Below are 72,089 nucleotides of genomic sequence, written 5' to 3'. Positions count from 1 at the left end.
AGTGCGCCGCGCTGAGGACGCGCTCGCGCACTTCAAACCTGGGGAAAGACTACACCGCTGCACGCACCAGAAATAGAAGAGGACAGATGAGCCTACCAGCGGCCATCTTGGGGAAGGGAACTAAATACCTAAGCACTAAAGGATCGCATGAAGGCAGTGAGCGATCTAACTGAAACCTTTCTTCGCCTTCCTGCCAAACGACCTGCCTGACTTCTCGGGGGTATGTAGGATGTCGGAAATCTAGCATCACCAGCCACAGCCCTGACAGTACCTCCCACCAAAACCCCCTCCCCAACCCCCTTGGGCTTAGAGGGGTGTGCACGGTGAAAATCTCTCAGCAAAAGCGGAGCATGGATATTGGAGTGGGGCTCCCAAGATCTCTCTTCAGGACCGCAACCCTTCCAGTCGACTAGATAGTACATTTTCCCTCTTTGAAATTTAGAATCTAGTATTCTTTTCACCTCAAATTCCTCCTGCCCCTGCACCAAGACTGGGGAAGGTGAATTTCTGGACCTAAACCCTCTTGGACTACGCTGGAGCAGGGAAACATGAAAGACTGGATGTATCCTCAACCTAGGAGGAAGACATACCTTCACACTGACTGGATTCACCATTCTGTCTACTTGAAAGGGACCCATGTACCTCGGTTGAAACTTTCTATTCCCCTTCAGGCGTAAATTTCTAGTAGACAACCAGACTAGATCTCCCTTTTCATACACTGGATTTGGACGCCTCTTTTTGTCGGCCTGCTTCTTGTAGGAGGTTTTAGCTTTAGACAGATTTCTGGAAGCTAATTGAAATGCCTTGTTTAAATCCTGAACCACTGTCTCCACTGCAGGAACATCACTAGTCTCTTTGTCTACCCAAACGTTAGGATGACGACCAGAATTTAAATAGAACGGAGAGTAGCCAGTGGAAGCATGCTCGGCATTGTTATAAGCGAACTCTGCCGCCCAAATCAGGTCTGGCCAATCTCCTTCCTGATCCATCAGGAACAAGCGCAGGAACTGCTCCAGCTCCTGATTCACTCTCTCCGTCTGTCCATCCGTCTCAGGATGGAAACTGGAAGACAGACGGGAGTCTACTCCCAATTATTTCAAAAAGGATCTCCAGAAGCGAGAGACAAACTGAGGACCCCTGTCGGAGATAACGACCTTTGGAATTCCATGGGCCCTTACAATGTGCTGTGTGAATAGTTTGGACAGCTGTGTAGCATTTGGGAGGGCTTTCAAAGGGATAAAATGACTAATCTTGGAAAAATGGTCCACCACCACCCAAATGACAGAAAGACCTTCACTAGATGGAAGATCCACAATGAAATCCATTGAAATGGTATGCCACGGGTACGGGGCAGGGGGCAAAGGCTGCAAAAACCCTTGAGGAGCCTTTCTAAGTGTCTTCCCCTTGATACATGACTCGCAAGTAGCTACATACTGCCGCACCTGAGTTTCCATTGCAGGCCACCAAAACTCTCTTCGGATCAGTTCTGTAGTCTTCTTCACACCCTTGTGTCCAGCCAACATATTGTCATGAAAGTGTTCAATGATTTGTTCTTGCAGCTTCTGACTGGACACGAACAACTTGTCTTGGTAGACGGGTCTTCCATTCTTGACTTGATAATCCTTCCCTTTAGCCGTCCATCCTCTAACTTCTTCTAGAGACCGCAAGTTTGGCCACTTCTGTTCTATGTCAGAGTAGGAGAGTGTTCCGATTATCCGATCTACTGGAATTATGACTCCTTTCTCAGCAGTCTTATTGTCGGCGCTCACATTTAGGCGAGATAAGGCATCTGCCTTCCCATTTGCCGATCCAGGTTTGTAAGTTAAAACAAAATCGTAATCTGCAAAAAATAGGGACCATCTCAACTGGCGTGGGGTAAGTGTTCGAGCAGATTTCAAAAACTGGAGATTCCGATGGTCGGTAAATACCGTCACCACATGCCTAGCTCCCAGCAAATAGTGTCTCCATTCCGAGAAAGCATCCTTGACTGCCAACAGTTCCTTATCCGCAATGGAATAATTGATTTCTGCCGCAGATAACTTCCTAGAACGAAAGGCTACGGGATGTAGCTGACCTGTCCGCTTATGGCGCTGGGACAAAACCCCTCCAATGGCCAAGTCGGAGGCATCTGCCTCCACAAAAAATGGTTCTCCAGGATCTGGATGGAGCAAGACTGGTGAAGATACAAAGATTTTCTTGAGCTCGTTAAATGCTAATTCCGTTTCCGCATTCCACTCAAATTTGGTCTTCTTTCTCAATAATCTTGTGAGTGGACAAACTCGCTCAGAAAAGTTGATGATAAATCGCCTATAAAAATTTGCGAAGCCAAGGAAACTCTGTACTTCCTTTACTGAACACGGAGAGGGCCACTCCTTGATTGCTCGCACCTTAGATTCATCCATAGAAACTCCGTCGGAGGACAACACGAATCCCAAAAACTCAACTTGAGTCGTATGAAAAACACACTTCTCCAGTTTGACAAAAAGTTGATTTTCAAGCAATTTCTTCAAAATGGATCTAACGTGCTGGATATGTTCTTCCTCGCTGGCTGAGAATATGAGGATGTCATCTATGTAAACCACTGCGAAACGATCTAAAAATTCTCGCAATACGTCATTTACCAGGTGCTGGAATGCTGCCGGAGCATTGCATAGGCCAAATGGCATGACTTGGTACTCAAACAAACCAAAACGGGTACGAAAAGCTGTCTTCCACTCTTCACCTTCAGCCATGCGAACCAAATGGTAAGCCCCTCTCAAATCCAATTTTGTATAAACCTTCGCTCCCTTTACCTGGTCTAGCAGCTCCGAAATCAAAGGGAGAGGATAACGATTCTTCTTAGTGACCAAGTTAAGGGCGCGGTAGTCGATGCAAGTTCTTAATTGACCATCTTTCTTGGGGATAAAAAAGAGTGGAGACGAGACCGGTGACTGAGAAGGGCGAATGAACCCGTTGGCCAAATATCTGTTCAGATATTCCTTGAGATGGACATTTTCTGCTTCAGACAGCGCGTAAATCCGACTACAGGGGAGGGAGGCTCCTGGCTCCAGCTCAATTCGACAGTCATACTCTTGATGAGGAGGTAAACGTTCTGCTTCTCTTTCATCGAACACCGAGGCAAGATCTTCGTATTCTGGAGGAATTTCTTGAGTGTCTAACGCACAAATTGTCTTAGGGAAGCTTGCTAAGAATTGGGATTGTGAAACTTCCGGTGGAACAGGATCTGCGTGAAAACAATGACGTAGACAATACTCAGAGTTCATGCAAATCGAACGTCTGGCCCAATCAATTAATGGATTATGCTCGGTGAGCCAAGGCAGACCCAGGATCAGCTGAAATTGCGGGGCGTCGATCAAACTAAATTGCAAGGAACTTCGATGTTGACCAGGTCCACACAACAAGATTTCCTCAGAATCAAATACTATAGGACCAGAGGACAAGCTCGTCCCGTCCACTGCGCGGACCGGCTCAGGCCTTTCCTTCCTCACAAAGGTAATTCCGAGTGTCTTGGCAAAACCTATGTCGCAAAAATTTCCTGTAGCCCCAGAGTCAATCATGACACAAATCCCATCCTTGATCCGACCTCCGAATCTTATTTGAACAGATAGAATCAAATGTGGCGCCGACGATTGCAGAGTATTTGCCACGAGTTTAGGTTCTGGAGTTGACTGTTCCTTCGCTTCCACCAGGGCAACCCCTTCTACTGATGGAGCCGATCTTTTACCCCAAAGTTGCTCTTGGGCTTCTTAGTACATTCCCGCACAAAGTGACCAGAGTTCCCACAGTACATACACAACTTGCCCAGACGTCTCTTCTCCCGTTCTTCCTTCGTCAGAGGCCCTCTTACAGAACCAATTTGCATAGGCTCATCCTCTGACGCCGCTTCCTTTTGCCTAGATCCCTCAGATATAATTCTGTCAAATCGAGGCGGGACATTCTTAAATTCCTTGCGTCTCTCATTCTTTCTTTCACTTTGTCGCTGATCAATTTGAAGAACTAAGTCAATTAATTCAGAAACCTCTGTGGGACGCCTTGTGATCTGTGATAGGCCATCCTTTAGCTCATCCTTTAAACCACGATAGAAAATTGCAGCTCGTTTTGCCTCAGGCCAGCTTGTTTCCACAATCAATTTGTTGAATTGAGCTAAGTATGCCACTAATTCACGATTCCCCTGCTTTAGATCTAACAACTCATTGTCCGTGGACTGGGAGATGGATCTTCTGTCAAAAATTCGCAAAAATTCTCTCTTGAATCCTTCAAAATCATACAAAATGGGATCGTTGTTGTTCACCAAAGGCATGGACCAGGCAGCTGCATCTCCACTCAGGTACGACAGCATGAAAGCCACCTTAGACTGATCTTCCTTAAAAATGATGGGCCGACAGAGATAGTGTAATGAACATTGTGTGAGGAAAATTTGGGCCTTATGTGGATCCCCACTAAATCTTTCAGGAGCTGCCAATGGAATAGTCGGGGAGATTGCATGAATTACCTGTGTAGTAAGTTCTGCAGCAGACGGGGCAGGAGCAAAAGAGGGAGGCTTATCTTCCTTAACTGTGGAATGAGGACCCACAGAAAACTCGTCAAACTGCTGACGCAAATAACGAGCTTCTTGGGCGGACTTCCTAACCTCTTCTCTAAGGGACTTGTTATCTTCCAAAGTATCACTGAGCTGTTTCTGGATGCTATCTAACACCGTAGCTAGAGCCTTTACATCAATTCCCTCAGCCATCGTGCTCGGGTGGAAATAAATTGCGGGCACTTCAATCTGTCAGATTCTTGAGTAGCTTGTGCCTTTTCCACAGGAGCCGATGCTAATTCTCCACTCCCCCACTCCGCTACCGCGAGCTCGCGGGCTCGCGAGCAGCAGTGAGGGGGAAAGGGGAATTGGACAGAAAAGAGAGACAGCACTGCGTCTTCTTCCTTGCTGGACTCGGGAGTTCTTCTTCCGAATTCCTGTAACGAGAATTACTCAGCAACAATTCTACAACTCACTACGCTCATAAAAAACCCTGCTTTACCCAACTATACCTGTCCTGACACAGTGGTTGCCGCTCTCTGCTCTTGCTTAGTAGAAACCTTCTAGTGGATGTGATATGGAGTTGAAGGTGGGTTCACTCCTGCAAATAGAAGCACATGTAATCCTAGTCTTCTAGGAATCCCTCTAGACACCCCAAGAGACCCTTTGTTACCTGGATTCTACCCAGAGGATTATGTATTTTCATAAAAGTTCACCAGTACTTTTGCTGACTATTCTTTCTTCAAGTTTCTGAGCAATGCTGAAGAACGAAGCTTGGAAAGTTCTAACATATATGTATATATATATATATTATATATGCACTGTTGCAACTTGGCGAAGTCTCATGTAGTCCTTACTCTACTCCTTGCGTCTTCTCTCTCTCAAGTTCTGCTTCTGCAACGAATTGTACTCTGGGAACAGTCTTGCTATAGCGAGCCTCTCTTTCTCTCTCTTTCGCTTTAACTTCACCACAGGAAATTTGACTCTTTCCTCTCTCCTTTCATATTGAATGTCACTGAATGCTAACAGCGAGAATACAGGAAAGAAAAGGCTGCACTTACTTCCCAGTTGAGTAGTTCTAGACTTGTTACTACCTTCTTCTTTTCCGCTGAGGCGTTGAGGAACGAGAGGGGTTTGAACTTCCACACCTCCTGCTGTCACTGGAACTAAAACTGTGCTCCTGAGGTGAGGCGAGGAAATGAAGGTTTGGACCCAAAAGTCGAGGGACTGAATAGGAGCCTAGTGGGGAATAAGGCTCTCTTCCGCAATGACTACAAAACTAGACAGGGATTCTTCCTAGGAATTACGGAGCACTAGAAAACTCCGTCTCGTCACCTCAAATTTGACGGTTGAAGTGCGCCGCGCTGAGGACGCGCTCGCGCACTTCAAACCTGGGGAAAGACTACACCGCTGCACGCACCAGAAATAGAAGAGGACAGATGAGCCTACCAGCGGCCATCTTGGGGAAGGGAACTAAATACCTAAGCACTAAAGGATCGCATGAAGGCAGTGAGCGATCTAACTGAAACCTTTCTTCGCCTTCCTGCCAAACGACCTGCCTGACTTCTCGGGGGTATGTAGGATGTCGGAAATCTAGCATCACCAGCCACAGCCCTGACAGTACCTCCCACCAAAACCCCCTCCCCAACCCCCTTGGGCTTAGAGGGGTGTGCACGGTGAAAATCTCTCAGCAAAAGCGGAGCATGGATATTGGAGTGGGGCTCCCAAGATCTCTCTTCAGGACCGCAACCCTTCCAGTCGACTAGATAGTACATTTTCCCTCTTTGAAATTTAGAATCTAGTATTCTTTTCACCTCAAATTCCTCCTGCCCCTGCACCAAGACTGGGGAAGGTGAATTTCTGGACCTAAACCCTCTTGGACTACGCTGGAGCAGGGAAACATGAAAGACTGGATGTATCCTCAACCTAGGAGGAAGACATACCTTCACACTGACTGGATTCACCATTCTGTCTACTTGAAAGGGACCCATGTACCTCGGTTGAAACTTTCTATTCCCCTTCAGGCGTAAATTTCTAGTAGACAACCAGACTAGATCTCCCTTTTCATACACTGGATTTGGACGCCTCTTTTTGTCGGCCTGCTTCTTGTAGGAGGTTTTAGCTTTAGACAGATTTCTGGAAGCTAATTGAAATGCCTTGTTTAAATCCTGAACCACTGTCTCCACTGCAGGAACATCACTAGTCTCTTTGTCTACCCAAACGTTAGGATGACGACCAGAATTTAAATAGAACGGAGAGTAGCCAGTGGAAGCATGCTCGGCATTGTTATAAGCGAACTCTGCCGCCCAAATCAGGTCTGGCCAATCTCCTTCCTGATCCATCAGGAACAAGCGCAGGAACTGCTCCAGCTCCTGATTCACTCTCTCCGTCTGTCCATCCGTCTCAGGATGGAAACTGGAAGACAGACGGGAGTCTACTCCCAATTATTTCAAAAAGGATCTCCAGAAGCGAGAGACAAACTGAGGACCCCTGTCGGAGATAACGACCTTTGGAATTCCATGGGCCCTTACAATGTGCTGTGTGAATAGTTTGGACAGCTGTGTAGCATTTGGGAGGGCTTTCAAAGGGATAAAATGACTAATCTTGGAAAAATGGTCCACCACCACCCAAATGACAGAAAGACCTTCACTAGATGGAAGATCCACAATGAAATCCATTGAAATGGTATGCCACGGGTACGGGGCAGGGGGCAAAGGCTGCAAAAACCCTTGAGGAGCCTTTCTAAGTGTCTTCCCCTTGATACATGACTCGCAAGTAGCTACATACTGCCGCACCTGAGTTTCCATTGCAGGCCACCAAAACTCTCTTCGGATCAGTTCTGTAGTCTTCTTCACACCCTTGTGTCCAGCCAACATATTGTCATGAAAGTGTTCAATGATTTGTTCTTGCAGCTTCTGACTGGACACGAACAACTTGTCTTGGTAGACGGGTCTTCCATTCTTGACTTGATAATCCTTCCCTTTAGCCGTCCATCCTCTAACTTCTTCTAGAGACCGCAAGTTTGGCAACTTCTGTTCTATGTCAGAGTAGGAGAGTGTTCCGATTATCCGATCTACTGGAATTATGACTCCTTTCTCAGCAGTCTTATTGTCGGCGCTCACATTTAGGCGAGATAAGGCATCTGCCTTCCCATTTGCCGATCCAGGTTTGTAAGTTAAAACAAAATCGTAATCTGCAAAAAATAGGGACCATCTCAACTGGCGTGGGGTAAGTGTTCGAGCAGATTTCAAAAACTGGAGATTCCGATGGTCGGTAAATACCGTCACCACATGCCTAGCTCCCAGCAAATAGTGTCTCCATTCCGAGAAAGCATCCTTGACTGCCAACAGTTCCTTATCCGCAATGGAATAATTGATTTCTGCCGCAGATAACTTCCTAGAACGAAAGGCTACGGGATGTAGCTGACCTGTCCGCTTATGGCGCTGGGACAAAACCCCTCCAATGGCCAAGTCGGAGGCATCTGCCTCCACAAAAAATGGTTCTCCAGGATCTGGATGGAGCAAGACTGGTGAAGATACAAAGATTTTCTTGAGCTCGTTAAATGCTAATTCCGTTTCCGCATTCCACTCAAATTTGGTCTTCTTTCTCAATAATCTTGTGAGTGGACAAACTCGCTCAGAAAAGTTGATGATAAATCGCCTATAAAAATTTGCGAAGCCAAGGAAACTCTGTACTTCCTTTACTGAACACGGAGAGGGCCACTCCTTGATTGCTCGCACCTTAGATTCATCCATAGAAACTCCGTCGGAGGACAACACGAATCCCAAAAACTCAACTTGAGTCGTATGAAAAACACACTTCTCCAGTTTGACAAAAAGTTGATTTTCAAGCAATTTCTTCAAAATGGATCTAACGTGCTGGATATGTTCTTCCTCGCTGGCTGAGAATATGAGGATGTCATCTATGTAAACCACTGCGAAACGATCTAAAAATTCTCGCAATACGTCATTTACCAGGTGCTGGAATGCTGCCGGAGCATTGCATAGGCCAAATGGCATGACTTGGTACTCAAACAAACCAAAACGGGTACGAAAAGCTGTCTTCCACTCTTCACCTTCAGCCATGCGAACCAAATGGTAAGCCCCTCTCAAATCCAATTTTGTATAAACCTTCGCTCCCTTTACCTGGTCTAGCAGCTCCGAAATCAAAGGGAGAGGATAACGATTCTTCTTAGTGACCAAGTTAAGGGCGCGGTAGTCGATGCAAGTTCTTAATTGACCATCTTTCTTGGGGATAAAAAAGAGTGGAGACGAGACCGGTGACTGAGAAGGGCGAATGAACCCGTTGGCCAAATATCTGTTCAGATATTCCTTGAGATGGACATTTTCTGCTTCAGACAGCGCGTAAATCCGACTACAGGGGAGGGAGGCTCCTGGCTCCAGCTCAATTCGACAGTCATACTCTTGATGAGGAGGTAAACGTTCTGCTTCTCTTTCATCGAACACCGAGGCAAGATCTTCGTATTCTGGAGGAATTTCTTGAGTGTCTAACGCACAAATTGTCTTAGGGAAGCTTGCTAAGAATTGGGATTGTGAAACTTCCGGTGGAACAGGATCTGCGTGAAAACAATGACGTAGACAATACTCAGAGTTCATGCAAATCGAACGTCTGGCCCAATCAATTAATGGATTATGCTCGGTGAGCCAAGGCAGACCCAGGATCAGCTGAAATTGCGGGGCGTCGATCAAACTAAATTGCAAGGAACTTCGATGTTGACCAGGTCCACACAACAAGATTTCCTCAGAATCAAATACTATAGGACCAGAGGACAAGCTCGTCCCGTCCACTGCGCGGACCGGCTCAGGCCTTTCCTTCCTCACAAAGGTAATTCCGAGTGTCTTGGCAAAACCTATGTCGCAAAAATTTCCTGTAGCCCCAGAGTCAATCATGACACAAATCCCATCCTTGATCCGACCTCCGAATCTTATTTGAACAGATAGAATCAAATGTGGCGCCGACGATTGCAGAGTATTTGCCACGAGTTTAGGTTCTGGAGTTGACTGTTCCTTCGCTTCCACCAGGGCAACCCCTTCTACTGATGGAGCCGATCTTTTACCCCAAAGTTGCTCTTGGGCTTCTTAGTACATTCCCGCACAAAGTGACCAGAGTTCCCACAGTACATACACAACTTGCCCAGACGTCTCTTCTCCCGTTCTTCCTTCGTCAGAGGCCCTCTTACAGAACCAATTTGCATAGGCTCATCCTCTGACGCCGCTTCCTTTTGCCTAGATCCCTCAGATATAATTCTGTCAAATCGAGGCGGGACATTCTTAAATTCCTTGCGTCTCTCATTCTTTCTTTCACTTTGTCGCTGATCAATTTGAAGAACTAAGTCAATTAATTCAGAAACCTCTGTGGGACGCCTTGGGATCTGTGATAGGCCATCCTTTAGCTCATCCTTTAAACCACGATAGAAAATTGCAGCTCGTTTTGCCTCAGGCCAGCTTGTTTCCACAATCAATTTGTTGAATTGAGCTAAGTATGCCACTAATTCACGATTCCCCTGCTTTAGATCTAACAACTCATTGTCCGTGGACTGGGAGATGGATCTTCTGTCAAAAATTCGCAAAAATTCTCTCTTGAATCCTTCAAAATCATACAAAATGGGATCGTTGTTGTTCACCAAAGGCATGGACCAGGCAGCTGCATCTCCACTCAGGTACGACAGCATGAAAGCCACCTTAGACTGATCTTCCTTAAAAATGATGGGCCGACAGAGATAGTGTAATGAACATTGTGTGAGGAAAATTTGGGCCTTATGTGGATCCCCACTAAATCTTTCAGGAGCTGCCAATGGAATAGTCGGGGAGATTGCATGAATTACCTGTGTAGTAAGTTCTGCAGCAGACGGGGCAGGAGCAAAAGAGGGAGGCTTATCTTCCTTAACTGTGGAATGAGGACCCACAGAAAACTCGTCAAACTGCTGACGCAAATAACGAGCTTCTTGGGCGGACTTCCTAACCTCTTCTCTAAGGGACTTGTTATCTTCCAAAGTATCACTGAGCTGTTTCTGGATGCTATCTAACACCGTAGCTAGAGCCTTTACATCAATTCCCTCAGCCATCGTGCTCGGGTGGAAATAAATTGCGGGCACTTCAATCTGTCAGATTCTTGAGTAGCTTGTGCCTTTTCCACAGGAGCCGATGCTAATTCTCCACTCCCCCACTCCGCTACCGCGAGCTCGCGGGCTCGCGAGCAGCAGTGAGGGGGAAAGGGGAATTGGACAGAAAAGAGAGACAGCACTGCGTCTTCTTCCTTGCTGGACTCGGGAGTTCTTCTTCCGAATTCCTGTAACGAGAATTACTCAGCAACAATTCTACAACTCACTACGCTCATAAAAAACCCTGCTTTACCCAACTATACCTGTCCTGACACAGTGGTTGCCGCTCTCTGCTCTTGCTTAGTAGAAACCTTCTAGTGGATGTGATATGGAGTTGAAGGTGGGTTCACTCCTGCAAATAGAAGCACATGTAATCCTAGTCTTCTAGGAATCCCTCTAGACACCCCAAGAGACCCTTTGTTACCTGGATTCTACCCAGAGGATTATGTATTTTCATAAAAGTTCACCAGTACTTTTGCTGACTATTCTTTCTTCAAGTTTCTGAGCAATGCTGAAGAACGAAGCTTGGAAAGTTCTAACATATATGTATATATATATATATTATATATGCACTGTTGCAACTTGGCGAAGTCTCATGTAGTCCTTACTCTACTCCTTGCGTCTTCTCTCTCTCAAGTTCTGCTTCTGCAACGAATTGTACTCTGGGAACAGTCTTGCTATAGCGAGCCTCTCTTTCTCTCTCTTTCGCTTTAACTTCACCACAGGAAATTTGACTCTTTCCTCTCTCCTTTCATATTGAATGTCACTGAATGCTAACAGCGAGAATACAGGAAAGAAAAGGCTGCACTTACTTCCCAGTTGAGTAGTTCTAGACTTGTTACTACCTTCTTCTTTTCCGCTGAGGCGTTGAGGAACGAGAGGGGTTTGAACTTCCACACCTCCTGCTGTCACTGGAACTAAAACTGTGCTCCTGAGGTGAGGCGAGGAAATGAAGGTTTGGACCCAAAAGTCGAGGGACTGAATAGGAGCCTAGTGGGGAATAAGGCTCTCTTCCGCAATGACTACAAAACTAGACAGGGATTCTTCCTAGGAATTACGGAGCACTAGAAAACTCCGTCTCGTCACCTCAAATTTGACGGTTGAAGTGCGCCGCGCTGAGGACGCGCTCGCGCACTTCAAACCTGGGGAAAGACTACACCGCTGCACGCACCAGAAATAGAAGAGGACAGATGAGCCTACCAGCGGCCATCTTGGGGAAGGGAACTAAATACCTAAGCACTAAAGGATCGCATGAAGGCAGTGAGCGATCTAACTGAAACCTTTCTTCGCCTTCCTGCCAAACGACCTGCCTGACTTCTCGGGGGTATGTAGGATGTCGGAAATCTAGCATCACCAGCCACAGCCCTGACACCACTATTCATATGGTGCAAAGCACAGATTTCCAACCTTTCATCATGTAAATAAAAGCAACCTCTAAATCATTAATTCACAAACAATGCAAATGTTAATGAGCACACAAATGATTAATCAATTTGTGCATCCTCTCCTAAGGACATCAGTGTAAAGGAACACCTTATTAAATGCTTTTCTGTTTACAATAGCTTCAATCCAGAGGAGTACTTATTTCTAGGAGCCGCCCATGCAGGTAAGAGCAGTGGGGCGGTAGGGCCGGGTTGGGAAGGGATTCGACAGACGACCATGAGGGAAAATTAAATAATTAATTAATTTTCCCTCATCATCATCTGTTGAAATCATCCCCACCTGGTCCCACCGCTCCACTGCTCTTACCTGCATGAGCTGCGGCTGCTTATTTCACATTTTTTCATCCAAAAGTTTAGTAAGTAATGTAAAGTCAATCAAAAAAGAGAGAAATGAACACTACTATTTATTTCACAATTGATTTTCACAGATAGGTTAGCCATATTATTCACCACAGAAACACTGATGCTGATATTCAGAATACTTAGAAGGAGTTCCATGAAATGCATTTTGTATTGCTTTACAAGGTCAGTCAAAGTGCAGACTTCAGGCATTCGTTTGAATCCCTATTTGATTTAACCAAAACAATTACACAGACAATGTAATAAAGAATAGCAGGCATGACATTTATTGCATTGATTTATATGTTCATCCCACAATACATCTAAACTGGATGGCAACAATCACTTGCCAGAAACATTAAAATCTTTATTTTTAACAATTCATAACAAGGGAATAATACAGAAAATGTGGGTACAGCTTTAGGCTTGTGATCACATCTAAGCTCAAGACACTGCCCATAAGATTGAGTAAGGGACAACCTTTGCGCCTTTAGCTGAATAACTACAGCAATGGGAAGTCTCAGGCTTGCTGGTACCATGATTCTGGCACAATATAAATGATTGAGCTTGAGAAAAGGAAGAAATTCCATCTCAAGTTCTGACCTAGATTTTTTTCTTTAGCTTAACTTTCCCACATTGCAGGATATGTAAGACCAATAATGCGCGCTCTGTAGTTGCAGAGCCCCTTCCTACAGCATTGTGCCCCCTGAATCCTGCAATGGCATGCTGAATCTTACTTACGGGTGAAGCATCAGATAGAGGAGACTTACCAGGAAAGCTGATTGAGATGGGGTCAGGCAGACACTGAACCGAGATGCAGATACTCGCAGGTACTGTGTTTTTCGCTCTCCACTAAAAGGTCAGCCTGGATGTCACCACCACAATGGGAGCCATATTGGGAATCTTGCAGCTTACTGGACCACATTGCAGCACTGTAAAATAAACCCCCCTAATGTATGAAGACCACCATGCATGTATCAATTACAACAACAAAAATTCCTATTTGTTTCAGTTAAATAAAACTGTTACAAAAAGATACAAATGGGTACTAAAAACAGAAGATTTCCCATTTCCACTTGTAAAATCTAATATACTATCTTATTGAATGCAACTGATAGCCTAAGGACCAATTTCCAACTACCAGTATCTCTAAAGTGACTGAGGGCCTGATTTATATCTTGGCAGACGGGTTGCTCCTTCACAATGATGACGGATATACCGGTTGCCAAAATATAAATCCAATAGGAGACAATGGGATTTATATTACGGCGGACGGGATATCCGTCACCCTTGTGATGAGTGAACCATCCACCAAGATCGAAATCAGGCCCTGAGTGCGTAAACAAATTGTACAATTCCATCAAACGATGAGCTAAAAAGTGTTCCTTCATACTTGGCTCGTTAATAGGAATCTGTCCCTTGTTTCAAAGAGTTAAGCGGGAGCAAGAGCGGTTGAATGGGAACGACTGTTCATCGCTTGAATGTCAAGTGCTAAACCTTAATATCTGAGATTATTTCTATGAATACTCGTCATTCAAAGACAGAAAGTGCAATCATTAAATAATTGGTGATTTCTTCGTTGATTAATTCGTTGGTGCTGTTGCAGTCCACTCTCTTCCAGACTCTTAATCTGGGGGCTTCTACTCACAGGGTTTTATTATTCAAGTGCTTGACACATACATTTCGGCTAGTGGGCTGATAGTTGTGAGAATTTCCTGGACTGACAAGCAGCAACTGCATGTTTACAAGATTTCAAATTTAGTTGCAACAGGGCTGGACACAGCCAATATATTCTAAGTGGCGTCAAGGGGGCACAGATACAGGTTACGTGCATTAAAGACTGCGACGGCACTCCACAAAGTTGACAAGACCATTCTGTTGTACCATTAATCCGCCTGAAACAATATCTTTTCAAAGGTATCACCCCACACCTTAGATGCTGCTTCATTGACACTTTCCAGGGCAACTCCAGAAACTCAGAACTCCTGATTCATTATATTGGGAGAGTAGAATTCCGGGTTTCTTCATAGCTCAATGTCAATTGATCTGGCAATTAATCTGGCTTGCTTTTCTAAGACTGTGGACATGAATTTTGGAGGTATGTTACTGGCCCAGATACCAGATAATGGTGCCACTTCAAATCCTTGCTGGAAATTGTCTGCCAGATCAAGTCTCTCAGTGTACCAGTGTCAGCACCCCATACTTTTGCACAACAGGCAATATAGCAAGATTTTAATATTAAACTCTGTCTTAGCAGGTTGAATTCAAGCTGCAGGCATGCTGCTGGTGTGCAACTAGGCAGTGGGAAAACGGCACAATAGAATTGGCTCTGGGCACAATCTAACCAGACTTCTAAGTGATCTTTGAAAGTGAAGGCTCCATACATCACCGTTGGAATTAGTTTGGAGTCTAACACTCAAAATAGCACTGCTACTTGTAGACCATTCATCTTGCAACTTAATTTGCAGAGCGTCAAAATGCAGCGGTCATTTTGGAGGAGGGTATTTCCCCTTGGAATATAACGGGGTTTGTAGCCAGGGAAATAGCATGGCTGAAGGCAGACATTTGAGCTGATGCAGAACTTACCAAGGAAGCTGTTTTAGTCAGGCGAAAAGCAGGCCCTCAAAGATGCAGATGCAGCATTCCTCTCTCCATACCGCAAGCCAAGTATGGTTGCTACTGTCTTAAAAGGAGTGGTGGCATAACAAAATCCCCTTCATCTCACCAAACTACAGTGCAGCATTGTGAAGGAAATGGCTGCACTGTAAAATGGCCCTCATGAGTCAACATCAGGATGTGACACAATATTGGATGAGAAATGTCCCTAGTGGGCCAGAGAAGCCATGCAGATGGAGGCAGGCTTCAAATATGGTGTTTTCTCAGTGCCTAATCTCCCTATTTTGTGTTGGTACATGTCACCAGTTGAAAATCTACATTTCTAAGTTGTCAACATCTGTGAAATGCCATAGGTTAATCTATAAGAAGATGGACAGCTCATAAAGCCAATGCGTGAAAGACGCTGACCCAAACAGGCCAATAGCTGAAGGGAGAAGGCCCAAAGCTCCTCTCTAGATGTTGTGTTTTGTGTATGGTGCCGACTTGAGATTTGGTAAAAGTTTATTACCATAATGAACACAAAAAAGGCAAGAGCTGCAACTCCTCAACCCTCCTCTCAAAATGTAAATCTAATTTAGTCTGGGTCCCCTAGGTAGGGTAAAAACATCATGAGATGGTTTGGGGGAATTATCACCCTACCATCACTCTAAATATTCTGTCAACATGTTTCTGTCAATCTTCAGTCGCCACTCAGGGTCTGTGGTCTCCTTCAGGAATGTGATCCCTAAAGTCACTGTCACTGTCATTCACCTTATTGATCAGTAAAATAATAACACCATGCAGCAGCTTTACTTGTCACTAATATTCCTGAAATCAGTTTTTTTCGTTGAAAAACAAATAGACAGCGTTGTCAATCATATACATAGAGAGGGTGAATGTATGCATTATACACATTCAGACATGCAATCTGTGATCTGGCCTTCATAAAACAACTCATTCAATGCATTCCTATAAATCAATGTGCAAAAACACCACATAATCGTGAGGCACTTCTAGACACACTAGTTTGATGGCATTAAAAGTCAAAGTTGAGGTCAGAAGCTCATTCCTTACTCTGGTCACTGTATGTTATCTTTTAACCCAGGGGGGGATCATCGCCCTGTAGTCTAACACTGTGTAAACAACGTATCAATATTATATAAAAATGCTTCATTTATACAAACCACGTGAATATACATCTCTGTTTTTGAGACATTGAGCTAAATGCGTTACACACATTGTGGCTACTCACTTTCATGCATGCAGTACCTGCTTGACTGAGAAAATCACTGTTGACATGACCATCGCCTCTCAGGATACTGCTCTCCGAACCTCTGATGATAGCGGTACAAACCTGGTGCATTCATTTGTAACGCCCATGCAGGTTGCATCGCGTTAAACCACGTGATGGCATCAACATGTAATGTGGCCCAGAGTTTAGACCACAGGTGGTGAATATCCATGGGGTTATTGACTTTCATGTACTTTCCTTACTTAAAATCCCATTCATTCATTGACCGGGTAAAAATATGCAATCAAAAGTTCTGTTGGCGATCTCAATTGGATCGCCTTTTCTTGTCCACCTTCTCTGGGCTTGGTTCCTTGATGTTTTTATTCTTACTCATATAATAAATGTTACTACTCTCTTTGTACTCATTTATGTGCTGTTATATCAAAACGCCCTCTAGTGGGATATATGAATGGTCAATTGTCTGCTTTAAATTATTGGTGATTTCCTCACAAACTGTTTAGGTGGTGTCAAGGAATTTCATAATGTAATCCTCTAAGATAGCTACGCAACCTGGAAATCCATTGAAGTTCTTGTTTAAAGAGAAAATTCTTTATATCCTTCACGTTGCATTGAATAGATAGTTAATCTAGCTCTACTCATGTTAGGTCATTCATAGAGAGATTTATTTCAAGGAAATATTTTGTCATTTTTGTCCATTATTTTTGCATTTCACATTACTTCTATGTTCCATGATCATTACCTTAACCTTTCTGGTGGTCATGGCCACATATAGTAAGTTGAAGGGGCAGTGAATGAGATGGATGGCATTTCTGGAATTGCATGATGTATGCTTAGTGAGGACCCATGGGCTTCTCAACCGCACGTCAATGGTCTTGGTGGTTTTAGTGAGGTGGCAGACTTTGCAAGATTCACACGCATGGTGTCCCACTACTGGTGGTAAATTCCAAACTTGCGGTTCAGATATAGACTTCTTCAATTGGGGTCTTGTGTGTACTAAAATGTTTCTAATGCTGGCACTCTTCTTAAAAGAAGTAGAGTTAAAGAAAAGTGGGAAACCCAATAAACCCTTGGAAGCTTGGGACATGTAGTGATTGATAGGTAAGGATGCCTACGAGGGATTTATTTTAAAGAAACTATATAAACACCAATAGCATGAATAAATCAATTGTCAAGCCCATCGATGGTGACTGACCAATTAATAATCAAAAATCTAATTGACTTATTTGTATCATAATAAATCTTCCAATTAACAATTTAAACATGGTTGTGCAAATTTCAACAAATCAGTTTATTTAATATATGCAAATAGAAAGGGTACAAAGTAATATAACTACATACAAAGACCGAGGTAAATCAGTGTTGTACAAAAGTTGTGACCTCAGGGTCGAGTATGTGAACATCTATTCCAAGGTATTATTATAATAGAAAACAAATCTGAAACAACAGAAAACAATTGCCAAAAGAACTGAATAACTGAAGAAATAGATAAGCTGGTCGACGGTTCGGTCTCTGTGGCATAAAAGTCTGTAAGATCATCTTCAGGATGATGAATAAAAAGTTAACAATTGGCCCTCATCTCTGGTCAAGCAATATGTTTGTTGAACCAGCCAAATCTCAAATTATTTAGAACCACACGTAGCTAACGCAGGAATAATAACAGAAACTCCAGGCTTGATGGAATGATTTTATCACAGCAATCCGAATGATTTGCTGTAGATGTCGCTCACTGTCATTGAATGGTATCAAGACGGCGTTGCTCCTCTCACTAACCACTATCACTGCAGACGGCGTGTTCTTAAAAGAAAACATCATGTTTGTAGCCCTAGGCAATTTGAATTTAAAATAGGCTAATTTTGGTTTACAATTTAATTTTCTTGATGTGATTTGAGGCAGTACGGAAGGTTGTTACACAGATGGTTCTATCTGGTTGTTGTCTCTTAGCAGTTTCCAGTAATCCCTCATTATTATTGTTCCCTGTTCTTTTACGTGCTTTGGAAATTACTTGTTCTGGATAATGTCTGTCCCTTTGTTTAGTGCCTAATTCCTCTGCTTCCTGTTTTTTTTTGTGCAAATATATATAGTGCAAACTCGACCCGAAGGTATTGGAGCGCTTTACATGAGCACCAGTTATGTTACACAAGGACACATTCATTTTTTTGGTAGGCACGGGGAGATTAAGTGATTTGCCCAGAATCACAGGATGTGGACATGACCCCGAGGCTCGAACCTTGGTTTCCCAGCTTCAAGTTCGGCAATCTAGCCGTCAGGCCACATCCTCTCCCCTTGGTTGAAATTGTCAATGCTAGTACAATCCCTTTGAAGATGGAGGAATTGGCCAAACGGCAAATTTTATCTAAGGAACCTGGGATGGAAACTTTCATAGGATAATAAATGAATTTTGTCAATGGGTTGATGGTGCACTTGTGTAATTAACTTCCCATCCTTAACCATGACATTCAAATCTAGAAAAGGTAGTGATGTGTTAGTAATTTCTACAATAAAGTGTAGGAAAGGATTTGTTGAGTTTAGCCAGTCTAAAGCATTTTAACTGACCCTGAGTCAACACTTCAGATTAGGAGGACATTGTCAATGTACCAATGCTATAGTCTGATCTTGCTCTGAAAGGGATTGTTAGGTGAATAAATAAAATCATTTTCAAACTCGGAAACATAGAAATAGGCCAGCCTCAGCGTAAAACTGCTTCCTGTGGAAGTCCCATGGGATTGATTACACAGTTTTTCATTGAATTACCCAAAAATATTTTTGAGTGCTATTTTTACCAAATTCAAGATGAAGGGCCTTGGAGTCTAAAAGTCCCAATTTTGTTGGTAGATCAAGACCAGTGCTTAAATAAATAAATAAAGTGGTCAACGTTGTCCAAACGTTGGTCATCATTGTTGTCCGAACGTTGCTGTTTCTCTAGGACTTCCACCAATTAAATCTTAAATTGCTAGTAAATGCCAGTGACACTTTATAATCCCTTAAAACGTGTTGGTCCTCTTTCAGTGTCTGTAAATTTCAGCAATCTTTCTATGTTTTTGATTCATTGTAAAAAAAAAATGCACCACCACATTCTCCAAGACTTCCCACTTCCAATCTTCCATACGTGATGAATCCCTGTGCCGCACATGCATCTACATACAACCCATGGTAAGCACAACTCTTTTTTTTGTATTCTTCATTATCGCAACACACGCAGGGCCAAGCTGCTCTTCCCTTCAGCAGCACTAGCGCGGCTCTCGCAGCTCGTAGCTGAAACCTCCAGGGGGCAGAATTCTCTAATCTACTGACTCACGCCCCCAGTGCCATGCGACCCCTCTCAGTATTGGAGCCGTTGTGCTGGCATATAAAGTTAATATTTTATTTAAAATAAACTTCCATACACCAATACGCTTAAGGTCCCTAACACCCGACAGTAAGTTGGACGGCTGAGCTGCCCTTGAATTTTCCTCTTTGCCACTTCTGTGCGTTGCCCTGAACTGTGATAATTTCCCGGCATTTTGACGCGGCAGGGGTCGTCATTACTTTGTCACCATGTCATCCTCAAACAGAATCCCATCCTCGCCGCCACTATTACAAGGTGATTTCACAAGATAGTGATCAACAGGTGTTTATTCAAATTGCAGATCAATGACCCCCAGACTCAGAATCCAGTTGTCCCAACCGTCTTTCCCAGAAAGCCCCTGTGGAATCCCTTACATCACATTAGAATAGGATCCCAATGTCCAGAAAGAAAACACAACAAAATATTCCCTGTCCAAGTCGCAATTAAAATGATAGAGCACCTCACACCTTAATAATAATATTGCTTTTGGAAGAGCACTGTTGTTTTGAAGATGATTGGGAGTAATATGCGATTTGCTTTTAGCAAAAGCACGAGCCAACCAGCGTCCAACCACCGATGGCATTTCTTAGCCATCACGTGCAGTTGCATTGATAACATCAGAAATAGCAGAAGTCCAAATCTTCTTGAAGATTCAAGCTGAGCCTTGAGCAGCTAAACGATAAAAATGCTTCTCTGTTGTAACAAGACTCTCTTACTAGCTCTCTATATGTGTGAGTCGAATATGTCTTCCAATGTGCTAAATTGATTAGGAAAGCTGCTGCTCCAATTCCCTTAAAGTCCGGACTGGCAGTACTGTCGAGCTTTCCCCCAACTATGACTACTTTCTGCTTCTGTCAGTTCGAAATTATATCTTCACATGGAAATCACGCACATTACATTTCTGATTGATATGTTAATTTTATCAGTTTACAACCCACAAGTGTGACTTGCTGATAAACTTCAAACTATCAAGAATAACTACCAGGTAAATAACCACTGGTTGCCATGGATTCAAAAGGCAATTTTGCCAACAAGCACTGACTTTGTTCTTTTCAAATTCTATCGTGGGTGTCGGTTTCCCATAGAGCTAAGCATGCGTGCAGTTATTTGATGATTAAAATATTATCTTGCTTCTTTATTTGATCAACCAAAAAATATTTGTTAATGGTTTGATAAGAATAAATCATAAGCAAATGTGCGACTCCATCTCAAAACTGGCTCAAAAATCTCCACAACTTTAAGTTGGTGCTGTCCTGATGAATCTGAAAGACTTTTGGGGATGACTTGGTGTCGACACATTGGACTTGTGCTACTATTTATTGCTATCTGGTCAGACAATGCGAGTTTAATCCTCAGATGGGTTGACATGAATTTTCTAGTGATGTACATGTCTCTTTAATATTTTGTTTGGACTAGATTGGAGGCAGCATCTTCCACGTCACATTTTTGTTCTGTTATATTTTCTTCGTGGTGGTGGGAATAGGGTCAATGCTTAGGAAATTTATAAAAATAAAAAGAAAGAAAGTTAATACGCAAAAGAAAAATGTCATTAAACGGTGCACATTAGCGGTACGTGATAGGGCATTCATTTTCCTAATTTGTGCTTGAAATCAGAACCTAACCCCTTTGCTCTGTCCCATGATACAGTAGAGCTTTTATTGATTACATCAGTCAACGTAGTATTTTTGCCTGCCTGGTTCACATGGCAGCACAATGGATTTTTAAACAGGAGTTACAAGTTCCAATGACTAACCAATGAGGAAGGTTGGAGAGGGTTCCCTCTGTGAGTAAAACTCATATTTGTGATGTAAATTCAGAATAGTGTCTCTTTTACAGATCTTAGAAACTAATGTGAAGGCCATCACAATTATGCTGCAATGGCTACCTATATTTCTGCAGAAACTGAAAGGGGCCTAGAATATACATATGAGCTTTAATAACCAGATGGAATTGTATTGTTGTCACTTACTCTTAGCAACACAAGATGTCATTTGTTAGACTTTGAATCATGACTCTTGACAAAGAGTTAAATTCACTGGAGACTAATTTGCTGTAAATCCCATCTGTCAGTGATTCATTATGATCCACAGGGAGTCAGTTATTGAATGCTTATGAGTTGGTAGCAATTGAAGCCTGAGAAACTCGAGCCCTTAATCGTGGATCCTTCTAACAGATTTCATTTCAAGACCAGAGGCTACCATTACGCATTATAACTTGTAATGCCACTCTGCAGCACCTTTAAAGAACATTAAACAACAACAATCTAGAGTTAGAACACTGCTGTCCTTAAATTATCTCCTCTCAGAACTCTCCTCCTCTTTTAAATGCTGCTCTGGACACATCAGTACCTTTGATGTATATTGTTTAGATGGCATTACTGGATGCTGAAACATGTTTTCATAATAATGTTTTTATATGTAAGTAAAATGTGTGAGTGTATTTTTCTAACTAATGTGGCACGCTTATAATTTACTGAAGCGTGTTAGTTTTTAGGAAAAGGGACAAATAAGGTGTGATATGTCAGTTGCATGAGTATGAAGAAAGCAGAGGAATAAGTAATTTGCTGTTTGTAAAAATATTGCTGTCAAATGCATGAAATGGATTGAATCTTTCAATGAGATCGGGTCGCGATATTCATACCGAACTGACAAATTGACCTCATTCAAGTTGGCAAAGTTGGCAAATATCTAACAGGCTGGATGCCTGTGCAGGGTGCTTCCTGTGAGTCGGCTGCCGCTGCCGACGACGCATGCAGGCTCGAGCTTCTCAGAGAGGATGCACGAGAAACTCCTAGAGATCTGGGCGCCAACTTTGAATGGGCTCAGTTGTATTGGAATTAATGAAAGTAACAATAGTGTGAAAAACAGAATGTCAGCATCATTTTGAAGGAAACGGTCTGAGGTGAATTAGCGTACATCAGATCGCCAGTCAGTAGTGGAAACACACTTTTTGGAGAATTGCAAAACAGGGACACTTTGTAACATGGTAGGATTAGGAAGTTATTTCTAATTTGGGAAATGTTGTGAAAGTGTGGTTAATTACAGTGTGGAACCTAAGTAAGGCAGCAGTTTGGGTACAGCTGGTTCTTTATTGGATGAGGATTTGGTGAGGGAGATTATTCAGCAAGAGATGAAAAATAAGGTGCATGAAACTGTGGCAAGCATACTGTGAAATAAGAGAAGGTTAGGTTTGGAATCAGGTGAGAATTCAGTGTCAGAGGAGGATGACCAGTTGGGAGGAGTAGGAGGAAAAGGTTAGGGAAAACCAAACATGTGGAGGACATATTTATGTCTAAAGGAGGGAAGGATGGGCTAGATTCCATCAAGAAGAGGGGTGCCCTTTGCGGCATGCAGAGATTGGGTGTCCCAAGTGGCACACAGAGAAAAGGTTTCCTTTGTGACACAAAAGGAGATATATGCAGTAGAGCTAATGGAAGTCCTGATACATAAAATGAAAAAGAGTGGGATGAATATATATTTATTAAAGAGTGGATATGAAAAGACAAAGAGGTGAGACGGGTGCTGGGATTGGAATACTCTACACCTGTAATTAAGGAGAAGGTTTGCAGTACGCCAAGTTTGGATCCGGAGTTAGTATGTTTTTTATTAGGATTGGGTAGATATCCAAGGAAGAGACTAGAACGGTCATTAAAGATCTGTCAGCACAAGGTCCTGAATGTGATGTGACTGATAGCCAAAATAATGGATATGGTAGAAGAGGCAAAATGTGAATAAAACACATATTGTTTTAGAGCAGCGCAGGGGATGGAACCAGAGAGCTGTAGTACTATTGGGCATTCTTGGGAGAAATGGTGCAGAGGGAGCCCAGGAATGATGCTAAGGGACCGCTCTTTGATGTGGGCTTGTGAAAAGTTTAGGCAAATATGTGGCCACATTTACAGCCTTAGATAAGGCTCAGATAAACATGAGGAAGGCGTTTGGTGGCAGGATTTTTGGATGGGCCAGTAGAAGAAGACTCACTACTGGCCGGGGCTTGCAAAGGTCCCAGTACAATACCCAATACAGAGGACGAGGATTTCAGGCTTCTCCTAGCTTCTACCCAAATTGCAGGAGAACAGGAAGAATGAGTAGAGGAAGGTTTTTCCATGTTCAAGGTCAAAGTTCCAGAAACCAAGGTGGGTACGGAGATGATTTTTGGTACTTCCCAAAAAAGAGTTTGGGGACATTTGGTAGAGTTCATAGGGCAGTGGGAGAAGTTAATTCAGGACCCCTGTGTTTGGGGACAGTTCAAGGTTATGGGATAGAATTTTTAAGCTTACCAATTCAGAGAAAGGAGCCAAGAGAATTGGTGGTAAGCGAGGAATTAAGGAAAGTAGTGAACTTAGAGAGAGAGTCTATGAGATCAAAGGGAGCAGTGATATGCTTGGTGGAAACACCAAAGTACATTGAGTACAATTTCTTTGGTCAAAAAGAAGGACGAGGGATGGAGTACAGTGATCAATCTCAGGGAGTTGAACAAATATTTGATGTACCGACACTATAAGATAGAGGGTATCCATTGTCTGAGAGATTTGTTTTTAGAAAACCACTGGTAAGGAAATTAGATTTAACCCCTTCGCCGCGGTGGGAATTCCGCCAAGGCACGGGGGGTGCGGGGGGGCAGCGCGGTGGCGCTGTGCTCATGACGGAGCCGCTCCGTCATGAGCCACGGTTGAGCTGTGCTCATGACGGAACGGTTCCGTCATGACTCCGCCCAGTTGCATTGTCCCCCCGCACAGGCGGGGAAACAGCGCCGCGTGGGCGGAGCGGCCGCCAACGGTCGTGGCATGACGGAACCGTTCCGTCATGAGCACACGGCAACCGTGGCTCATGACGGAACGGTTCCGTCATGAGCGGGGAAGGGGTTAAAGGAAGCGTACTTCACAATTCCTGTGGAGAAAGAGAGTCGGAAGTAGTTACAGTTCCATTAGGGAGGACAATTGTACCAATTTCAGTGCTTCCCGATCGGGCTTTGGTCTGTAGCTTGGTGTTTTAACAAAGTCATGAGAGTAGTGATGGCATATTTACGGGAAAACGGAATAAGGCTGATTGTATACTTGGACAACATCTTGATTATGTCCCAAAACATTAACGATTTTCTGAAAGATTTGGAGCAGGTAATGAGCATGCTGGAGTGTTTAGGATTTGTAGTGAACAGAGAGAAGTGTATTTTGGACCCAACTCAGAGTTTGGAGCTTTTAGGATTCCAATTAGACACAGAAGTTGGTTTTACAGCTCCCAGAGAGAAAGGTAAAGATGATAATAAAAGAGATAACTCAGATTTTGAGAAGGGAGTTTCTTTCTTTAAGAGATCTAGCTCAGATGATTGGATTGTTATCTTCCTCTATCCAAGCAATATTTCCAGGACATTTGCATTATCGTGATTTGCAGAGGTTGAAAGGAGAAGTATTGAGGAAAGGGTTTTAATATGGGGACAGGATATTACTGAGTGCAGAGGCAAAGGAGGAATTGCTTTGGTGGTTGGACAACATACAAGCATGGAATGGCTGTGCCATTTTAGGATGTGCCCCGAGTTTTGTTTTGGAGACAGATGCAAGCCAGAGAGGTTGGGGAGCTTGTTTGGGGGCTCAGGAGACAGGAGGAGAATGGTCACTGGAGGAATGGAAAAAGCATATCAATTGTTTGGAATTAACAGCAGGATTGTATGCTTTGAAAAAATTCAAGGAGATATTAAAGGGGAAGCCAGTATTGATTAAATTGGACAATGTGTCAGCTGTAGTTTAGATCAACAAGTTATGAGGGAGCAGATCCCGTGGGTTGACAGAGCTGGCAAAAGATTTTAGGAGTTTTTGCTAGGACCACAGGATTACTCTGAGAGCAGAATATTTACTAGGAGAAATGAATCTGTCAGCAGATTGGAATTCTCGACATTTGAGGTATTTCAGCAACTGGCAGTTGGATCAACATTGCTTTTGCAAGATAACAAGATTTGGGGACCTTTGTAGGTGGACCATTTCACAATCAGGTTGACTTGCCAGTTAGCAACTTATTACAGTTGGATGCCAGATTCAGAGGCTAGTGCAGTGAATGCATTTCAGCAAGTTTGGAAGGGGAAGAAAGCTTATGCTTTTTCTCCTTTTGCAACGTTGCAGAGAATGTTTCTGAATGAGGGAGGAGAGATGTCAGATAGTTTTGGTGACATCTTATTGGGTATCTCAGGTTTCGTTCCCCACTGCGATGGAGTTGGCATGTGTAATACCTTTTTTGATTCTTATAAGAGAAGGTCTTTTGGGGAATGGGGACTGCCAGGAACATATATTGGTTCTAGAAGGAATGTTGAACCTTCTTGTTTGGCAGGTATCAGGAGATCTGGGTGTCTGTAGGGGCTTTCGAGTCGGGCTGCAGAGTTATTGGAGGAATCATGGGCTCCGGGATCCAGAAGAAGTTATAGCGGAATTTGGAGAATATGAGGCAGTTGGTGCAATGAGAGGGATTTGGATCCCGTGGAGGCTCCTGTCATGGAAGTAATACATTGTTTTGTGGAGCACTATGAGAAGAGATCACGCTAGAGAATTATGAATTGCAAAAGATCAGCAGTTTCTTCTGGACATTTTGAAGGAGATGGAAGATCCGTAGACAGGAATGTGATAGTTTGGAGAATATTGAAGAGTATGAGGTTGAGTAGACCACTCAGAGCACAATACTATGTTCTGTGGGATATGAATATGGTCTTATATTTTGTTTAAGGGATGGCCTCTAAATTTGAGATATAAAGAAGCTGACTGAAAAGTTAACTACACTTTTATGTCTAGTATCATGTAGAAGATCTTCTATCATTAAAGCCTCGGAGGTAAGTAGTAGGATTTAGGGACCAGAAGGAGTACATTTCGAAATACGGAAGAGGATTAAGCCTATGTCAGAGCCGGTCTTCTATCCAAAATTTTCACAGAATACTAAATTGTGTGTTGTGGATTGTTCACATGAGTATGAAGGAAGAATGTTGGAACATAGGAGTCATGGAGAAAATCAATTATTGATTTCTTAAGTTAAACCACTTAAGGCGGTGGGTTCGGCAAGCAACTACAGCAAGATGGGTAAAGAACATTATGATGCAAGCTGGTGTTGATGTCAACATATGTAGACCGCTTTCTCTGAGAGGTGCTATAGCAAGTAAGTTATATATGTCTGGTAGATGTTTGTAGGAAATTCTTAAGGCAGCTGTTTCTGGGACATTTTCAAAACATTATTTTAGATCAATAAAATATGTGTCCAATGTAGTGATGCACGGCATTTAGCATGAATAAGTGTAGACTCTGGTCTTGAAATAAAATGGCGATTCTCCAAATGAAATGAAAAGATTTCATTGAAGACACAGAGGCTAACATTATCCCTCCTGCCACTTTCCAGATATTGAAGAAGTAAAGATAAAAAAAGAAAATCAGAAAATAAAAGAAAAGAGAAATTAACAGGGAGTATATGTTAAGTATGAAAAGATGAAATCTTTTAGAAAAGATGGCAACGTATCACATGAACAGTATAATACGAGTTTTAAAAACATTATGGAATATCGGAATTTACAGTTCAGTAGGATATATCAAAAGTAATTAAATGATGTTTTTATAGGAAATTCGTAGAGAAGAGGAGAGGAGGACTGGAGACGGTGGATAGTTTAGCAAAGAAAAGAAGAAGAAGAGAAGTTTTTAACTGCATTTAAAGAGGAGGAGAGTTATGAGAAGAGGTTATTTATGGACAGCAGTGTTCTAACTCTTGATTGTTGTTTTTTAATGTTCTTTAAAGGTGCTGCAGAGTGGCATTAAAAGTTATAATGCTTAATGTTAGCCTCTGTGTCTTTACTTAAATCTTGAATCCCTTTTCATTTTATTTGGCGAATCGCCATTCCCTAATTTAGTCTATCGTCATTCTGTAAGAGCCCCCAAAATGGTGAGTGTTACATCGCAAATCTTGGACCCTTGCATGGCAATATATATTTTCCTTCTATTCACGATAGACCCAATGATCAGAACCTTATACGTAACATACACACTTTTATTTAAATAGGTTTCCTGTGAACAAAATGGAGTCAAATTGTTCACAGTGCACCCAAGTGGAGCATGCTCAGAGCCTGGACTGGATATGTAACCCTGCTCAGACAGTTATAAGTGTGTTTTATATGTACCTGTTGCTGGCCCTGTTTACTTCAACGAAGATCACTAGGAAGAATCAAGTCGCTGTGGTCCAGACAAAAGAGACATTCTACTGATGATATTTGCTCATAATTAGTGGCATCAACTTCAGTAATCTGAGAAACAAAGAGCTAGATAATAATTAACTTAAACGTGTACAATGTTTATCACATTCCACGCTAGGAAGGACTTGAACATTCCTAAACAGATCCTACTAAGCTTAGATAGCATTTATATTGATTAAGTTGGTCATCCTAAGTGGACTAGCCCACTGCCTGAACAGAATGTCTACACCTGGAAATCATCATCAACAATGACCTTTCTTTCGAGTTCCAAGTTAATGTTGCGGCAAAATTATTTTCTAATGGATAAACATATTGAAGGATATTCATCCCCTAATCCATCCAAACAATCAGGTATTCTTAGTTCATGCACTTACTGTGTCCTGTCTTGGCTAAAGCAATTGGATCTACTTGGACCTCTGGAAAACTCCATCAAGACCTGAAGGGACTCAAAACCTACAGGGTGACTAACCTTTAACCTAAAGTGATCTACCCACCTTCCAGAACCAAGGAAATCTCTGCACTGGCTCATTATTAGGATTGCATTTTTAAAGCTAACCATAGCCTTGCACTTATTTATCTGTTCAACATGTTCCTCCCTTTCCAATAGGCCAGACACAATATGTTGCTTACCCTCAATCTGCTGCTTTCTGTCTGTAAAATAAGGACCAAACCATACAGTGGAAGATTCCTCAATATCCAAGGCTCTGCAATCTGAAACTTTCTCTCACTTCCCCCTTATTACATTATTTCACAAGAAAAATAAAAGCTCACCTGTACTGCAGTGCATACAGATAAAAGTAATGTCACCACTTTATTAAAGTGCATGTAGCATTTTGAATCAACCCATAGTTAGCATACATAGGGGCTAATTTACAGTAAGTTTGTGTTGCTTTTTGTGTGATGCAAAGCAACACAAAGTCTTGAGGTGATCTACAAAGTAATTCAAAAATATTTGTCCGTTACAGTTTCATATCTGTGTGGTGCAAAAATCTTTTGATGTTGTTTACCTGATCAATATTTTAGAATGTACGCAAATTGGGTATTGTAGTGTGGCAAATGATGCTAAAACCTTTGCAATATAAGTAACCAAACTGATGCAAAAGAGTGCAGCTGAAATTTGCGTGGAAAAATAATGGCAATATAAAACATAGGCAAATTCTCAGCACGGCAAAAGCCTAGAACATGGAAAACCTACTAAGAGAGGAATGTACAGAAACCAAAATGGGGAAAGTTAGTGTAAAGCAAACATAAGGAGATGATGGACGGAGCACTGAAACTTTTCAAACGCTCACCCTCAGTCACATATCTGGGTTTAATCCATCATCGGTCTTTAGCTCACTTTGCCACCCCAGTTCAGACAAAGCTATATGCAAATCAGTCTTGACGCTGTTCCTGAATGTATGACATTGTTCAGTATTCTGTCCATCAATTGTTCTTTTTGAAAATTAATGTAAGACACAGACAACAACGACCAATTAGCATGTTGAGAAAGAAGACAGTGCAAGGAAATAAATGTAAAGACAAATGGTTACATGGTTTGACCAGGGTAAGGCGCATATTACAAAGTAATACTGGCTAAGCAAGGGCAAGATTGTAGCTTTCCTTCAACAAATTGGACCATCACTTAATCCCACCAGTGACAAAACTCATGCCAGTGCTCCATCTGTTAGCGCCTGTATACTTCCAGAATACAGTTGCTGCATTGGATGGTGTGTCACAGCATGCCTTGTCTGCCTTTCTGACACATGTTTCGGAGACTATACTGAATATAACTCCACAGCACATCAAATTTCTTAGACAAGAGCAACAACAAGTAAAGGAAGGTTTCTATCAAGATGCTACATTTCCACGTCGTTGGTCATATTGATTGCACTCAGGTCAACCTGCATCTCCCATCAGCAACTCCTCATCTCCATAGGAACAGGAGTCATGTATTTTCTCTCATTGTATCGGCCATCCACAATGACAAGCATTGCTTCGCCAATATTGTAGCCAAATTTCCAGGAAGTACCCATGATTCTTATATTTCTCAACACTCCAGAATCAACAAGCACTTTGAAAGTAGGTTGCATGGTCACGGATTGCTGCTTGAAAAATGGTTGCAAACTTAATATAAAATATTTAAATGTATGTTGATGCTATCAAGTCAAGTCAAGTCAAGTCAAAATCCACTTTATTCGATTAATTAAAATCATAAAAGTATTCTACAACAAGTATCTTACATTCATATGATTTAAAAACAGATTAAAACAGTATTAAACAGCGAGAAAATATAAAAAGCAAGATAAAAAGGCATTATTTACACAAAATTCATTACAATTTGTGCTCAACACTACAGTGAACATGGATTCAGGTATCTGACCTCGTCTGTGATTCCAATCTTAACGTTGTTCTCTTACATCTGACAGATGCAGCCAAAAAGCTAGCAGTGCAATACATGATTACAGGGCAAAGCAACATCTGTAAGTAAAACAACGCAGGCTTGTACTGCATAAAACCCAACTCCTTCAAAATTGGTTTTAAATATCGGGTACAAGGTTCATGGTAAAAAGAACAGAAGAACAGAAAATGGGCATTGTCCTGGTTAGAGAAATCATCGCATTTGCATGGGGACGATTCCTCAAGCTTGCACCACTCTTTCTCGTCCCGCAGTACCATATAGATTTGATTAAACGGAATTTGGATAGTAGCCACCTATGAAAAGAATTAGTGACCACTGTCAAATAAGGAGCCAACTCGAGAGATGGGGTTATCAATACATGAGCCCTCACAGAGGGTTTACATAAATCATCCGCTTCACGCTCGGCCGTGCGTATTCTGGTGAAATTGGTCTTTACCCACAGCAAATCAGCTTTACACAGGGATTCTGGGCTGTTGAAGATTTCTGGGCGTCCCAAAAGTGCGGCCATAGATTCAATATAAGACAGCCACTGGATATCCCCCCTGTGGTCTAGTTTAAGACAATCTTTGATTATCCGGTGGTTAAGGCTGAGGTTCGGGTTAAGCCAAAGTTTAATCCACATCAAGAGTGGAGCTAGATTGATTATGTCTAGAATATAGCCCAAGCCCAACTCAAGATGTACAGAATAAGTGGCAGTTGACTGGGGTAGTCCCAACAGGGAACGAATAAATTTATTTTCCTCTATCTGGATGCATTTAGAATTGACATAACCCCAGACTGCTGCCCCATATCTAGCAATCGCGACTGTCTTGGCTTTGTATACGGCCAGGATAGCCTCCATTGGTTTCCCCCCCAATCTCTTAGTAAACCCCAGGATTGCAGCATATGAACTTCTCACCGCATTCGCTTTAGATGTTAACTGCGGTGTCCAAGTTCCCCTTTGGTCAAAAATTACTCCCAAGTATGTAAAAACTTTCACACTTGTAATCACCTCTCCATCGCAAAAAAAGGATTTTTCTTTACGTTTACCACATCCTACTGACATGGTATGTGATTTATTTTTGTTAATCACCAGGTCAAGACTGGACATAAAATTACTGAAGGAGTCAAGTAACTTTTGCAGGGCAACTGGGGTCCTGGCTATTAGCACCGCATCATCGGCATAGAGAAGCACCGGAATTGGTGCACCCCCCATGCTCGGGATATCCTTTGTGGCCACCATTAGATTGTCCTCCAACGAGTTCACGTAAAGCGTGAACAACATTGGCGCCAGGATGCATCCCTGACGGACCCCTCTAGTTGATTTAAAACTCTCGGTACACTTTCCGTCGGTGGTCATTCTGATGCGGGCCCTCAGGTCTTTATGGAGCTCCGCCAGAAAGTGTACCAGGGAACTGTCCAGGCCCATCTTCAGGAGCATTTCCCACAGCTTAGATCTGTTAACAAGATCAAAGGCTGTGGACAAATCCATGAAGCCAAGGAATATACTTCCCCCTTTTGCTTTGGTATATTTAGAAATTATGAGGTGGAGATTGAGGCATTGGTCCTCCGTACTCCTCCCCGACCTAAAACCGAATTGTGCCTCTGACAGGATGTTGTTCCCCTTGGCCCACGCAGATATTCTCGCTAGTACAACCTTACCAAGGATTTTAACCGAGGAGTCCAACAACGATATTGGTCTGTAACATTTTGGGTCTCCTCTCTGCCCTTTTTTAAATATTGGCACAATTGTTGCTAAAGACCAGGACTGGGGGAATCCCACTGCGGCAGAGGCATTGAAGACTTTTGTTAGAATACTGGCCCAAAACAGCGGATTTGCCCTGAACATATCCGCTGGCACTCCATCGGGGCCCGGGGCCTTGCGGTCTGCTGTCTCCTCTATAGCTCTAAATACCTCGGTTATATCAAATCTCACCAGCTCCAGGGGGACCCCCATAGTAGGGATTATGAAAGGTTCCAGCTCCCTATTACTATCATAGATATTTTCAAAATGCCGAAGCCAATCCTCCTCTGATATATTTAGTTCCAGCACTGAGTTTTGGTCACCTGAAAATAGGGGGGTGTTAATAATCGACCAGAACTCCGCACTGTTTTTTAGGGTGGCTTTATCCATTAAATCTTCCCAGGCTTTACTCTTTAATTCGTTTTTACGTAAATTAGTGGCCAAGGTGAAGTCCTTTCTTAGTCGCGCCACTAACACTTTGTCCCTTGGGCGAGTATTGAGGGCTTTCTTAAGGCGGTTGTGTGCTTTACTACAATTTTTGTCAAACCAGCCTTTTGCCGATTTATGTTTGCCCCCCTGGTCTTTAGTTGTGAGGCAAATGGACACAAACCGGCAAATACCTTCAAAGGAAGATATAACCTCCTTACTCTCAGTTAACGGGTTGGCACACACATTTAACTCTTCAGAAACTGAGGAGGATAGAGTTATGAAAAAGTTATCCGGTACAATCATCTCCCATTTGATTCGTCTCCCCTGATCCTTATCCTTTATAGGCACAATGGACCGGTGGGTGACAGCTGATTTTGATAAAAAGGAGCTGTACACTATCTCCAACCCCACAGGATTATGATCACTCATAGGCATAGCTATTGCGTTATATGAAATCACATAATTCAGAAAACCTCTTGAAACAAAGATAAAATCAATTATCGAATCACTAGTCCTTCCTGTGTAAGTGGCAACCCGTGTACTTTTATCGTAAAATTCTGGTTCGTACAGCTCATTTTCCCGTAATGCATTTTCGAGCGCCAGATCCTTCTGGGTATGTTCTAAGTGAGGGGGGGACACACTATCTGTCCCATCTTCATCTACTAGGACACAATGTGAGCACAAATGAACATTAAAATCGCCCATTAAAATAAATCGACATGAAGTGGATTGCTTGTCTCTGTAAAGACTTAAAAAATCTGATAACCATGTGAAGTGCACAGTTTCTGGATGGCCGTTCGGTGCATTATAACAGTTAACAAGAAGCAATTTACAACCATCCTCTGATGTTATCTCCAAAACGAGGAAACTATGAGAGGCACAGTCTATCGGGGTTATTTTGCCCTTGATGTTCACCGAAACCAGCGTCAAAAGACCTCCTTTGTTCCTGCCTGCAGGGGAAGGCAAGGCAGGTACAAAATAAGATGTAAAGCCATCCAACCAGTAATCACACTCCATATCCCAAGTTTCTTGGATGGCAATAATATCGTGGCACTTTACAAAGTTTTCCCAGTTTGGGTCTCCCTTCTTAGACCGCAAACCAGCAATGTTCCAGGATAGCAGTCTAACCGTATTCCCTTTATCAATTATGGTCTCTGGTGAACTGTTATCATTCGTAGCAGAAGAAGGTACGAGATCCGCTGGTGTTGAATCCACTGAGACATCGACCACTGTACCCTCTCCGGCACCCCGTCAATCACAGAGATCGAGACCTGAGAGAGCATCGAATCTGTTATGGGTTGTAATAGGGGGACCAAAGGTAGAGAAGTTATCGCGTTCATTAAGCAACCTTTGGGGAGCCGATCTGGGCCCCGCCGGAGTAAATGGACTTAGACTTTGTCTGGGCAGGGAGGCTAGATTGACATGGTTGTAAAAATACCCTAACGGGCGCACTTGAATGCCATTGCTGTCCTCCATCAAAGATGCTGCCCGTAAGAGGACTGTGGCCACATGTTGTGGATATTTAAAGTTCACGACCACACAATCCCCTCTGTAAGTTTTCCTTGAAGGACCAATCCAATTTACTCTCCTAGTTGTGATAATGTCTCCAGCAAGTTTAGAAGGGAAACCACATTTAGTACTCAACCAAGCCAGAACTTTGTTTTTAAGGGAATCATGCACTTCCTCTAGTGGCCCGGAAGAGCCTGGGGTAAGCACCGGAACATTGGCTAACACGACGACATAGGGGGCGCAATCCGGGGGCAGATTAATAAAATTATTGCGCCTACTTTGTGTGGCAATCGCGTTACAGAAGAAGCCTGATCTCCGGTGACTCCTAGCCGGATCTACGTCCGAGTCTAATGGTGGGGGACAGATGGCTGGAGGTACAGTAGAGTTATTAACCATGCAGTTGACCTGAGGGATCAGAGGAAGTAAATTGGGAGCTTTAGTGGCATCATTCCCTACAACCTCAAAGCTCACTGAACTAGTTGAAGGGAGTGGGAGGGCTGTCTTAGATAGATTGGCCAACTGTTGATCCAATAGACCTCTTAATCTTTTTAGCTCCGCATTCGCGGTATCCAATTTGGCTGCAAGGCAGTCAAAGGAATCCTTAAGTTTAAGGTCAAAAGTGGCCTCTATGGTTTTGATCAACAAGGCAAACTGCTCAGGGCTTAGGGTGATGCTAGGTTCCTTTTTACTCTCTCCGTTCGATGTGACTTTAGGGGAGGTGTGATTATCAGGCAAGTAAGAGTCCCCTCTTCTCCTATGAGTCATCTTACCCCCCCTCTTATTTTGCTGCTTTCTACATGTTCTAACCGGTCTCTCTCTTATACTTCCTTCCGTTGCCTCTACCACTTCCTCGGGGTCAGAAAGTGATTTATCGAGCATTATCGAATCAAGCGTAATGGTATTAGGGGCCTGGTGGATCGAGGCTACTACTACGCTAGCTGAATTACATGCGTTTAGTTCCCCTATCCCATGAACAGTGCTATTTTCGCTCTCTAAGGGTGCCTCCGACGAAGTTGCTCTTTCTGGGGGGAAGTCATGGTCTAGAGCAGGTACTTTGCCGAAAGAAGCCCTTCTATCATCATTGATTTTATTCACAATTTTAACCAGGAAATTGTTCATAGAGCCTGCCCCCGTAACCACCTTGTCTTTCTTTGTGCCTGACATTATATTGGGTAGAACGGAAAAGATTCTCAGCTTTGGCTGTGCCTTGAAGTCACCGGGAATCAGATGGCCAAATTATCAAGATCTGAGCCAAAATAGCGTGGTTAAAAGAAAAGAAAGCGTCTTCTCGTTACCGAGGCACTTACTTTAGGGGGGTGGCCCAGCCCAGCCTCGTCTGGCCCCGGACGGCCACAGACGGCCCGCCCTCTGCCCGGGCTCAGCCCGGCGCCGCCCGCGTGCGTCCCGCGACGCGGGGGGAGCCTGGATTAAAGTAGCGCCTCCGGGGCGCGCTTTCCGCCGGATGTGGGCGGGTCGAGGATTGCCTGCTGGGGGCTGTAGTCCACCTCTACAGCGGCCTCGGGATAGCAAGAGGCGGCGAGGAAAGCTGCCAGCGGCAATGTCAGCAGGTAAGCGGTGTTCTGCCCCACAACCAGGAACCAGATTTAGGCTGCTGCGTGGCGTGGCGCTGTGTGCCCAGTTAGGCGAATTTGCGATCCCCCCGCTCCACCGGGGGAGCCTGGATTAAAGTAGCGCCTCCGGGGCGCGCTTTCCGCCGGATGTGGGCGGGTCGAGGATTGCCTGCTGGGGGCTGTAGTCCACCTCTACAGTGGCCTCGGGATAGCAAGAGGCGGCGAGGAAGGCTGCCAGCGGCAATGTCAGCAGGTAAGCGGTGTTCTGCCCCACAACCAGGAACCAGATTTAGGCTGCTGCGTGGCGTGGCGCTGTGTGCCCAGTTAGGCGAATTTGCGATCCCCCCGCTCCACCGGGGGAGCCTGGATTAAAGTAGCGCCTCCGGGGCGCGCTTTCCGCCGGATGTGGGCGGGTCGAGAATTGCCTGCTGGGGGCTGTAGTCCACCTCTACAGCGGCCTCGGGATAGCAAGAGGCGGCGAGGAAGGCTGCCAGCGGCAATGTCAGCAGGTAAGCGGTGTTCTGCCCCACAACCAGGAACCAGATTTAGGCTGCTGCGTGGCGTGGCGCTGTGTGCCCAGTTAGGCGAATTTGCGATCCCCCCGCTCCACCGGGGGAGCCTGGATTAAAGTAGCGCCTCCGGGGCGCGCTTTCCGCCGGATGTGGGCGGGTCGAGGATTGCCTGCTGGGGGCTGTAGTCCACCTCTACAGCGGCCTCGGGATAGCAAGAGGCGGCGAGGAAGGCTGCCAGCGGCAATGTCAGCAGGTAAGCGGTGTTCTGCCCCACAACCAGGAACCAGATTTAGGCTGCTGCGTGGCGTGGCGCTGTGTGCCCAGTTAGGCGAATTTGCGATCCCCCCGCTCCACCGGGGGAGCCTGGATTAAAGTTGCGCCTCCGGGGCGCGCTTTCTGCTGGATGTGGGCGGGTCGAGGATTGCCTGCTGGGGGCTGTAGTCCACCTCTACAGCGGCCTCGGGATAGCAAGAGGCGGCGAGGAAGGCTGCCAGCGGCAATGTCAGCAGGTAAGCGGTGTTCTGCCCCACAACCAGGAACCAGATTTAGGCTGCTGCGTGGCGTGGCGCTGTGTGCCCAGTTAGGCGAATTTGCGATCCCCCCGCTCCACCGGGGGAGCCTGGATTAAAGTAGCGCCTCCGGGGCGCGCTTTCCGCCGGATGTGGGCGGGTCGAGGATTGCCTGCTGGGGGCTGTAGTCCACCTCTACAGCGGCCTCGGGATAGCAAGAGGCGGCGAGGAAGGCTGCCAGCGGCAATGTCAGCAGGTAAGCGGTGTTCTGCCCCACAACCAGGAACCAGATTTAGGCTGCTGTGTGGCGTGGCGCTGTGTGCCCAGTTAGGCAAATTTGCGATCAATATGTAGGATCCCACCTTCTCAGTATACTGCTAATATTTCAACTTGTCAAATTGAAAATGCTTAGATATTGAAGTGTTTTTTACCAAATGATGTTTGATATATGTGTGATAATGTTACTTGTATTCTCAATGTTCGTATTCCTTGTTTCATTTATTTTTTGGTATGAGCAAATTGTTGAATCCGTATCATAGATTTAAGTTGTACTGTTTTGTAACTTTATTATCACTATTGTTTTAGTATGTCAATATTTTCAACAAAACCAATGGTTAAAGTTTATTAGTTCAAATTGATATATCAGTACATTATTGGTTAGTTCTATATGTTTTTAAACTTTTATATACTAACAGAGGTGATCAGACATAAGTATTCAGGCCATGGATCATGATCTCATTTTTCTGGTTTGCATAGGAAGCATTACAGTGTATGCTGTAGGTTGTAAGCAATTATTGAGCTGTGCTCTGCAATATTGAAATCTCGGTACAGATGTCTTGATTTTGCTGGTGCCCAACTTTTCTATAGGCCTAAAACTGCCTCTGATACGGCAGTCATATGTTGCAATAGCTATTGATGAGGGGCCTTACACCAATCATAATCATTCTGAAATAGCAAATGCTGAAATTCCATCAATCTCGGAAATTCATTCTCAAGAAGGACTTAGGCAAAGAAAATAAAGTGTTGACAATGTATTCCAATAATGAGAGACATTTGCAACAAATTCTGCATAGCAATTGTTCAGGAGCAACATTCGTGTTTGCCCAATCTCATAAGGTGTTATTGTTTGATTTGTACCATCTGCAATTTAGTTTTTCTTGAATATCTATATGAATGTTTGGTTAATAATTTCTATTGTTTTAAGCAGATGTAAGGTTTATGGATAATATAACATATGTTTGTTTTGTAACATGCATTCATTTTGTATATTCATATGTTATGTTGTAAAGAGGGTTTTATATTGATACTTTTATGTCGGTATTTTTACTAGTATTTTACATATACACACTAAAATTGTTCAAATAAAATTCATCTTTGAATAGATGTGTGCCCCTGAATTAGGCTATGTTTACAAATATACACATTTTTCTACGTAAGTGGTCTAACATTACCTCAGTCTCAGATCCATTATAAGTTCTTTGTTTGATTTTGACTGAGGCTAGAAATCATGCAGCCACATCAACTGTATGTGCAGTGTTGACATACTCAAGGAGATCAATCATCACACTTACTAAACACCTATGCCCAGCTGTGGGACACACACATGCTGGCAAATGTTCAGTTTGCGCCATTTATATAGTCTCTATATGCTCAAAAGTTGTGTTTCTGATGGTTTACTAGAAATTTGCTCATGGTTTAATTTTAATAGCTAATATATAGTTTCTAATGTTTGGAATGAACACATCACACATCTGGTGTCTGTTGTGCATTGAGAGTTTTAAGCATAAAAATTTACTTTTTAAACCTAGTATAAGGTTGTAAGATTGTAAGACTTTTACCAATCCAAAACATGAGTTTTGAGAAAGTAACACACAGTAACGGTCAAAGTATGTTAAATGTCAGTTTCCAATGTTAATTTCCATGGCACCCTAGTTATGTTGCAGTGCATTTTACATTATTCAATATGGTTGTTAAAAAAGGACCTTGCCATGTGCAAAGAGTCTAGCCATTGTCCAAAGTATTTTATCCATATACTTGCTTAACTCAGCCCAATACTTAAGTGTGATAATGTGCATAAAAAGATTTCTGTGATATGAGAAAGTGTCCTTTTTATTGCGCTGATGCTGCTGTTTCTTTTGATTCTGTGCACTGGGGTGCTACCAATTAGGCCACATTGCATATACTCTGACCCCTAAAATGTGGCAAAATTGATAAAGCCTAATTGACATATTTAACTTTCCTATAAGGCCATAGTATATGATGCAGAAATACACCCATGATAAGGAAAGTTAAATGCCACCTGTGGGCTGCAGCCTTTATTGTGTCATTTACCAGTGTGACAGTGAAAACATTTCTTCAGGCTTACCAGTGTCTCCTGACTGCAGCAGTTTAATCCCGCCATTAGCTCTGTCAAAATAATCAATTTTGACAGTGAAAAACCTCCAATTTAATTGTTAATAAGCCACCCCATTCAGACCTTTTAGCCCACAAGGTAGGGTGCATGGTATTTTAAAGTTCGACATGTAGAGATTTTATGTTGGCATGGCCCTATAGTGACAAGTCCCCAGACATAATTTTCACTGTGGCTGACCTATGAGGAAAACTAGAGTACATAATAATATTGCCTTCTCTGGTTTGGTACCAGCTAGAAAAATTGTTCATCCACTATTTTAATATTTATTAGAAGCCCAATTAAATGTTGAAGTTGGATTTAATAAATATTTATGAAAAGTAATTTTTGTCATAACAAAATTACATTTTTTCACATAACAATTTTGACATAACGCAGGAGGAAGGGGACAAAGGTCATGTTTCCATCACTAAGGAGCAACAATTTAGCAATTGTCCCACCACCTCCCTCAGATCTTTCCATATTTAAGAGGACACCTCTGTGCCAGGTATAACAGTTGCACCAACTGGGCACACCAGTCCATAGCTACCTTCTAGGCTGCCTGAGAGGGGGCCTGGGCAGCATTTAGCAATGTCTCCCTTAACCATGAAGACACCAATGCCTGCCAATATACATTCCCATCTTGACATCTGCTACATCATCCAGAATCCCCAGTAGTGCTCTGCACAGAGAGCAGTAAATCAGGCATTTTATGATCTAAGATAATATAGTAAGCATTTTCAACCAGTAGCATGCGATGAAGGGGCATCCCTAGGGAGGAATCTGCATTCCTTATTTGAGCATCTGTGACAGGAAGCCCCCGTAAGTATCCCTTTGTTCTTGAGATGTTGTTGTGGCTAGTAGGCCCTATGGATGTATTTTATTGCTTTAAGGTGAAGGGGAGAGGAGAAGATCAGCTCTTTCGGGCAATTTTCTAGTCCCACAAGTCGCTCTTGTCTAGGGTGCCCACTAAGCCTTCCCAGCTTCCCAGATGGAATAGAAGGGGGTGTGGGGCTTTAGCTATAAGGGATCATTAGACTGATGAGATTGCTCCCTTGGCCGACTGGCCAAATATATTCTTGGGTTCTCGAGGTTTATATGCCGGCAAGTTAGTCAGTGTGTGTCTGTAGGAGTTTAGAGGTATCTGTGGAGCATGAATTCCATCTGCAGCTCAGTGGAGGATTTCATTTGTGAACAACCACACATCTCCTAATTTATATGTCAATGAGATTTGGGAGGTGAAAGCTTTCTAGTTGGGCCATTTCTGGTAGCCATGTACCATGCCCTGCGTGAGTTTTTGATCGCATTGGATCCACTGGAGGGCGGCTCTCCAGCACAGAGTGGCATGTGCATCACCTTGGGATCAAACCAGGAAGGGGGTTCCCATATAGCAGCCCTTCCATGTTCTGGTGACCAAGTATGGACCCTGCACGTCAGAAAGCGGCATCCTCTTTGCCCCAAAATATTCAATTGTTTGAGATGCCCATTGATAGAGTAGTGAGTCAGCTATACCCATACCCCCATTGTATGGGGATTGTAATAATTTCTGGAAGGTGATCTCCGGGAGTTTTATTTCCAAAACGGAATACTATTATCTGTGATATGAGCTGCTGAAACCTGGTGCGTGGGATGTGAATTGGGAAGATGTAAAGGAGTCAGGACAGGATTATCATTTTAAAAAGGGAGACTCGTCCAAGGATGTTAAGAGGTAGAGTTTCTGCACATGCCTGTAAAGGGTGTAGGTGAAGGCTCCACATTATCTATCATTCCAGGATGACATGGATACCAAGGTACTGGAAGCTGAGGCGTCGTACCAGGATCTGGGACAGCCAGTCAACTGTCAAGCTGTTCCCCTTAAGAGGGACCAAGATCAACTTGTCCCAGTTGACTCAAAGTCCTGAGGCCACCTCAAGGAGGTGCAGCATCTGGAGCAGCAGTGGGCTTGAGACTTGTGGGTTGCACATGAAAAGGAGGAGGTCATCCGCATATATCACCGTACTGTTTTAGAATCTGTCATTCCAGCGGAGTCCCCAGAATTGTGCATCACAATAGGCCCAAGACCTGTAGGTTGCACAAGAAAAGGAGGACATCATCTGCATATATCACTAAACCGTCTTTGAATCTGTCATTCCAGGGGAATCCCCAGAAATATGCATCACAATGGATTTAGAAGGCAAGGGGTTTCATTGCTAGAGCAAGTAGCAATTGTGAAAGGAGGCATCCCCGCCTTGTACCACAGAATGTGGGAGAGAGCACACTATTGACTCTCATTTGGGCTCCAGGTTGAGTGTAAAGTATTTTAACAAAGGAAATTAAACATGGACTGAATCTCATCTTGGCAAGGACCTGAAAGAGAAACTGTTGGCAGTGGTATGCAACCTGTCCAAGTAGGGACCCTCTCTTTTAGTCAGGGTAAGGGACTTACACACCCAGATAACCCCTGCTCGCTCCCTTGGTAGCTTGGCACAAGCAGTCACGCTTACCTAAGAGGCAATGTGTCAAGTATTTGTACATAACACACACAGTATCACAGTGGAAACACTTCAAAATAACACCACATCAGTTTAGAAAATTAGACTAAAATGACAATCATCCAACATACACAACTCAAAATATGACTTTTAAAAGGACTTAGCAATTCTGTCTATAGGAAACTATGTATGCAGTGATTTTACATAAAGTACCTTCAGATGTGTAAAAATTCACAAGGCAAAACAGCTGCAGAGGAGAGAAGCACTGGAAAACACAGCTATGCATCAGTTCCGTGTTCTTGTGGAGGAGATGCGTCTGTTCAGCTGCACGGAGAAGTGTTGCATGGAATAAGGGCTGTAGAAGGAAGCAAGGTGCCGACTACAAGATGGTTCTAGTCTGCGGGTGCTGCATCTGGAAAACTTGCTGCACAGGTGCAATGTGTGGAAATCCAGACGTGCTGGTGGTCAAAGCGGCGTCGGTCAACAGGTGCTTTCTTCAGCCGTGGTCCCACGATGCGTTGATTCTTTCATCCGTGCAGCAGGGCTTTGCAGGTGCTTCATCGATTTCTTCCACAGCATGGCAGCGGTGCATGAAAATTCTTCCCGCACGGTGGTGCTGTGCAGAAAAACAGGACCTGGAAGGGCGATGCATCGTTGTCCATGATTCTTGTAGCTTTTTAAAGCAGAAACAACCTCCAAAGGCCCAGAACTGAAATTGGCACTACAAGGCAGGTCAGAGCTACTAGCAGTGGAGATCAAGGATGCTTCAGGGGAAGTCTTTAGGACCCTGAGACTGCTTAACAGGAGGCAAGCTCTACATCAAGCCCTAGGAGAATCTTCTCAAGCAGGATACAGCAAAGTAAAAGTCCATTCCTTTCCACTGCAACTGCAACTGCAGCCCAACCCAAGAAAGCAAAGTGGCAGTACTCCTCCTGACAGCTCTTCAGCTATTCTTCGTGGCAGAGTCCTCTTGATCCAGAAGTGTTCTAAAAGTCTGGGGTTTAGGTCCAATACTTAGACCACTTTTGGGCTTTGAAGTTGGCACAGGTTCCTAGCTTGCCCATCCTTGGCTCTCTACACCCTCTGGGTGGTGGAGACGGCATTGTGAGAGGACAGACACAGTCCTATTCAGGTGTCAGTGACAACTCCGCCCACCACTCAGCCCAGGAAGACCCATAAGCCTGGTGATGCCTCATTAGGATATGCAGGGCACATCTCAGCTCAATTTGTGTGACTGTCTTGAGTGAATAAACAAACAGGCCCCTTTCAGTCTAAACCAGACATTGATTCCACTGGCAGGCAGAGGCACAGGATGTTTAAGCAAGAAAGTGCCCGTTTTCTAAAAGTCTAATTACACACTAGGGCAACCCAATCTTCCCCAAGGAACTGGGTACAATAATCATCACATACAAAATATTCCTTGAGGAATTACTTCAATCCATATAATTTCCACATTTAGTATAGGTCCACTAAGTGAATCTGAATGATTAATCATATAATTAGAAACAACAGTCACAGATGTAATCAAAATATAGATATTCTTCTACTTCATTAACATCTAGTTTGTATTATATATCATTACAAAACAATGTATCCGAGCAGTAGACACATTTCAATAATCACAACACTGACACCTCAGAAGAATCCCATGAATTACTAGTATTTTGTCTATTGTTGCATTAGTGTAGTAACTCTTTTTAACTCAAAATAGTGTAAGCATCAATAATATTCCCAGACGTACAATCCTTCAGTTGTTAAAATTCATAGGATCTAACAAGAAACCAAAAATGAAACATTTGAGGTTGTAAAAGATGTGGTATTGACCTTTTGGTCTTTATTGGCCATATAGGTCTGTAAGACCATCCTCAGGACTCAGCACTGGGAAAAAACCAATCCTCTAAATACTGACACAAACACACTAATTATTACAACCTGTGACACTAGATATCACCTGCTTACAATAAGACAACCACCAATGTCAAAAGAAGACTATAGTGCAAAAAATCTTTACCAAAAATACATTCCATATAACATGCAACTAAAGTGCTGCTACTTGTAAGTCACCTGATACAACCACTAGTGATGTTTTTGGAACAATGGACATCGAAAGTTTGTCCTTAGTTTCCGAAGTGAATGGAGGGAGCATGACCCGTTGCGTTCTACTGGTCTGGAAGGAGACTATCCAATTGAGAGCTGTTCCTTGGATTCCGCTTTGTGGAGTCTAGAGATGAGTGTGTTGTGGGAGACTGTGTCAAAGGCAGCAGACTGGTCCAGGAGGATTGTAGCAGTGTGGCCTTGATCTAGCATAATGTGAATGTCTTGATTTTGGCTAATTTTTCCATGTTCCATGATGTCAGATCCACTGCTCTGAGCCGATCGAAGTCTGTCTGCTGCACCGTGCCACTGAATTTGAGCTGCAGCCTGCCTGCTGCAAGGAGGTGCTTCGGCCTCAGCAGGTGATGACTTTAGCCTGGAGAGAATCCCTCTGCGAGATGAGTGGAGCTGCAAGTTAGAGCATCAGCCCTCAGGGGGTGGAGACTCCGGCCAGCGAGAAACCCTCAGCTGGGCGGAACACTAACGGAAGGCCGTGGACAGTGGCATTAGACACTGCTTCCAGGGTGTGAGCCCAGGCCCCCACGGAAGTGGCCCAGTCAGGCGTCGGTACAGCTTGCTGTCGGCCTGGTGTGTTCCCACTTGGGCCCCCTCATTCCTCATGGCCTCATTTACCTGGTAGCCCAGCAGCTTGTGCTGAGCTCTCTTTTGAGCTTTTGTTTAAGAAGAGAAGACTTTTGTGACACTCTTTTTTTTAATGACCTTGGCCATAACAGTTATAACAATTTATGTGGATTTGTTTAACCAGTACCACTGGCCAAAATGCCAACTTAAATTTAACTTTAGTGCTTCAAAGGATATTTCTTTTTAAGTTTGGGCTCTGGTGTTCTAGTGCTACTCCAGCTCTACTCCAGCACTTTTCGTCTTTTTACGGGATGGTGTGTTTTCACCCCCTACCTGATTATCCCTTGGGTCTAATTGGGGTCTAATTGCTCAGGGGAGTTGGGTAGTATTGGGAGGAGGTTGGTGCAAGAAAAGAAAAAGAGTGCAAGTGAGACTGAGGGGCTGCATAGAAGGAGCAGGAGGAGCAGTAGTATATGAGTAGCTCCCAAGCAGTTTATAAGCAGCATATAAGCAGCATATAAGTATTAAAGCTATCCTCTAACAGCAATCAGCAATAAGGGGGTGGCCTGACGCTGTCTTAGTGCGTTGCATTATGGTGAGGCCTAGTCCGCAGCCCCCCCGCCCCAGTGTTGTGGAAATGGCCAGTATTAGGCTGGTGCAGTTTGCATCTCAGAGTGGGGGTCTGCTCCCTATATGCACTCTTATTTTCCACTCGATTCCCTTCTCTGCTCTCATCGTTGCCATCCTGTGTCCATTGGGAGCCCCTTCTTCACTCTTCAGGAAGATGGCAGCATTTTTCCGGAGTAGCAGGGAAGGGAACAGTCGCAGTGTGTAGGAAAGAGGGAAAGCAGGTATCAGGAGTCAGTGGCATCTATGGTCAAGTAGACATCTATGATTAATTGTGGACAACCACTTGAAGATTCTTAAAGGGTAGGTTTGAAGATGCCTTTTAAATGGTTGCATTCCGGTCGATCAATTGGTCCTTCAGTTACAGCTGATCTTATAGCTAATCACATCAGATCTCTAAACTTGTATTCCCTATTCTGCAAAAGAAGCCTCAAGCCCATCTGTCCCTCTTGAAGTCCCATCCCTACATATTGTCTCTGTTTTCTAAGGGTCAGAGGGACAAAGGGTTAGGAAACAAGACACTGGGGTTGTTCACAGGCACAATTGAAGAAGACGAGCTGGGTATAGTTACTGTCCTCTCTCAGGGCTTAGTCTCACATCAACTCAATCTCCTTACGCATAACTAATTGCAGCCCATTCCCCAAACTCACTTCACTGAGCCTTGTCGCACAGAGGAAGTAGTGAAAGAAATGGACATGGATGATGCCTCAGAGACAAATATTGTTTGTATTAAGTTGGACTTTGAGTCCAAGCTTATGACTGGACCAAGGAGTCCTGTGGCCTTATCTGGCGCTGTAAATGTTGAGCCTGTGCTAGGAATGTCTATGCCTAAAGAGGCCTCTCGAGTGATTTACAGTGAATTATGTGGCGATATGTGTAGCGGTGATCCTGGTGTATTGGAGGACTTTTCTTTGCCGGATATTGCTATTCTTATGGAGAAAAATCGAGATATGAAGGCTAATTTAATCCTGCCAGTTGCCTCAGACATAGCCTTGAGCCCATCTTTGGACTGTCCTTTCAGTCATCATCTATTACCAGCTTTATATTGCGGTATGCCTTCCTCGAGTGTTTCTTTTTTAGGCTCACTGGGGGGAGGGCACACTCTGATTTCCTGCATTTTTTAGAGCAGATTTTTTCCTCAATCTTGGCTTTGTTGTATAAATCTATCGCTAACGCTAATCATGTGTTAGATGTGTTGTCCTCCATTCTAAAGGGGGTGCAGCACCTCACCTCTTTTGGTTTATGTCCAGGGAAGGAAGAAAGGGGTGTTGACATAAGATCTCAGGCTTCCCTCTATAACATAGTGGTATTAAATGGAGTGGTAGAAAAGAGAGTTCAGGTGGGAAAATATATAGGTCAGGGGGCCACCCCCATTGGACAATGCAAAGATATCCTCAAGGCCACTAACATACCCTGTTCCTCCTTCCAAAACTAGGTACAACTCCAGGCTGCCCAAGGGGAGAATGTAAATGCATCCGCACTCAGAAATTCCCCACCCGTTTAAAAAAAAGTATCCTCCCAGTGCTCATCTGTCGATGGTTAAACAACAAGATGATGTCCCTCCTTTGAAGGGATCCGGCACATTACAAAGCGCAAGCCTAAAAAACAGAGGCTTTCAAGTACTACTGGAGAATCCAATGATATTACCCAGCCTCAAAAAGTAAATGAGTCAACGAAGGCTACATCTCTTATTGACCAGAAGTAAATAACCTGCCTCCCTATTCTATTATATCAGAAGTTCCAATTTCAGGTAGACTTGGGAAGAGTAGGGGCCTATGGATACGGGGGTAACAGACCATAATAACTGTGGTGGGTTGGGCACTAAAACAGTGAAGGATATTGCTGGGATAAGCTTTGTAGAATCAGTGAGTACAGAAGTGGAAGTTAGGGGAGCTCCCCTAGAGGCAGGGTGGTTCTCGGACAGATCTCCCACAAATCCTCTCTTGTGCAGATTCTCTCCCTGTATGGATTGATTTAAATCACAGGAGAATTCTTAATGGGGAGGCTGCCCTTTTTTCCAACCAACTCAGATCCTTAAATCAGGGGCTGGGCAAAAGCAGAGCAATAAGTTAGCTGAAGGACCAGGGTTAGGATATATATCTAATAGCCTCAAATGTGTTTGTCTGATAGAGAACTACGCCCATTTAATAGAAACTTTATCCTGCAGCTATTGTTAGATATTTAAGATTTGAACCTGGTATCAAGTAGAGACATTGATTGGGTGTCCCTGGATCCTTGAAGCATGCTTTCAAGTTCCAGAGTACCATTTAGTTCCAGGATTATTGTAATCCTAATCCTGGCTAATGTTGACTATTTTCAGATAAAGGATATTGATGTTTTCCCGTTTGAGGAGATTGTAGATATTTTGTTAGATAACTGTAGGGTGGACACAGAGGGCCCCACTGGAGTAGTAGCTAATAGCAGAGGGGCTGAAAATCCGAAGGATATTATTAATCTCCATTGGTAGTCTCACAAGGAGAAGAGTGATAAATATTGTAGGATATGAGGACCAGATATCAGGGAATCCAGAATTGGATATGAGTTGGCCCCCTGGAGTCGGGTAGCAAGTACACTGGAAACCTCCAAAGAAAATACAAAACTCCCTATGCTGCAGAAGTAGCCCCCTGGCCAAAATTCTCTCCTGGAATATGGTGGGTTTAGGATTTACTAATTTCAAGCTAAACTTTCAATGCAATTCCACCCCACGATAATTTGCTTGCAAGAAACCTGGATTTGTTCTGATTTTAAATGAGAACTACTTTGTTTTTTTTACTTGTGCAGCAAAACCTACAGTAAAAGGCCATGCCAGTCGAGGTTTAGCTATTATTTCTTAGCACCAGTATAAACTGGGATCCAATGGTTTTTGTCTATCCCTCACATGTTTGCATATGCATAAAGCTGGCTTTGGGTAATGTTATAGGAGGACTGTATTCATCATTTCTTCCGGTAACTGTTTAGTTTCCCCCGTTAGGTTGTCTTGACTTATTAGTTGAGTCTATGTTCTCTTTCGTGCACAATATTAGTACCTTAGAAGAATGCACACTGATAATTATGGAGGGAGATTTTAACGCTAAAATCTCTAATTGTTCCACTTTGAGCTTTGGTAACCCGGAGCTGGATGATGTATGGAGTATCCCAAAGATCAATTTTGCCTGGTTATATTAGATCAGACAGGCAATGTCTAAGTTTTCTGGGTTGTCAGAGAATCAATCACCTTGTTACTTTAAATGGGAGATTCCCAGAAGATTCCCCAGCTTCTTTTACTTTTCATTCCTCTTGTGGGGAGTCACTAATTGATTATATTCTGGTATCCTACCAAATGTTTGGTGCTTGTACACAGTTTGAGGTATTGAGAATGAACATGAGTGATCATAGTATCCTTTCGGTGGTCATCGATTTAGAACTCAAGGCGCATGAGTCCTGGAATCCCAGAAATGACACAATTGTCTATAATAAAACAAATGGGCCCAACCTTTGGTCCAAAAGAATTCGATAAACTTGACAGGACTTGTTAGAACAGCAAGTTCTGGACCTACACAAGAGAATTCTATTGCCTGGTTTGAGAAGCAATTAATTTTATTTAGATCATGTGGGAGTAAGAAATGAGTTACAGGTGCTAAATCCTTGGTGGATATCTCTTGTGAGGTAAACAAGCTAAATTGAGAGATAAACTTTCTAGTAAGGGAACAATGTAAGCAGTCATCACAAATGAGGCACAGGGAAATCAATTGATTGAAGAGGGTGAGAATGAGACTGAAGCAGCCTTAAGGTAGAGGAGAGGAGGATTAGAAATGGATAAAGCTGCGAGAGGTTGCACTTCTGGCGACTGGTGTAAATACTGGGCTGTAATAGCCAAATACTGTGATTGTAGAGTTAAGGCTGAACCCATCTTGATATCCGATGCAGAATGGATCCGATATATTTCAGAGTTATATGCATCAAATTCTAGTGACGGGTTTCAGTCGGAGTCGATTGGTGAGTCTTCTTTATTGAATATATATGGCCCTCCTTACTTGGAGGAGATAGAAAGTTTTATTAAGGGTGCACGGTATTCTGGGGCAATTGGTCCGGAGGATCTTCCGAAGTCTCTTATTAAACAGGATAATTCTGCATGGACCCTATTTCTTCAGCCAGTGTTCCAATACTGTTATATACATGGAACTTTACCGTTCTCTTGGAAAGGAAGCCTAGTGGTACCTTTGAATAAAAAGGGTCCTAAAATCTCACCTGCCAACTTTGGGCAGATCGCATTATTGGATGTGATCAAGAAACAGTTCACCAAGAGTATTCTTCTGCACCTTCAGGACCGGGCGTCTGGTAATATTCATGCTCCTGTGGATCAGGCTGGCTTCAGTAAGCATTGTGGCAATATCACAGCCCTCCAAACTTTGGTTGAAAAGTATTCAGTAGGGAAAGGTATGGCCTTATATGCCGCTTTTATAAATTTCTCCACAGCATTCAAGAGGGTTGATCGTGGGACACTGTGGAGGAAATTGGTTGCATTGGGGATCAAAGCATATCTGCTTGGACTAGTTATTGCTTTGCACTCTTCTACTTGGACACAGGTCCTGATTGGAGAGCACCAGGGCTTGTCGAGCCATGTGGAAACCCATAATGCGTTGAATTAAGGGTGCTTACTATTGGCGCAACTCTTTTACTTTTATATCTACAACTTGCCTAGTAGAATTGGAAAGTGTAAGGCAAACCTACCAAATTTAGAAACAATTAAACTTAGTTGTCTACTCTATGCTGATGATGCCATCTTGCTAGATTTAACCCCGATCGGTTTACAGAGGGGTCTTTTTGAGTTAGGTAACCATGCTGACAAACATTTCTAAGAGCAAAGGTATGGTTTTTAGGCCTAGGGAATGTAGGGTTAGGAAAGATTTGCATTGATTTTTAGGGAAAGACAAGCTAGAAATGGTGAATTTGTACCTGTATTTAGGTAGACTTTTTTTCAGTAACTGCTGTAATAGCAATCACATTAGTCAGTGCAGAAGTAAGGCGATATCCCAGGCTTTTGCAATCGGTAGGCTTTATAAACGTTGTGGGCTAAGTCATTTTGCCCACGTTTCGGAAGTTCATATAATTAAAATTCCACTTGCATTGAGTTATGCTTGTGAAGGATGAGCGATGCTGGGCCTTTTTTTAGAGGGTGGAAGGGCGCACTTGTGCTAGATATGTAACTTGAACTGTGCAGCTGCTCCATCGGCACTCTGGCTTGAATTTGGGCATCTTTCCACCTATGTGTTCACCGTGGCAGCGGCTTAAAGTGGAGTAATAGCTTATTGAATAGTGATTCAGGCTCCAAAAGGGCTGCATTAATTGGACAAAGCAAAGCAAGTCCTCTCCCAAAGCAGATTTTGAAAAACTTGATTACAAAAACTATCTATTAAGCTAGTCGTGAAAGAGATATTGTTCTGTGTTCTCAGCACATTAGGAATGATGTAATTGTGGAAAGTAGCACATGTAAAAAACCCCAATGTATGTCCTATAGAACCATCCCCATGGTGTGTCCAGAACCATTTTGCTATTAAGTCTGATCCTGCTCCTGAACTATGACAGGTCATTATCTAGGGAAGAGAGGCTTTGTGACCTTTGCAGGAAGAATGTTCAAGATGTAAACCATACTTTATTTGTTTGTCCTCTACTACATTCATCATGATGTCGATTGTTTAAACCAGTGTTCCTAAAGTACAATATTTCATTGGTTGTGGAGGCCTGGAACTGTGGGACCGATTCACAGAACTAACTTAAGACAAAATCCTAAACTTATTACCATTTTGGCATTCACAGAAGGCACTTAGTCATTTCGGTATTCACAGAAGTTAGGAGTCCTAACTTTAGGACACCTAAATGCCTTCTGTGAATACCAAAAGTCTTAAAGTTAGGATTCTTCTTAGTTTAGGAGTAGTAAAGTTAGGACTCCTAACTTTAGGACTCCTAAATGCCTTCTGTGAATACCGAAAGTCTTAAAGTTAGGATATTTCTCAGTTTAGGAGTAGTAAAGTTAGGAGTCCTAACTTTACTACTCCTAAACTAAAAAAAATCCTAACTTTAAGACTTTCGGTATTCACAGAGGGATTTAGGAGTCCTAAAGTTAGGACTCCTAACTTCTGTGAATACCAAAATGAGTAAGTGCCTTCTGTGAATACTAAAATGAGTAAGTGCCTTTTGTGAATTCCGAAATGGTAGTAAGTTTAGGATTTTGTCTTAAGCTAGTTCTGTGAATTGGGCCCTGTCTTTTGGGCCCCACCTGCGGAAAAAGTTTGTTCAAAAATAATTATATTTTCATTGTATTGCTCTTACACTTGCTGAATATGGTCCTCCAAGGTAAATGGATTTACACAGTTTAAGTAGATTACTGCATCTACATTGCCTAAAACTGAGTGCACTGAATTATACTGAAGTATCGTACTAGAATTGCACTGTTGTCCCTGGTACATTCTTTATGTTGGTCAGGTTCCGCATTTCTCCACAGTCCAATAGCGCATTTGCACTTTATTTCTCCAAGGTCGTTTTATATGCGTGGAGTGTTTGTACATTCATTGTTTTTGCCAAGTGCTTTTCTTTGTATATAACTATTTATAAGAGTGGTCAGGTTCCATATTTCCAATCCAATAGTGCATTTGCACTTTATTAGTCTAAAGTCTTTTTATGTATGTGGAGTGTGTTTTTATATTGATTGTTTCTGTTATGTGTTTTTGTATATAAACATCTAAGGGATTTGCACACTGACCGTTTTTAGCATGTGTTTAATTTTGTAAATTATTAATTGTGAGATTTGGTTTTGTAGACCATTGTGTCTTTTTTATGTGGACCTCTTTGGGTTCCAAATCATAATAACTACTTTGACTTTGGCTATTTTTTGCATTTACACCTCAAATATTTAATATGTAGATCCATTATTATTCTTGGGGTTTCGCTATAGTAAATTGTGTTCTAAACAGTGCACAGTTTAGTGTTTATGTGTGCTATGTCTGGTACACTAGTTCAACATGTACAACATTTTGCAAATTGAAAATAGGCCGGTGACAACTCATTGCAATCAATGTGATGTCACTGTATCCAAAATTTCATAAAAAATACAATCTCATCAGTTTGTTTACATTGCAAACATCTTTCCTGCAGTAACAAGACATTTACAAAACAAGCATAATTCTGATGGGCACAACCACTAAATTGGTATGTTACACATGCATTTGTTGATATGATACAACACAGGGCCTGATTCTAATGCAGTTAGGAAGGCCTCCTAATGGCATTTGCTCCGTCCAAATCGGATCGGGAGCGTGTCTTTCTGACCGGCTCAGAAAGGTTTCCTACCAACCGCTAGGCATTAGGAATATCCTAATCCCAACCCGACGGCATTTGGAATGACCACGCTGTTAGGAGCAGAATCGTACATCTCTATGGGCCGTGTTTCTGAATGACCGAGTGCGATGCTGGATTTTGAAAGCCGCTCTGAATTGTACCGTCCAACTCAAATCGGCAGTCGGAATCAGACTTTGGGGACCTGAACGGTGCACACCCAGAGCATTCCCACTCGGGTCTGTGGGGGACACATGAGTCCCCCCTTACCGGCCATGCACAGTGTGGCAGGCACCAGGTGGGAGCCTGAGCATTCAGTCAGAACAAGGGCTCCCTTTGAAGTCAATGGGAGTCCAACCAAATCGTATCTGGAAGCATCCGGATGCATCGTACTTGGTCAGTTGGACTCTCCCGATCCGAATCGGTTGGAAACCATTCTTAAACCCATTTGGTCGGGAAGCTTTTCAAACCGCATCAGAATCGGGCCCTTAGTTTACTGGGATGGCAAATGTGCTTCAGTCAAATGATTGACCATCCAACTAAAGAGGCTTTTGATATTCTTGAAATTGTCCTATACGCAGCCACTTTTTGTTTGGGAGAGAAGAATAATGATAATTTTCAGTTTCAAGGTATTTTTGACTAAATACCAATGTGGCTATACTATTGTCATTGTCCACGTTTAGTATCGTATTTCCCTTACAAATTGTTTTCCAAACATCCAGATAGATCTAAGGAAAACAATGACATTAATTCAATGTATATGAACTCTGCCATGCTTTGTCCAGCTTTCAATGATCTGACATATGTGTCAACAGCCATGGCTCATCCATATAGGCAAAGGGGCCACACACCCTCACCTTTTCCAGATCAGAGGAGTGTCTGTTAGTCTGAGCAAAAATCAGCCTGACAGACTCTCTTCTTGTTTATGTCAGGCAGATAGGAGCTAGACATGCGCTGCATGCGCAGGCTCCTGGCTGCTTGAGCTGAACTTTGACAGGCTGAGGATTTTGCTGACCTGTGGGCATGCCCTCCAAAGCCTTGCAAAAGTGCCTCTAGGCTCCCCTTGTGATGTGGGGGGTCATCAATGATTGGCTAGGACCTGGGCACCTCAGTTTTAAGGCCTTGAGCGTCAAGGGCTGCGTTTCGATCAGTGACACAGTGTCATAGAGTTGAGTGGGGTTAGCAATGTCACTGACCCATCCCACTCTGTGGCGAGTGAGGAACTGCTGTCTACCCTCGAGAAGGCAGCAGTCCCAATCCTCCTGTGGCCTCTGAGTCTTTCCTCTCCCGGAGCTGCAGGACAGGGAAATTTTATGTTACTGAATGTTTGGTGCATGTGTGCGTATATGTAAAATGAGCGGATTTGTTGTGAGTGATTGTTGTGAATGGGTGTGTGTGAATGTTTGTTAATGCATGGGTGTGAGTGAGTGAATATTTGTGCATGTGTGGCCTGCCCATCTGCCTCCCTGCCAAGATTACCAGTCACCACTGAGTATCAATAAATATGTTGTGGATTAACCTTCTACAGGTTATGTAGGCAAGCCAATTTTGTTACTTACTAGACCTTTTGTTCAATACACTAGTGCAATTTTGCACCATTTAAGATACTAGGGCTAAGTGTCAATTGCTTTTTTTGTAAATTTTAAGAATTGGTTGTTCTTTGTATTAGGATATTTTATCCAAAGAGTATATATGTGTTATTTATAATTGTTTTAACTTTATGTGTGTGTGATGTTTTGTGTTACACTTTTATGATCCAAAGCAATCGAAATAAAGGGGCCGATTCCGATCCTGGAAAAACCGGGTACGAACTGTCGGACGGAGCGTTTTCTCCGTCCGACTCGTACCCGGGAAAAACACCTTACAAACCCGCAAGTACGATTCGTACAGAAACACCATTTCCGTACGAATCGTAAAAAACACCGACCGGCTAAAACATACCCACAATTCCGATCCGGGACACCGCGTACGTGACATTCGCACGAGTCAGGCAGCGTTTTACAGACCAGCAAGTACGATTCGTACCCACAGCACTTCGCATGGCAATATTGTTACGGGACCCAAAAAGTGCCGGAAAAGCTAAGTACGCCATGATGCACGGCAAAAAGGGGGCCTAGGACGCACCGTACCCCCATCCCTACACGTCTGTGCCGTACCCCAGCACCCCCCCCATGTCCGTGCCGTACCCCCACCCCCGTAGGTATGGAGCGTACCACCACCCCACCCCCGCAGGTACGGAGCGTACCCACACCCCCATAGGTACGGAGCGTACCACCACCCCGTAGGTACGGAGCGTACCCCCACCCCACCCCCGTAGGTACAGAGCATGCACACACCCCCATAGGTACGGAGCGTACTACCACCCCCGCAGGTATGGAGCGGACCCCCACCCCACCCCCGTAGGTACGGAGCGTACCCCCACCCCACCCCCGTAGGTATGGAGCGTACCACCACCCCCGTAGGTACGGAGCGTACCCCCACCCCACCCCCGTAGGTACGGAGCATACCACCACCCCACCCCCGTAGGTACGGAGCATACCACCACCCCCGTAGGTACGGTGCGAACCCCCTGCGCGTAGCGCTGGGGGTCCACACCATACCTACAGGGGTGGTGGTACGCTCCGTACCTACAGGGGTGTGGGTACACTCCGTACCTACGGGGGTGGTGGTACGCTCCGTACCTACGGGGTGGTGGTACGCTCCGTACCTACGGGGGTGGGGTGTGGGTACGCTCCATACCTATGGGGGTGGGGTGGGGGTACGCTCCGTACCTACGGGGGTGGTGGTACGCTCCGTACCTACGGGGGTGGTGTTACGCTCCATACCTACGGGGGTGGGGTGGGGGTACGCTCCGTACCTACGGGGGTGGGGTGGTGGTACGCTCCGTACCTACGGGGGTGGGGGTACGCTCCGTACCTACGGGGGTGGGGTACAGCACATACATGGGGGGCTGGGGGTACAGCGCGTACTTGGGGGTGGGGCTGGGGGTACGGTGCGTACGTGGGGGGGTGGGCTGGGGGGGTGTTTGGCGCGTATGCGGGCACTTGTTTGGACGTCTCCATGGTTGCCATGGGAGTTCGCTCCGTATGGTGTTTTTTCCATACGGTTGTGCATTCGGACGGACGGGACGGATCGTACTTGCGCGCTCGGACTTCAGTTTACCGATTCGTACGTAAAACTGTCCGGGGACATGTCGGACACTGTTTCCGACCCGAGGACGTGTCGGGGAATTTTCCCAGTGCGATTCGTATGGATTTTTTAACATACGAATTGTACTTGCCTTGTACGATTCGTACGGAAAGAAATCCGGATATGATTTGTACGGGGAATATTTTTAACGGATCGGAATCGGCCCCAAAGTCTCTTTGATTGGTTAATTGTTGTGTGCATGTTAGTGAATATATTTAATTTTGGTGTCATAATGCATAGTTATATACTCCAAACCAGAATTAACATATGCATTGTTTTTACTCTGATACATAGATGTATGTCAAAGCATGTTCTAATGGCTACAGTTGATAAAGGAAGTCTCTGCTTAAAATCCTATTGCATTGTTATTTTGCTTGTACTGCTGTAGGTTTATATGCATTTTTTGTCTCAAGAATGTTGCGTGCATAGTAGTATTAATGATTCCAATAATTATGTAAGATTTAGCAATGCTCTGTTTTAATATGTGCACTCATATAATAAATTGAGTACAATGATTTAAACAATTTTCATATGTAGGAACTAGTGTTTACAATCATTATATTCATAGACACCATTCTTCTTCTCCCCAGCATGTTTTTTATTTGTAGTTAATAATCACCTACTTTTTTCAAGAAAAGTCATGCAATAAAACATGTGAAGTCGCACTAACAACTGACGTCTTTGTGCAACTCACTTGAGCCATCTGCAATCTTTACCCTTTCTCAGAGACTATATCCTATGGTCTTGGACATACTGTAAGGCTTAGTTTTGAATGAATTTGCTGTATTTTATTGTATGTTGTGTCTTGTAGAGTAGGACCTTTGGTGTTTAGCAAAAGATGCTGGCTTCCTGCAACTTTTGAGCTTGCTTCCTGTTTCTGTTCTCTTTTTCTTTAGGGACCTAAAAATGCAAAGACAAATAAAGTGAGTTAGGAGTCTGGAGTCGGATAAAGGTCTTGTGCCATTTTTTACATGGAGAAACTTGGGGTGTTAGTATTCTATGTAGCCAGGTACTTGCCAATTATTTTGGAGGCAGGTGACAGCGTAAGTCAAGGCTATCCCTTCAATGAAATCACTTTTGATGGAATCTTTTGGCTTATTGGGTCTGCAAGGTAAGTGATATGGAAAGGGTCATACACCACCTTCAGCACAGTTCAGTGGATATTGTGTCTTGGGAGCAAGATCTTTTGCACCACCTTTGCAATGAAATCAATAGATCAATTGATAAGTAAGTAATTTTCATTTGGTCAAGTGTCAATTAATTATAACTTGTATGCTTAGCATTTAAACGTGAGCCATGCTACCTATTCTTTCCACAAATTATCCTCAAATCAAACAAATTTGTCAAAGTTAGCTATATTAGTATTTTATTTTGGTTATATACATAGAAGCCATAGTACTGTTGAGTCATAAAGAAGGTAACAAATGGAAGGTAGAGATATTTCTTGTATGTGCATGCTAGTGTGTAACCTTTAAGCTATCTGGTATTGTCAATCATATTTATTTTTAATTGTTTTACACTTTTTTTCCTGACATTGGAGTGGAAGGTGAGTGTTTCTCTATTTATTACCTTGAAATTAAATCTTGTATACCGTTTTACAAGCTGTCTAATTTCCTTTCATACCAATTACAATATTTAGACCTTCCATTAACAACTAAAGCCATGTATGTTAATGTAGCAAACAGGCACAGTATGACCAATCTCTTCTGTTCTGTATCTCAAAACAAGATATCTTGTGATGCCATATTAACTACAAGCAAAAAGGCATCACAGTGTTGTTCTGTGACAAAACAGAAAACAAACTTGACTTTAGCATATTTTATAATTGTACATGTTTGTCATTCCAACACAAACTGTGAGAATTAGGCATTCAATTGGAATGAATTATAGCCTTATTCCAAAAAACTAAACTTACAGGTGAGAGAGCACATAGGGGTAGATCATCAGAGTCTCCAGGCGACCATCCAAGTCAATCAATCAATCAACAATAGCTTTATTCGGTTAAAAAATTTAAAACCATCAAAGCAGACGACGATATTTCATGTTGCAAGTAGTTACAATTACAAAATCTACACAATCCATTAGTACAATATTAAAATAAACACAATTAACAATGTTTCATAAATAATGAATACAATATCATTGGCGAACACTCACAATAAACATACACAATAAAAAGTATGTCATCCCAAACAATTCTACAATTTATGCATCTCCGTAAAACCAAAACTAATTCATTGGTCCACGTTCTCCCCTGCCAAACAAAACTAAAAATGAGGGGGGTACCCAAAAAACTACACCCGATTTCTACACCTGATGGCCCCTGAAATATAGCTGGCTACCCCAAAACATACCAATGGTGACCCTAGCATTTGCAGATAAACCATTGCCGGCCGCACTTGCTCAAAATTACAATTCTTCAAAATAGGGCAAATAAATTTCTTGCGCTGCAAAGTGTAAAATTTACAAAAGAAAACCATATGCAGCGTATTTTGTACTGAGGTGTTGTCACAAGGACAGGGCCCCAGGGTACCCTCTTTGAAAAAACCCTTCGGGTAAGCTAAGAGCCAGGGAAGCAAGCCGTGCTTGAACCTTATTAACAAAAATAGATGGAATGGTTTGTTTATATAGGTCAGGTATGGCTGAATCTCTCTGCCTATACTTAATATGACAAATCTCCTAACTAACGGCTTACCCATTTCCCCACCTTCCCTCAGCAACATTGCTGTGTTCACAAACTGAGACTTGAAGGCCTTTATTTCTATTTTACTCATCACGCTTGGTTTGTCAAATAAATCAGGGAAACCAAGTGACTCCAAATTAGTTTTATTATAACGCAACCAAGGAATACACATGGCTTTATCAAGAGACAAACAGTCTTGAATGATAAGTTGATTTATGTGCGGAGGATGCTGCGCCCAAACTCTTAGCCAGCCTAATAATAGGGCCACAGAAATTTGATCAGTAAGGTAACCAACCCCTAAATCTTCATGAATATTAAAAATAGGAGCAGATGTGGCAAGTGACAACAATTTCCGGAAAAAGGCACTTTCTACTGATTGAATCTCTGTCGAAGCTTTGTATCCCCATACCTCGCTACCATATAGGGCCATGGGAACACACTTGGCGCTATACATCTTCATAATCGCGGGCAGGGGTTTACAACCCAAACGTTTTGCAAAGCCCAGCAGGGCTCCTGTAGCCCTAGCTAGAATATTCTTTTTCTGGGCACGTTGCATGACCCAGGTTCTCCTATCGTCAAAGACGATCCCCAAGTATGGGAACGTCTGCACTTTTGTGAGCTCCTGCCCATTGCAGTAGAATTTAGCCTTTTTCGCACCCCCACAACCAATTGACATGGAGTGAGATTTTGTAAAATGTATTAATAGGTCTAAAGAAACCATAAAATCATTAAATCCGATTAAAAGGGCTTGTAGGCCTCTCGCGGTTCTTGCCAGCAGAACCGTGTCCTCCGCATACAATAATGCGGGGATCAGTTTTATGCCGGTTCTGGGGATATCCTTGCTGGTCGAAATTAAAGCATCACCCAGATTATTAATGTAAAGCGAGAAGAGCAGGGGAGCGAGAATACACCCCTGTCTTACCCCTCGCTTCACCTGCCAGGCTTCTGACAGACTCCCGTCATTACTGTAGCGGACGACTGCGGTAGTGTCCTCGTGAATAAGTGCCAGAAAGGTAATCAACACCGGGTCGATCCCTAATACCACTAGGGAGGCCCATAATTTTTGGCGATTTACAAGGTCGAAAGCAGTGGACAAATCCATAAACGCTAAGTGTAAATCCCCCTGCTTAGCGACCGTGTACTTCCCAATGATAAGATGTAGGTTGAGGCATTGGCCCACAGTGCCCTTTCCTTGTCTAAACCCATATTGTAGATCTGAAATAATGGATTTATCCTCCAACCAGTTTGTTAATCTAACGAGGACTACTTTGCCCATTATCTTCATAGCGGAGTCCAAGAGAGAGATAGGCCGGTAACATGCCGGATCCTCTCTTGAGCCTTTTTTGAATAAAGGTACAATGACTGCTTTGCCCCAAGAACTAGGAGCACCCGCCTTAGAAACGGCATTAAAAACAGAGGTTAAGAGCTTAGCCCAATGCCTTGAATCTGCCCTATAAAGGTCCGCGGGGACACCATCCGGACCTGGTGCTTTGCTTTTTGTCATAGACTCAATGGCCTCCTGGACTTCGTCTTCGTTAAAATGAAAATTCGAAGCCAGGTTTATATCCCCATACTTTACAGGGTTAAGTTGAAGAATTTCAGAATAGAGCCCACTGAAGTGGGCCACCCATTTATCTGGAGGAATGAGACAATCTTTGATTGTGTTCTCCATTTTATTAAAAAGTGGGCTATTAATTACTTTCCAGAATTGGGTACTATTTTTTGAAACACTTGCTTCTGACAATTCCTCCCATGCCATATTTTTTAACTGAGTTTTCCTTGCCTTTATTGCTTTTTTATAGGTCCTTCTTGCCTCCACAATCTTACTTGCGTCTTTCCCACTTTCTTTTAATGCTGATAAAAGTGCGAGATGCGCATTAGAGCATGCTTGATCAAACCAGTTTTTAAATTTCTTAGGCCTTGGTCTCCCGTGATATGTTAAATTACCCGCTACCTGTTTTGTTATTCTCTCGAAAGCACCAAGGATTTCCACTGGTTGTGACTCTATTGACAAACATATACTTAAATCCCCCATATTACTATTATACAAATTCTCAAGGAAATCAGTCGGGGTAATGACCTCCCATCTCAGACGTCTTCCCTGATTTGTAGGTACAAGGTTTAAATTAGCTATTGCGGGCAAAGAGTTTGACCTAGTCACAGCATTAATATCAAGTTCCATAGTCAGACGATTATGGTCACTCAAGGCATTTTTACTGACACGAAAGGAACCTATAAGGTTCTTCAGAAGACAAGAAATAAAAATGTAATCAATAGTTCTATAATGGCCCTGTCCTGTAAATGTGGTGACAGGAAATAGAGAATCTTGTGCAGGAACAAATAAATGGAGGGCAGATACAATACACTCTAGGAACATCCCACCCTTAGAATGTTCAAAGTGGGTTACCTCTTGAGGGCAATAATCATGATTAAAATTTTCAAAGCAATTGAGGTGACATACATGAATATTAAAATCGCCAAAAAGTAAAAAAGAGTAAGGTGTAACATTACTTGCATCAAACTCATACAAAAATGTAAACAGTGCTTTTAGGTGCTCCAGTTCATCCGCCCTAGTAAAAGAATTATAAAAATTCACCACTAATAATGACGGAAGATTAGCACCTTCAAGTTTAACCGCCAGTATGTTTGGAGAACTCGTCACCATAAGTTCTATATTATACAATAACTTAAGGCTAAATAATAACAAGAGACCCCCCCCCCGAGGTCTCCCCATCGAGGAAGGCACAGCGTTTTTATTGAAAGACTGATACCCATCCAAATGGTAGGAATCTCTGGCCTCCCACTTCTCTTGCAGGGCAATTATGTGGTAGGTAGAAAGGAAAGCCTCCCAATTAGTATCGCCTCTTTTTGTTCTCAGGCCGGCAATATTCCATGACAAAGTCATCATTTTATTTGTTGATGAGATTTCACCCCCCAACCTCCTCTCTTGTGGGACAAGATTCACAGGATCTAATAAACCGGGCTGAATATCACCAACCTCACTATTTACCGAGACCGTGACAGTCACGTTATCAGTAATACCAGATGGGACTATTTCACTCTCATCTCCTTGAACCACCTCAGGGGTACTCTGACTGGGTCCTTCACCATTAACTGCCTTTAGGGGTAAAATACTATCACCAAAGTCATTGGGGTCGATATTATCTTCCACAGACAGCACAATCCCAGGTACTTCGGAGAAAGCCGAATAAAGATCATTGAAGAGGGGCTGACTGTTAACTACACTGAGTCAGTCATTAACATCTAGGGTACTAAGGACCTCATATTTGTTACTAAGGGCCAATGTCCTACACGCAGGTACAAAATGAGGGATCTGACCATTGTTTCCAATGGTCCCCAAAGTATAAGGTGGATAAAAAAAAAACAACGGTAGAACATTAACATAGTCCTGATGTAACCTAAACGACCCTGCCTGTCTTAAGATGTTGACTACCAGATCAGGAGAGCTAAAGCTCACTACAACGCAGTCACCCTTCAATGACTTATTGGTCTTTCCAACCCATGGAACCCTTCTAACCATCTTAAAACTGTCAAAAATGTGGGACCCTAGAACTGTCTTGCCTGCCAAAAAGTGAAGGGCTTTATTTTTTAAGGAAGACCAATGCTCTTCCCTTCCATCACTGGGATTCGGAACATTTGCCAAAATAACAGTATATGGGCAGGCCTCCGGTGGCAAATGCAAAAATCGTTCCCTTGAAGGCTGCACGGGAAGCGGACTTGGTCTCTCTGTCATGTCCCTAAGCCTCAAATTAGCACCACCATTAGATCCCAGAACAACTGGAAATGGATTAGTGGGACCTACAGCAGTGGACATCACATGCTCAGCTACATCAGAAGCTCTAGTTACAACTCCCCTTGGTGGGAGCCTCTCGGATGAGTTTAACTATGGCAGTAATAATTCCTGGTCCGCTATGTGACGTTCAATGAGAGCAAGTCTGTCATCAATTTTATTAAGTCTGTCCATAACTGGCAGTAAAATTGCTCTCAATCGTTCGTCCATAAGTTGTAATAAATATACCATATTAACTCCCGTAGTAATTGTTTCCCCCTGAACGGTATTCTCATTACTCCCATGACTCTTGTCGGCCGAGGCCTGAATGACCACAGTTTTTTCATGAGAGACCAACCCATTAGCGGAATCTAAGATCCTGGGTTGTTTAGCTTGTTGACGGGTTCCTTTAGGGCCTTTATTTGCTTTTCTTTTGCCCTTAACTATTTTAGTAGTGGCAACAGGGGGGGCACATGACTGCCTGGTGCGTGTCGCTGGCGGAGAGAGCAGAGGACTAGAAATATTCACAGAGCCTGGCGGAATAACAGAACTAAGCTCTGACACAGAGCCCACAGACAAAGGACAGCCAGCCTGTATAACACCTGAACCTACAATGGGATCACCAGGATGTTGCAAAAAATTGGGCTGGAATATTGGCCCCAAGGATAGCCTCCTTTCCACCATCTCAATTTCTCTAGAGACAACAGTTTCAGCCCTTTTCAAAAAAGCATCTAATGTCCCCGTGCCCCCCATTACAGAACACTTACTATTAATTTTAGCCATAACAAAAGTGAAATCAATACTCACACCTTACAGTTTTAGCAACTAGCAACACGATAGTACCTCACGAAGTGCAAAACAACCCCAAATCACCACAGCCGGAATTATCTTAGTGTCAAAAAACTAGAACAAGGGCAGCCTCTGTAGTCGCAATCAAGTTCCAGCGTGGCAAGAAGCACTTTTCAGATGACAAGTGTGCTACACCAACAAAACCTAACTCAGAGAGTCCTGGGGCAACACAGGCCGCCCTAGTCAACAGACAGTCAATGACACCAGTAATAATGTATCATACCTCAGGCGATAAAGGGGGTGGCCCAGCCCTGCCTCTGACTGCCCCTGACGGCCACAGACGGCCCGCCCTTTGCCCGGGCTTAGCCCGGCGCTACCCGCGCGCGATCCCGCGACGCGGAGGTTCAAGTGTTGTTTTATGCGCCTCCGGGCGCGGAAACGGCGTCAGCGGCTCTCCTGCCGCTAGGGAAGCTGGTCAATGTGGTTCCCTGCCTCCCCTCCGCGGCCGCTTTGGGTGATACTGCGGCGGCGGGAGGCGGGAACAGGCTGAGGGTGCTGCGGGTTCTGTGGACGGGATTCGCTGCGTCTACAACTGAGCCGAGGTCTCTCCCACTAAAGATAAACAGGTGCCATCCAAGTCAGTTATCGAGAATTTATCACTGAAAGCATAAGGATTCAAATGCAATGGCTATTAGGGAATGAAAAACATGGGAGGTGGCAATGTAGCTATTCCTCCTTTTGTGTTCAGATAATTGTATGGGCACCGTTGGACAGCAATTGTGCAATATGTTCAATGCTAATGGGTTAATGGATTAATACAAACATCATTACTTGTCAAGGATCTGAACATTCTTCCACTAGGCTTAGCACTATTTCACAAGCTAATGTGTGTGTGGCAAGGCAACGTTACATGTGACTGAAACAGGTTATGCATGAGGTGTATTATTCAGAATTTAGGATGTTGCATACTTGGTCTTCTAGGCATGAAGAAGAGAAAAGAACCACAGTTACACCCAGGGTCTGGCCCGGGGAGGGAACTAGAGGCGTTAGGGCACTAGAGAACGGTCAGCCTCCAACCAAAGCTATGAACCACAGAAAGGACCGTCCCTAGTTGTGTCTAAGAGATGCCCAATTTAGTGGGGGCAAATCACAAAAATTGACGGACTGGCATCACACACCACCAGGTGTCATGCTTTATCATCTGCCAGTCCTCGCCCTCTAAAAACCGCGTTTGATAGAGGGCGGGCATACACCTGAAGACAGGGATGGCTGACCGTTCTCTAGTGCCCTAACGCCTCTAGTTCCCTCCCCGGGCCAGACCCTGGGTGTAACTGTGGTTCTTTGCTTTGTACAGCCTCTTGGCTGTGGGAACATTAACTAGGGCCTACTCCACAACTGGGAGTCTTTCGAGGACTGTATTGGATAAAAGCCAAACGTCCCAAATACTATAATTACATTGGAAGTCCGTGGTGTAGCCACAATCCACCTCCTTAATAATGGAGACGGAAGTCATGTTTGACGAAGACACCTTTACAGAAATACTGAGAACCCCCTCACTATTGGCAGAAACAGTAGTAGCATGCACCGTAAAAAACTCTGACGAATGGGAAGCTCTAACAACCAAGAAGAAAGAACAGATAAGAACAGCTCTTCATGGAGCTTTTATGACAGAATACCTGAGGAAGAACGCCACTCCCAGGGGCCTGATAGTCACCAACGAACCCAGACTCTTTCTGAACAATAAAGAATTAAGGATCAACTGGTCAGGTATAGCCTGGAAATGTACCAAGGACTGGCTGGCGCTCATTATTAACACGGCAAGACAACTGGCGGATGCCCTTCTTGTTGAGATCCAGCAGAGCGAGAGTCGACTTAAAACGCCTATTGATATCAAAATCTTTAAGAAAAAATTAGACGATATCAATAACGACCATCAAGAATACCGGAAATCCCTCACCCAGTCAAAGATTACCAAACTTCAAAAGGATGTCTTGAAATTCAATAGGGATACAGTCTACCCCTATACGACTGATGAGTACTACGACAAGGCTCCGGAACCCCAACCTACAAGGAGACGACAGCAGCAACAGCGCCCCCGTCCAACTCCCCTGAACTGGACTTTCAGTTCAGGAGATGAGCGCAGTACATCAGAAAGCGGCGAAGAAGACAATGGAGGTACTACCAACCAAGGTCAACAACAAAGACCGCACCATAACCAACAGATGTACGCCGTTCCAATGAAGCCATATGGATTTTGGCAGCAACCACCGTTCTATCCGCCGAACTTTGGCTATTATCCCGGCCCACAATCTTTTTTATCCAGGGGCAGGGGACGAGGCAGAGGAAAACAGAAACAATGGAGAGGACCAAGAGTACACTGGGAGGAAACCGCGGAAGACCAACAAGGCGCAGTAACAAGGAGCAGGGGCAAAGGCACCACAGCCGCAATGAGCAAACAGACACGAACATAGTGAACCTCAGTAATTACCAACTATCAGGACCTGAACAATCAGTACTACAGAAAGGTTTAGCCTTTGTACCCACTCCCCAAAATGATCCATTTACCCTACATACCAAACTGGCACATTTTTTTCGGAAAATCAGACTCAGGGCCTTCTTTGGAGACACTGAAATAAACAAACCGAAGGACGATGGACATACTGATCTAAGAAATAACTCTACCTTTTGTCCACCTATACCATCCATTCCATACCAGGTTCTGGCTTTTGAACAGGCAGTATTGGCAGAAATTGAAAAGATTGATTTTCACAATCTAAAAGGCTTCCAAAACCTAACCCGGGAAGAAAAATCCGCGATGTCAAATCTCAAAACCAACAGAGACATCACGATTAAACCAGCGGCTAAAGGTGGGGCCACAGTGATCCTGGACACAAACGCATACGATCAAGAGTGCTTGAGACTATTAGCCGATGCAACCAGCTATGAGGTTTATCAGACGGACCCTACAGGACGCCTAATGACCAAAATAAAGTCCATCGTGGTAGAAGCCACCGCCAACAACTGGATTACACAACATGAAGCAGACTTCCTCATTAATGAGAACCCTAGGATGCCCAGGTTCTTTACCCTGCCAAAGATATATAAAAACAGGGTCCCACCACCAGGAAGACCCATAGTCTCAGGGATCGGTTCCATACTAGAACCCCTATCCCAGTTCTGTGACTGGTTCCTGAGACCTATTGTCCAAAATTTAAGAACCTACCTACGGGACACCAAGGATGTTCTCTGTCTCCTACGTGACATGCCTATCAATCATATGGAAGACACGCTGGTCACCATGGATATTGAAGCGCTATACGCCAGTATACCACAGGAGCGCACTTTACAAGTGGTAGAGCAAATAATTCTAAACCTAGATTGGAATTATGTCACACCACAACACTTCATAATGGAATGCGCAGAACTGGCACTATGTGAGAACTTTTTTGAATTCAAGGACGTGATATACCACCAGATCAAAGGTACTTCAATGGGGAGCACATTCGCTCCCAGTCTGGCATGCCTCTACGTACACCAATTTGAGGAGGACCATATCTTTAAGGAAACCAACCCCTACCTTGATCAAATCAAAATGTGTAAGAGGTACATCGACGACGTTCTGATCGTCTGGAGGGGTACCAATGAAGAAGCACAATCATTCGTGGAATGGGTAAACAGCATTGATCCACATTTGAGACTCACACATACCATCGACAAAGAAAGAGCAATATTCCTGGACCTTGAAATCAACCTATCTTCAGAAGGCCTACGCACAAGAGTTCACAACAAAGCAACCGACAAAAACAGCCTTCTGCTTTTTGAAAGCTTCCATCCCAAAGCCCTAAGACAAAACCTCCCGGTAGGGCAATTTCTGCTCATCCGCAGAAATTGTTCAGAAATTTTAGACTTTCATGAACAAGCAGACACCCTGGAAATGAAACTCAGAGCAAGAAATTACCCCAAAATATTTGTCATGAATGCCAAAAAAAAGCGCGAAACAACAACCGGGCAGCTCTTTTAGAAAATACGCCAAAGGAGCCGGCCAACCGGATGGTGTGTGTCACCACCTTTACCCCAGCGTCCAACAAAATTCAGAACATTATTCAAAAGAAATGGCGCATATTAAACACCAGCGACAAAGTCTGGACCCAACCCCTATTTGCGTACAAACGCAGTAGGAACATCAAGGATGAACTAGTCCATACAAAACCACCAGCCGCTACAGATGACAACCAACTGACACTATGGGGCCACCAACCACCAACTGGACATTACCCCTGTGGCGATTGCGTATCATGCCAATTCACGGCCACCACAAAAGAAGTGGACATAGGTACTGAGCGGCCATGGACTCAGAAGAACTTCTCTAACTGCAACACAGAAAATGTAGTGTACCTACTCAAATGCCCTTGCCAACTCATGTATGTTGGCATGACTACTAGGCGTGTAAAGATCAGAATTAGTGAGCACCGGAGCACTATCAGAAGGAAGAAAGATAACACCAAATTAACAAAACACTTCTTTGAGAAAGAACACTCTGATAAAGATCTAAGATGGACGGTACTGGAAGTAGTACAGAAGCGCAATGGCTGCCTCTCACATGTCTTACATGTTAGAGAACAGCGCTGGGTGTTTCGCCTTGGGACATGGAAAAACGGATTGAACGATGATATCCCATGGCTACAAATGAAGTAACTTCCCTTAGCGCTCACTAAAACACTTTAACAGTACCCATTATAAAGACAAAAACACAAACAATAGACACAGTAATACATGTGAATAGAGCTATACGTAGTTTCCCTTACTCCCTAAAACTAGAATCATCTTGATCAGCAATCATGCGGTAGCTGTAAAATCAACTTGTGCACTAATTGTGGGTTTTAACTACACCGTCACCCTGACTGTAAACATCTCTGTCTTCAGGTGTATGCCCGCCCTCTATCAAACGCGGTTTTTAGAGGGCGAGGACTGGCAGATGATGAAGCATGACACCTGGTGGTGTGTGATGCCAGTCCGTCAATTTTTGTGATTTGCCCCCACTAAATTGGGCATCTCTTAGACACTTCTAGGCATGAAACCATGCAGATGATCTGGAAATTGTGCATATTTGTGTCCATAATTTATAATGTAAGCTAACCCCTAAGGGTTACGATGCGGGGACGATTGTAATACCTTAGTTATGGGTGATCTTTCTACCTGCATTTTCAACAGAACCTTTTTCTCTCTAAGGAGACACACAGCACTACTTTGCTATTGTCCATAGCATGGTCGCCTGAAAAACCCATCTGCCTGACAAGATAATGAAGGGTGAGTGAGAGCCTTGAAGATTGTGCCTTAGCAAATGGTGTGCTACAAACATCACAAATAATCAATGGGGAGGGAAGGAAAAGCTGTGGTCCATTCGGCTTCCTTTTATTAATGCAAAGAATCAAAGAAGAGTGGACCACTTGTCCTGTGTGGCCAGGGTCTTTTCGCTTTTGGTTCATTCATAAAAGAACCCTCATAACTATACACAGGTGCGAAGGCGGCATAGACTGGGTTACCGCTTATGTGTATTAGTACAGCATCATCATTGGGTCTTTTTTAGAATGTATGCTGACCTCCACACGGAGGAAGACCAACTGGTTATACAGTAGCGTCCAGACATAAACATTAGGAAGGGTGTGAGAAGGTTCGTATCAAGTGTAGTTAAAAATCTCTAAATAATTTTTTCTGTTGTGACTTTATTCTGGGAATCTTGATAAGAGATGAATAAAAAAGTTTGAGTGCGGGTAAAGACCGAGTTACTGGTCTACCGTACTTGTCAAATAACGTGGGTCAACATGTTTCAGCCTTCTGTCATAGTCTAAAGGCTTTCATCAGGACCGGTATGAAGGAAAGCGCATTATGGCTCCTTATATAGTGAAGGTTCTCCACTAATCTTGTTTATATGGTCAGATCCGTGGTATCTGTACCTAGTTGAGATAGAAAAAACAATAGCATTCGAGTATTCTAGGTGTGTCAAAAGATCATGAATTTCTGTTTCATGGATTCATATGTGGAGCTACTGTTGTATTAGGAGAAGTGGGGTTAATGGCTAAGTGGACTATTTAGAGATAACATAAGGGTAAAAATGGCACGAAAAACAAGGGGGGATGCAGCTAAGTGAAGTGAGGGAACTCCTTGTGCAGGTAAATCATCTTGTCACATGATTGATATAAATGTGAGTATCGGTGAATTGTCACTGATTAAGGCATGACTGTAACCACTATTCTGTGTAGTTAGTAGAAAGTGGAGTGATTGTTGGTTACGTGTAGTTCAAGCGTTCTGGTGTCAATGGTGTACGCTTATAGTGCACTCGTTAGGACCGTAATTAAATCTCGTTGGATATAGCCCTTTTCGTATCTCTACAGAGGTGCAGTGCAGACGGTGATTCAATACGGAACAATTTATCAAGAAATCGCCTCTGTTGAAAAGTTTTACGCATGATAGCGAAGTTGGACAAACACAAATTAACTATTAGCACAATATTACCTCATAGAAAAGTATGTTGTGTTCTCCGGAGGTACCCGGAGGCACGTGTGGAACTGTATTTCTAAAGTTGTAGAAAGGAACGGGTAAAGAGGATTAGAGGCGTCTTACTTCTATGTAGCTCGTTGTTCTTTTCGCGGCGGCCATCAGCGCTTACCGGTTCTATCACGTTCGTCGACTTGTTCTGTCTCTGTCTGCGGTACCTCCAATGACAAGGAACCATTCAGTGTTGCCGTTAAAAAGCGGAATAGTTATAGAGACAGAAAAAAGACTTGTTTCGTGTCTTCGTTCAGCCGCGATGGTTGGCATAAAAAGAAACTTAATGCTCACAGTGATGTCCTCTCGCACTTATAAAGAAATATGTGCAAAGTTAAGAAAAAAATGTAAAATAAATGTAAAATAATTTTTTGGTTTAGATAGTCGATCTCAAGTGTCTGAAGTGTTTTTGTATAGAGATCTTGGTCTTTTCTCAGGTCCTCACGTTCAAGAAATTACATTATGCCAGTGTGTGCCAGGGGATATTATCATTCAGGCCTCGTTTGTCTGTGCCCAGACGGTAAATCCAGCGTTGTTCTTTTTCGAACAAGATACGTTCAGCGTTACTGTTTACAGATCGTAAACTTTCCAAAACAACCCATTTGAGATCGCTAGTGTCGTGATTGCTCTCTATGTAGTGCCTGCTCATTTTAGTAGTTAGTCTTTTACAATTCACGTTACTTTTGTGTTCAGTGATCCTTTGCTTTATCTTGCGGCAGGTCATCCCTATGTACCTGAGGTCGCAGGGGCAGGTGATCATGTAAACTACATGCGTGGTATTGCAATTTGTGTGTTGACGTAACGTCCAAGTTAGATTGGGGAGAAGTTGAATGGTTTTTGTGACTTTCGTTAAGTTACATACTGAGCATGTACCGCAGGGATAGTGTCCTGTGATTGGTTCAAGATTCCATGCTGCTGTAATTGTCTCTCTTGTGGAAATGTGGATTTTCCTGGTCAAGTTATGTCCCCTATCTTGGACCCCAACGGTTCTATGTGCATGTCACAAGTACATGTATGTTCCCTCCAGTTCCAGTTATGAAGACGCAAATACATGTGCGTCCACCGTCAACATGTCCTCTGTCAGATCCGCCATGAATAGGCCGGATATTCCATTCCTAAATATGAAAGGCCACCGGTTTTATATGGTTCACTTATGCCATTTTACAGTCCAGGCAAGTAGGCCCTGATTCTGCCATCGAAACTCCTCCTGCCTTCTGCCTCTGAAAGCTCCAGTCTGAGCCTGCATCTGTGACCATGAACTTTGTCTCATTCTCTGCGCGGCTCACGAAGCCTGACATCAGCCTATTCTCTGCCAAGAACTGTATTTCACCTTCGAATTATCTGCTTCCCCCTCAGCCGATGCATTCCTGCCTAGTAGTTTAAGTAAACATTCTTCCAGTTACCAAGCAAAAGGCCCGGCTTCTCTGTCCTTATGCAAGTAATTCATAGCCCTGTTACTATGAAATATTCCTACCCCCTCGCATTCAGTGTAGACACTTAGACGCTTGTACACGCACGCACAGTCAGTATAGAATAGATTCTGTCCGAGAGTCCTTCCTTTGTGGATAACATAGTTCTTTAAACATAGGATGTTAGATATGATTTGGGATTAGGTTGACTTGACCCCCCAGACTTTTCGTCTCCACATGTAGAGCTAATGTCAAGTCCCCTTCACCCCCTAGTTACACGTCAATTACACGTCATGCTGCTGCGCGCGCATCTATGCCAAGTATTATCTTATAGATCCACCTATATATGACATCATAACCAATCATGTTCCTTTTTACTCCTTATTACACCCATTTTCGGATACGCAGGTACAACGTCAATTTCCTTATCAATTGTTACGCCTACTGTATTCACTTCATTGTAAAGTATGTACTATAAAAGTTACTTCTTGTCAATAAAGTATGTACTTCACTTCCTGAACCCCCGTGGTGATGGAACTTGGAGCATCCGATTATAATCGATTATTGGAATAAAGCCCATTCCGAACCTCTAATATCACGGATTCTGCCTCTCATTTTACTGAGCTATTTTATTATGATTCTGTATCAAATTCAGTCCCGGTAAAGGAATTTTATTTACCACATGATGGCGCCCGAACAGGGACACTTTCTCATCTCACGCGCCGGCGGTGAGTTGTAGGCCCGGTCTCCTGCCACAGCTGGACGGACAATTACGCGTACCAGCAGGATTTCCTGTATCTCCCTCCGGTCAAGCGGGGGCGACTGAGACTACGATCAACACCCAGACGAGGCGGTGAGAAGTGCGAAGTATCCCGACCAGAGCCTAGCTGAGAGAGCAAGATCCGAGGTATACAGAGACCCACCAGTTCGAAGTTAAGCCCAGTTTCCGACGAGTCGAGTCCAGTCCGGTTCAAGTTCAAGTTACCGAGGCCTTCCGTTTCCGAAGCTACCCGGTGAGTACCATTACTGGGGAGGCATTTCTGACGTGCACATAGGTTGTGCCGGTCAAGACGGGTTTGGGTACACAAATCCGGTCTGCACTGTTTTAGCAGTGTATCTGTACTGTTTAGCAGTATATCAAGTATTCCGAAGTATCTAGTTATTGTCAAGAATTATGCTTGGTGATTAGTTATGCAGACGATCATCATTGTTGTTTATTTTAAAGGTTAAAAATGTTAAATGTTCAATGTGTAATGTGTTAAACGTCCTGCATATTGTGGTATGAATGGTTGTTCATTAGTGTGCTTTTGTATTAAGTGTTTTCAAGATTAAGTATCGGAGCAGTTGTCAATATGCCGCTCTTTTCGAAATTAAGACAGCTCACTACTAGAAAAGGGGTACTTGAAGAAGCCGTCCCTATTCCTCCTAGGGATACTCCAGGGCACTTCATGTATCACAAACATGGCTTAGACGCTATATTATTTCTTGATTTATGGGTAGACTACACCAAGGGATTACCAGAAAGTCAGAGGTGGCCCGCAGCGGGGACCTGGGACGCAGAATGCATCATGAAAGTCGAGGAAGAGTTATGGAAAAGGAAAGTCAGACAGTCACAGAAAGACGCCGTTGAGTTATGGCGTAAAGAATCTCATAGGCGTACAGAAAAAGCACGTAGACAGGAAGAGAAGAGTAAAGAGAGTTCAAACAAAGATCGAGAAAATCTATTAATTGAGGAAGGTATCCGAGTGAAATCA

Source organism: Triturus cristatus, chromosome 1_2 (genome assembly GCF_964204655.1).
Source record: "Triturus cristatus chromosome 1_2, aTriCri1.1, whole genome shotgun sequence".
Lineage (NCBI taxonomy): Eukaryota > Metazoa > Chordata > Amphibia > Caudata > Salamandridae > Triturus > Triturus cristatus.
This window is presented reverse-complemented; position numbering follows the sequence as displayed.